The 69,695-nt window shown below is 33.3% G+C and overlaps 4 protein-coding genes and 1 pseudogene across 4 annotated transcripts; 3 read left to right on the forward strand and 2 right to left on the reverse strand.

Moving 5' to 3' along the window:
• Window positions 1-13,152: 13,152 nt before the first annotated feature.
• LOC107641311 (uncharacterized) lies at window positions 13,153-14,082 on the reverse strand. Its single transcript, XM_016344808.1, has one exon. It carries the CDS (start codon window positions 14,080-14,082, stop codon window positions 13,153-13,155), a length of 930 nt encoding a protein of 309 aa, XP_016200294.1.
• A 9,940-nt stretch (window positions 14,083-24,022) lies between these two features.
• LOC110262612 (uncharacterized) lies at window positions 24,023-28,160 on the forward strand (annotated as a pseudogene).
• A 2,363-nt stretch (window positions 28,161-30,523) lies between these two features.
• LOC107642143 (uncharacterized) lies at window positions 30,524-35,790 on the forward strand. Its single transcript, XM_016345450.3, has 2 exons — window positions 30,524-31,398; window positions 34,596-35,790. Exons 1-2 carry the CDS (start codon window positions 30,740-30,742, stop codon window positions 35,260-35,262), a joined length of 1,326 nt encoding a protein of 441 aa, XP_016200936.1. The 5' UTR covers window positions 30,524-30,739; the 3' UTR covers window positions 35,263-35,790.
• Window positions 35,791-47,188: 11,398 nt separating this feature from the next.
• On the forward strand, window positions 47,189-49,270 carry LOC107644452 (acid phosphatase 1). Its single transcript, XM_016348313.3, has 3 exons — window positions 47,189-47,839; window positions 48,396-48,605; window positions 48,836-49,270. The coding sequence occupies exons 1-3, from the start codon at window positions 47,439-47,441 to the stop codon at window positions 49,011-49,013; spliced, it is 789 nt and encodes a 262-aa protein (XP_016203799.1). The 5' UTR covers window positions 47,189-47,438; the 3' UTR covers window positions 49,014-49,270.
• Window positions 49,271-49,704: 434 nt separating this feature from the next.
• On the reverse strand, window positions 49,705-51,318 carry LOC107644453 (leucine-rich repeat extensin-like protein 2). The gene has a single exon (XM_016348314.3). It carries the CDS (start codon window positions 51,122-51,124, stop codon window positions 49,862-49,864), a length of 1,263 nt encoding a protein of 420 aa, XP_016203800.1. The 5' UTR covers window positions 51,125-51,318; the 3' UTR covers window positions 49,705-49,861.
• Window positions 51,319-69,695: the final 18,377 nt, after the last annotated feature.

Genomic DNA, 69,695 nt, shown 5'->3' on the forward strand with positions numbered 1-69,695 from the left:
AGTCGAATTGGACCAAGTCTTAAAATATCACGGAATCTATTTTGACCTGTCCTAAAAATAATATAAAATAAACTGGATTGATTTAATGTAAAATTAGTATGTACAAAATTATAAAATTTATATATTAAAATAATAAAATTTTAATTTTAAAAATTAAATTTAACAAATATGATCATAATTATAGTAAAATAAATTATTTTAAAATAAAAAGTAATACTATATAATATAAAAAATATTAATTAAAATATGAAATTATAATATAATATTATTAATTTTATTCTATATATATATATATTATAAAAAATTCAGATTAAATAATTCAAAGCACGACCTAAATAATCCAATTCAAAATAATATCGAATAAAAATAACAAATCCAAACCCAATAAAATAAACTTCGAATTCATGTCGAGGTCTTGAACACCTCTAGCACAAACTATATCCCAGCAATTACATGTAAATTAATTGACACCAAAATAAAGTAAACCCCATTCCCATTACAAAATCCAAGTAAGACAAACATCACAAAAACCTAAATTGATATCTATTTAAAAAGTCCTATTAAAAATGAGATTAAATTTAATGTACAATAACATAGTGACATATATATAGTGTCATTGCTTGACGGCACATGACACTGGGCATTGCCTATCTGATCTGGATTCAAGTATGGAGAGAGAGCAAACAGCCAAAAACCTTCCATTATTCATTCATTAAAGAAAAAATACCTAATGCATTATGGAAACCTTCTTTTTTAGATGCATGCATATTTCCTAGTTTCCATTATAGAATCTAGCTTATGGTCAAAGGGTATAAGCCTATAAGGACCATGCCTAGTACCTAGCTGGAAATATCTATATTACACTAAGAATTTTTGCGTGCGTCAGTTATTTGTTAGTTAATGTTATTACTAATATAAAGTTCAAAAAAACAAAAATAGAGTAATAAGATAAATAATTCTTTATAAGCTTTTTAATAGACTTATAGCTAGGTTTTAAGAGAAAAAAAATTTTTTGTCGAAGAATATTTACAATAAATTTATAAGTTCTTAAAAAATTTAAGTCTGAAAGAATTATAAGTTATAACATTAAATTTATAGACATCTAATAGAATGGAATAAAAGATTGACAGAAACTAAAGATGAAATATATTTCTTTATCTACTTAATAGTAATAATAATTAAATGGAGTCAATTTATTATCAATGGTAATAAGGTGGTCTTTGAGCATGGGAGGGGGGCCAGAAAAGTTTGGTATATATTGGTGCAAAACTACGACAAAATGGGGTTCGGTGAATTAGGCATATGATTATTGATTTATAAGCATGCATTAATTCTTGAGCTCAATCATGTGGATTGATACGAGATATATATAACGATGTGTTGTGTGCTTCATTCAACTTTCCATTCTTCATATATATATAAGGTGTATATAGTAAGTTGCAATTCACAAGCATGATTTACAAGCTAAGGTCAATTAAGTTATATTTGTGGATGGAAAGGATATAAAACTCATAAAAGGATAAAGTGTTTGTTTAAGTACTATTAAGTTTGATAGAAAAATAGATTTTTTTAACGTGTTTAATAAATTTTTAATAATAAAAATAAAAATACTAAAACATAAAAATTATCTTTTAAGAAGTTATAATTTATATATATATTTTTAAAATTTTTAAAAATATATTTTTTACATAATAAATAAATAAATAAATATTTTTATATTTTATTATACGTACTCAAACATAATTGATAAATAAAAAAAAATTATATAAAATATTTAAATATAAAATTATTTTTATTTTTTATAAGATTTTTTTTAAAAAATAACTCAAAAAAAAATTTTAGTAGCGTAACAAAGGCAACAAAAAATAATGCAATGAAAAATAATCAAGGAAAAAAATAAATTAAAAAAACAATAATAAATTAAATAAGAAACAAACAAGCTATGGGATGGCACACTAAAATGCTTGCTTCCCACGCTCCGATCATAGAAATGAAATATAGTGGATAGAGGTCCCCACTATTTTATGAAGAGATCTTTCTCAACATGCATTATCTCTTTTTCAATTCCTTCTTCTTATTTTTATTTATTTTTGCAATATATAGTTGGATAAAGTAAATAAGCATTTCAGTAGGGGAAACAATTGAGTAAGAATTTTATTACATCTTTTTCATCTGTAGAATGAAGATCCAACATTGGATTCATGGAAAATAATGGAGCACTTAGCTTCCACTTAACTATACTGCTCAAAATTACTAGGTCCAAAAAGTGCTAAAACTCACACCAAAGTAAGACCCCCGGGGGATATCCGGATATGGTTGTTTAGAGAAAATTTTAAATTTAAAGAATTTTGTCGTGAAAGTTTTACCATTAATAACAAAATAATGTGTTTCAATTTTCTTTTTTAGCTAAAACTTTAAAATTTTTAAAAATTTATCGACTCAAATGAAAAATTTAGGGTGCATTTAGTTTGCGTTTTCATTTTTTTTTTATTTTTAGTGTTTCTATTTTTTTTAGATTTTGTAAAGGAAAGGAGAAAAACAAAAAATAAGATTTTATTGTTTCACTCTTTCCTTTACAAAATTTAAAAAATAGAAAACACTGAAAATAAAAATACAAACTGTTTTGAGAGTTACCTGAAACGTTGATTTGGGTCCAAACATGAGGTTCAGGTTTCTATGTATGGCAGCATCAGACTTGTTATGCCGAGGTGCCGCTTGCCCGAGTTACTCGTGAGGAGGTAGGGGTGGTACTTGCAAGAGACTCCGATACTTAAGTTAGGAAGGGCTTTGAGTAGGTTTTTAGTAGATTAGAAAGTGAGTTATACCTGGGGGTGCCAATGTATTTATAGTAGAATTTGATGACTTCCTTGGTTGCGGTAGTTTCATCTTATCTTATCTTATATTTTGGGAGTTCATTAGAGTCTATCTTTTAGGTGGAGATAGGGATCTAGTCACTGCTTTCTAAAAGTAGGGACCTTGTCGCATTGGATAAGTGGAGCTGGGCTCCTTAGTTGATGTCCGACCTCTTCAAAGAAGTTGGGTAGGGGGTGAGAAACCACCTTCCAAGGTTGGTCCTTTTATTCTTATTGGACTTGGCCTTATATTTGGGTTAGGGTATGAACAGTGCCCCTGCTTGAGTCTCGATCTTTTTGTAAGGTTGAGCTCGAACATTTCGTGGCTTCTGTCTAGACATCGGGCACTCCTTGAGGTCGGGGTTTTGTTTATTAGTTTGAAAATTTGAACGTTGCCCCACTTTAGATGGGGGATGAATTGGCGCGACAATTTTCTTGATCTTCGTGTACGTTTTTAAAGAGAAGTTATTGAACTATTTATTCTTTGTTTCCTTATAAAAGCATCATGGATCTTTTCTTTCTTCTTTCTCCATTTCCGCGATTCTCTTCATTTTCCTTTCTTTGTGAAAAGAACTTATTTCTTTCTCTGTTTGTTTTCGTTTGCTCTAGTTTCCAATATTTCCTCTATCTTGGATTTTCTAGGGGCTTCTTCTTTGAAGAAGATCGTTCGCGTTGTTGTTGCTTGCCGTGCTCTCCTTTTTCGACTTTCACTCAGGTTGGTGTTTTAATGACTTTGTGTTTTTGCTTTATTTTTTGTCCTTTTGGGTGGTCAACATGAATGCTAGTAGTTGTTTCGTTGCCTGATTCTGTTTTTGATGACGATTCTTTGCATCTCTTGAAAAAGTTTCTTGCTTGACTTGCTGTTTCCTTGGAGATTTCATTTTTGCTTGATTACTGCTTTGTGAAAAGGTTCCTTTTACTTTGCTTTGCCTTTTTGTGAATTTGAGGGATTGTGGTTGGTTTGCTTAGGCTGTTTGCATCTGTGTGTTGCCCCTAAAGGTGTTGCTTGTGATGCGACAATGTTGCATGGGAGGGACACTTTTTGTTTGAAAATATTTTGAAAAGACTGTGTTTTGATTTTTTCTGGTTTTACCTGACATCTTTTGCCCCTGTCTGAGTTGTTATGGTGACGATATTTTTGTTGTTTGTATTTGTAGGTGTAGCTGTAGCTATATGTCTCGTCTTGTCTTAACGAAAATTTCCACTAAGGTCCCTCCGGGTCTTCATAATTAGGTAGATACCGTAGTCCTTTCTTGTGTGCCTATAGTGGATAGGGAATACTGTGACGAGTTCCGTAGGTTCCATAGGATTTGTGTGAATAGAGAGGATGAGAGGAATTATGAGCTAGTTGTTCCCAATCCTAAGGAGAGAGTTTGTTTTCCTCCTTTGGACAACTCGGAGCGTCCTTTCTTCTATGCTTATGATGGTTTTTTCACTAAGTTGGGTATTGCTCTCCCTATTACCGATTTTGAGATGGAGATCCTTTGGTCTTGTAACGTAGCTCCTTCTCAGCTTCACCAGAATTCTTGGGCGTTTTTGAGAATTTTCCAGCTACTTTGTCAGGAGTTAGACGTCCGACCTTCTGTCGGCCTTTTCCTTTATCTGTTTGTCTTGACAAAACCTGGGGCGCAAAAGGGGAAGGCGTCTTGGATCTCTTTCCGTGTTGTTCAGGGTAAAACAGTTTTTTCTATTTTTGACGAGTCATTTCATGATTTTAAAAATCATTTCTTCAAAGTTCGGGCAGTGGAGGGTGTCCGGCCTTTCTTCCTTGATGAGAGTGATGAGCTTTCCTTTCCTCTTTTTTGGCAAGAGAACGTTGTAGTAACAAAGTATACCCTAGATAGTTTAGATGAGATCGAACGGGCCTTTGTCGGTGTGTTGGAAGAGTGCTGGGGTCGAGCTCCTCACTTGGATACGAAGAGATTCTTAGGGGATCCCAGTCTTCTCCGGTCCGAGTTAGGTAGTTCTCCAACCTCTAGCTTTTCTCATTATCTTGGTGCTATATTTTTGTGATTATGACAATTTTGTGTCTTCGAGCTCTTTTTCAGAAATGGAATCAAAATCTTCTTCGATGAGATTCCTATGAAACACGAAGAAGTCGGTTGCTGCTCGTAATCTCCAGATCCAAGAAGCCATAAACTCTTCTTCCTGACCTTCGCCAAAGAAGCCGAGTTCCGGTCCGGCCGCTCAGTGAAAGATCATTCCTACTCCCTCTGTCCGCTTAGTCTCTCCCGAACCACCGTTAGTGAGTTCGGGGGCCCCGTCATCCCCATCTCTTTCCGAGCCATCCCCCAAGAGGCAGAAGACTACTAGGGAGTTAGGTATTAATGACAAGGATTTCGACGGCTTTGCTTAGAGCGAGAAGCATATCCTGCCTAATAGTCATATATCAATCGATGACGTGTCCATTCTAAACCATCTGCAGGACATGACTCGCAACTGCATTCGGATGGCTGGGGTGAACACTGCCTTGGCTAAGGAGCTGAAGAAAGCTCCTATTCGTGCCTCTCAGGCATTCTTGAACTCTGCTCGAGCTAATGTAGAGAGGTTGAGTGGTTTGATGGCAAAGATGGAGGAGAAAAATGCTAAGTTGGAGTCGGAATTGGAGAAAGCCCGTGCTCGAGCACTTAAAGCTGAGGCGGCTCACTACTGGCGGAGGAGATGAAGAAAAGGGCCAAGGGAGTTATTCTCGGACTTATGGGGAGTTGATCAATATGCGGGAGGATCTGAAAACCGTCCGGGAAGACTTTGCCGAGCTTCAGAGACATGTGGTCGGGGGTATGAATGAGATGTATGAGAACCTAAAGGCCCAAGTTCGGGTTCTGGCCCCCAACCTGGATCTTTACTTGTTCAGTACTGATAATATTGTTGTTGACGGGAAGATTGTCCCTGCCCCGGATGATGAGGAGGAGGAGCCCGTGTCCGACCCTAAGGCCGGTTAGACTCCTTCCATTTCCGAGGTTCGTGTTGGGAACCTTGTGACCCTAAGGCAGCCCGAGGTCGTCAATGTGGAGGCTTCTCCTTCATCTCCTGAGGTCATCGAGGCTGTTCCAGTCACTGTTCTTCCCCGATCTTCCCTTGTCAAGGATGTTGTGACAGGGGAGAACCTCAACTCCCTTTGATTTTCCTTCAGTTTGTCTTTTTGAGATGGCCCGACTTGTGGGTCTTTGACACTTTAATTTTGTAATAGTTGGTATTCGCTTTGAACTCTTTATTATCGATTATCTTTTGCAACTTTTATAATAGTGCTTGATTCAAACCCTTTTGCTTTTTGAGATGAAGCTAGGTTTTTCGTGGTCGTTGAATTTCCTTTCGTAGGTCTGACCTCGAGTAGTTGGCCTTTAGTAAGTTACTTTTACTGCTTGTTTTTAGTCCGATCTCATTGAGATCGTTTTATACGAGCTGTTTATGTAACTTCTTACATTAATTTTGACCTCGTCGCTTTATCTTGCTGACTCTTTTTAAGTCGGACAATGATTTTTGCGATTTGTCAAGCTTAAATTAATGTGTCTTCAGACAGGAAACTTTTTTAAAGGAGTAGAGATGGAGAAAATGAGATAGGTCATTTATTAGAAAGAATAGAACTTTTTACAGAATCTTGGGTGCTTGGGCACCCCTAGCCCTTGTGCTGGTGCCTCATTAAAAACCCTAAAATTGGGAAAAAAGAGTACACCTCCGCACAAGGTTTGCTTTCTAATTATAGTACCTTCGTAGGTTACACGCGTGCCAAGACCTCGGGAGCTCCCGCCATTGGAGGTCGGACACTTTGTAGTAACCTTTGCCTTGGACACCTGTTATCTTATAAGGTCCTTTCCAATTAGCGGATAACTTTCCTTCTCCTGAATTTTGCACCCTGATGTCGTTCCAGATCAGGATGAGGTCGTTGGTGCTGAAGTTCCTTTTGACCACCTTTTGGTTGTATCTTAGAGCCATCCTTTGCTTTAGAGCTTCCTCCCTAATCCGAGCTCTTTCTCGGACTTTTGGGAGGAGGTCGAGCTCTTCTTTTTGTGCCTGGGTGTTAGCTCTTTTATTGTAGAATACTACCTTAGGTGATTCTTTGGTAACTTCTATTGGAATCATGGCCTCCATTTCGTAAGCAAGTCAGAAGGGTGATTCCCCTGTCGTGGAGTGTGGGATAGTCCGATATGCTTACAAAACTTGAGGGAGTTTGTCAGCTCAGGCCCCCTTTGCGTCTTGTAGTTGGCGCTTCAACCCGACCAGTATAACTTTATTGGCTGCTTCAGCCTGTCCATTGGCCTGGGGGTGTTCTACTCAAGTGAACTGGTGTTTGATTTTTAAGTCGGCCACCAACTTTCAGAAGGTGGAGTCAGTGAATTGGGTACTGTTGTCTGTGGTAATGGAGTAGGGGACTCCGAACCTTGTGACAATATTCTTGTATAGGAATTTTTGACTTCTTTGGGTAGTGATAGTTGCTAAGCGCTCTGCCTCGATCCACTTAGTGAAGTAGTCAATCCCTACTATGAGGTATTTGACTTGTCCTGGAGCTTGTGGCAATTGCCCGAGTAGATCGAGGCCCCATTTTGCGAACGGTCATGGTGAGGTCACACTGATTAGCTATTCGGGCCGAGCGACGTGAAAGTTGGCGTGTTTCTGACATGGTGGGCACCTTTTGACGAACTCAGGTGCTTTCCTTTGTATGGTCGGCCAAAAGAAACCAGCTCGGATCACCTTCTTAGCTAGTGGCCGAGCTCCCAAGTGGTTGCCGCAGATGCCTCCTCCAAGACTTCCTTTGTATTATAAGTTAGTACACACTTCAAGACGGTTATTGAGATTCCTCTTTTGTATAAAACATTGTGGACTAGCGTGTAATTTTGTGAACATGCAAGTATTTACTATCATATAACTATAAGCATTAAAGAGATATATCCAAACAAACCAAACAAAATGCAAACAAGAACAAAATTTTGCAAAAATTAAGGAAAAAAGAACAAAAAGAGTATTGCAAAGTGACTAAGAAAAGAAATTTTTCCCCCCTTGAAGTTAGCAATCCCCCCCCCCACACTTAAATAATACACGGTCCTCCGTGCATGCACATGATCCGGGGGTGAAGGACTGTGAGGCTCCACCTTCAGCTGGTGGGCTCCGGGGGCTCCGGGTTGCTATATAAAGAAATAAACAATAATTGAGGAGAAGTAAGTTGTGTGTGGTGTTATGAAAGGCAATGTGTGTATTCTAAATGCGCACGGTTTAGAACACACACATTGGTGGGGTAAAAATAGAAACCTCATAATCAAAAGAAATAGCACAGTCCTCAATTAAGTAGCCTAGGTTGCAAGGAAACTTAAGGCACAAGCAACCCTAGGTAACTACAAAAGTGAATTGAGTATAAAATATATTGGATAGTGAGATTGTGCAGGTGAAAGCGCAAGGTGAAAAAAAATGGCACAATCAACAATAACCAATTTCATGATGCAAAGAGACTACTTATGCATCCTTAGGACTAATGAAATAATTACATATATAAGGTGCTTGTTACAAAAAGTGGCAAGTCTTGATAAAAATCAAGTCAAGTCGACTAAAAAAAATGCAAAGCATTAACAAGGAACAAATACCTTGTTATGTGATTATATTCACTTAAAAATCATGATGAATGAGTAGTTCAACTTAATTTCACTAAAGTAAAAGTGCAAAATTCAAGATGCCAAACAAGGATAAAGTCTAATGCATATGGTAGCTACAACATACGAATCAAATTCACAATTTTTCTAGGCAATTAAACAAGGCTTCAATACTCAGTGCACATATTCATTAACAATTAAACCAAAATTCAAGCAAGAAGCAACCCAATCAACATCAATCAAACACTTGCAATTTATTCAATTAACAAATAACTAAACAAAACTAATATAATTATGAAAATAAAAAAGAGATACAATGGAAACTAAGTAAAACAAGTAGAAAAATAAGGTAAAAGCAAGAGAAGAGAAGGGTGGAGGGGAAAAGAAGAGAAGAAGTAGAGAGAAGAGAAGAAAAGAAGGAAAGTGGTGAGAAAACAGGGGTGTGCGTACGCACAAGTACGTGTGTGTATGCACACTAGGCGAAAAATGGGGTTCTGCGCGCACACAGCAGGGTGCGGGCGCTGCGAGCAGAAGGGACATAAGGGTCTGTGCGCATGCACAGAGGTGTGTGTGGACGCACAGAAGGGAAAAGAGGGGGGTGTTCCCACGCACAAGGGGTGCGTGTGCTGCGAGCAGAGGGGTTGCTGAGGGTTGTGCGTGCGCTCAATGCTGTGCGCACGCACAGGTAAGGTTTTTTTTTTTAAAAGGATCATGTGTGTGCGCGCACACAGGTCCATGCGTGTGCAAAGAAGCTAGAAGGGGCAGGGGTTCATGCGCACAAGTTGTGCCAATGCTCCCAACAGAAGGGATGCAAATTGGCATGCGGACGCACAAACCTGTGCGCTGGCACAAAGGGTGCGAAAGAGGGAATACGTGCGCACGCACAGGTACGTGCGCACGCACAGGTGGCAGAAAACAGAGGAATGCGCGCGCACAAGGCATGCTGGCGCTGCAAACAGAGGGCATAAAGGCTTGTGTGCGTACGCACAGTTGGGTGGGTGCGTACGCACAGAAGGTGAATTTTCGTTGTTGTGTGCGTGCGCACAAGGGCGTGCGCACGCACATGCCCTGTTTTTCCCAAAATTTTTCTTCAAAATCTAAGGTACCAAGCCTTAGCCCAATCAAAACATGCAAGAACCCATAATTCATGATCCAAACCAAAATTAACCTATCTAAACTCAAAATTAAACTAATTCTAAGCTAACTTAAACAAGCAAGCATGCAATTAAGCCAAAATATATACAAAATTAAAAGAGAAGAGTTAGAATAATGTTACCAAGCACTTTTATTTAATGTCTTTAAGTTAGACAATTAGGAGAGCCCTTGCTATGGTGGCTTGTGCTTGACTTTCCCACCAAATGCTTGAATCTCCAATGTCCTCCGGGATCCCAATTCTAACCATCAACAAAAACAAAAGAGCACCAAAGAGCAAGCTATTTACATATTAACATATTTACAATAGCCAACAACAACACCATTGCAACTCCCCGGCAACGGCGCCAAATTTGATATAGAGAATTATTTCCGGTTTAGAATCAATCAAAACAAGAATCAATTCGTTGGTAGCATAGTCCAAACCAACAATGAATTCTCATAATCAAATATTAAATCCAATACAAAATAACCGAGAGTATTTAACTCTCGGGTCGTCTTCCCTAGGAGTTGCAATTAAGTGCTAAGATTATTGGCTATGGGAGGAAATGGGGTTGGATGATTGCAAGAGAGCAAGTAATGTAAATGGAAAGAAAGTAAATGATCATGTAAGGAATTAAAGGAAAGCAAGTAAAGGCAATAAAAATGGAAATGGAATGCTAAAAAGGACTCTTAGCAAGAAGTGGGTAATTAAGGATTCCTATCCTAGTTATGGACCATAAACATGGCAATTATGTGGAATTAATCCCAATTAGTCAATCCTACTAGAGAATTAGTCAAAAGGGCATAATTGATTCCAATCCCTAAGTCCTAAGTCAACACTAGTGGGTCAGTTAGAGTCGAGGGAAACCAAACCAATTAATAATTCTCACACAATGCGGAATGGACATCCACAACTCAATTCCACCTCCCAACACCCAATTTCTCAACCAAGAGTGTGAAACTAAGCATGCAAGAAATTAAACATTAAAGCAAATAAAAGTCAAAGCAATAAAAGTCAAAGTAATTAAATACAAAGAAAGAAAACTTAAAATGCAAGAAACCTCTTGGCAAGTAATTGAGAGCTAGGGTTACCTATCCTAATCATTGACCACAAACGTATGATGATTATGAAGAGTTAATCCTACTTAGTCAACCTTACATCGAAGATAAGTCAAATAGGCATAGTTGATTTCAATCCCTAAGTCCTATGTCAACACTAAGGGGTCACATAGAGTCAAAGGAGACCAAATCAACTAACTACTCTAATATATCAAACAAGAATGGACATCAATGACTCAAGGATCACCAAAGTCACCAATTTCAAGCCAAGAGTGAGGAAAAACTATGTAAAAACTAAGCCAAGCATTTTATCAAACACTTGGTGTGCATGAAAATAAAATAATATTAAAATGCATTAAAATAAATTCTAAAGCTACCACAGCAAGAGAATAGCAATAACAACCAAAGAAAGCAATAAATGAATATAAAACATAAATTGCATTAATTGAAATTAAAATTAACAAAGAGTGTTCATAACATAAAAATGACAAAATAAAAGAAATATAAGAGAAATGAAGAAGATAAAGACAAGAAGGCATGAAAACATAAATGAAACTACACTAAAACAAGAATTAAAGACTAAAATTAAAGGAAATTAAACTAACCTAACCTAATTCTAGAGAGAGGGGGAGCTTCTCTCTCTAGAAAATAAGAGAAAATCATGTAAAAACTAACCCTAATTGTCCCCCCCCCCCCCCCCTTTTCACATGGAGTGAGGTCTTGTTTAATATAGGAAGAATCAGCTTCAGAAAGTCCAAAAACTAGGCTCTGGAGGCCCAGAAATTGCCCTCAGCGATTTCCATTAAGTGAGTCACGTGCTGGGACATGTGCGTACGCACAGGTGTGTGCGTACACACACATGCTGATTTTCTTCTTGTGCGTACGCACAGGTAGTTGTGCGCACGTACGTACACTCCAATATATGCTTCTCCTTTGTTTTCTTCATGCTTTCTCCCTTTGTACATGCTTCCTTCCACTTTTGCCTTGCCAAACTTGCCTTTAGGACCTAAAATTACTCAACAAACATGTCATGGCATCGAATGGCATAAAAGTGGGATAAAAGTGATCAAAATAAGCATAAAATAGCATGTTTTCACATTTAGACTCAATTAAGGGAGAGAACACAAAAGCATGCTATTTGGATGAATAAATGCGGGTTTATATGATGAAATCCATTCAAATCAACCCAAAATATACCGAAAAATATGGACTCATCACGGACGCTACGGCCCGACTTTCCACTACTAGATTGGGAACGAGCTCTTCTCCTTTTATAGGTCGGGTGAGTATAGGTGGCTGACCTAGGAAGTCTTTGAAATCTTTGAAGGCTTGTTCGCATTCTGGGGTCCACTCGAATTGTTTGCCCTTCTTTAGGATAGAGTAGAGGGAGTGTGATTTCAGGGCTGATCCCGCTAGGAACCTGGATAGGGCTGCTAATCTCCCATTTAGTTGTTGGACCTCTTTGACGCAGGTCAGACTCTTCATATTGAGAATTGCTTGCTACTTGTCCGGATTTGCTTATATGCTCCTTTGGGTGAGCATGAAGCCTAAGAACTTTCTGACTTCTACCGCAAAGGTGCATTTTGAAGGGTTCAACCTCATTCCATGTTTGCTTATGGTGGCGAATACCTCAGAGAGGTCGGACAACAGTGTTGTGCTCTCCTTGGTTTTGACGAGCATGTCATCTACATACACTTCTATGAGTTTTCCTATGTGGGAGGAAAATAGTTTGTTCATCAGTCGCTGGTATGTAGCCCCTACGTTTTTCAATCCAAAGCGCATTACTATGTAGCAATAGTTTACCTTCAGAGTAATACACGAGGTCTTTTCTTGGTCTGGTTTGCACATAGGGATTTGATTGTATCCCGAGTACGCGTCCATGAAGGACAGATATCGGTAGCCCGAGGCTAAGTCGACCAGAGCATCAATGTTGGGAAGAGGGTAAGGATCTTTAGGACAGGCTTTGTCAAGGTCGGTGTAGTCAACGCACATCCTCTATTTTCCATTTTGTTTTTTCACCAAAACGACGTTAGCTAGCCATAGTGGGTACTTTACTTCTCTTATGAATCCTGCCTGTAGTAGGGCCTATACTTGCTCTTCTAAGGCCTATGTCCTTTTGGGCCCGAGCTTCCGACGCTTTTGCTAAACAGGTCGGGAGCCTGGGTATACTGCCAGTCTGTGGAACATCAGGTCGGGGTCTATGCCTGGCATGTCCGAGGCCTTCCACGCAAAGTTATTTCTTGAAGTCTCCTTTCAGATTAGCCCCTATGTTGGTGGTCTTATCCGGGTGGTCTCCGATCTTTATTTCTTCCGTCTTGCCTCTGGGTTGGGGGTGTAGCTATTCCCGAGTTTGGATTCCTCCCAACTTAATTGTATTGACCTCCTTGCCTCTCAAACTCCCTTTTAGGTTGAGGCTTTCGTTATAGCATTTTCGTGCTAGCCTCGATCTAGTCTCCTTTAATGGTGGCAATCCCTTCTGTTGTGGGGAACTTCATACAGATGTGAGGCATTGAGACAACAGCCGCAAGTTAGTTCAGAGCGGTCCGACCTATCAAAGGGTTGTACACCAAGTTAACATCAACAATGATGTAATCTATGCTTAGTGTCTTTGATCTTGTACACTTTCCAAATGTGGTGTATAGGGAGATGTACCCGAGGGGCTGGATTGGTGTGTCCCCTAACCCGAACAGGCTGTTCGGGTAGGCCTTTAGATCCCTTTCTTCCAGCCCAAGCTTATCGAAAGTGGATTTGAATAAGATATCCGCCGAGCTACCCTGATCGTTCAGGATTCTGTGGAGGTTGGCATTTGCTAAAATTATCGTTATTACCACCGGGTCGTCGTGTCCTGGTGTTATCCCTTCGTCGTCCTCTTTAGTAAATGAGATGGTTGGCAAATCGGGAAGTTTAATGCTTTTCCCAACTTGATATACCTCCTTGAGGTGCCTTTTCCGGGATGATTTTGATATTCCTCCTCCAGCAAACCCCCCATTGATCATGTGTACATGTCGCTCTGGGGTCTGAGGTGGACGCTCTTGTTGTTCTTCCCCTTCGTCCCTTCTTCTTTTCTTTGGATCATCCGATCTGCTGGCTAGGTATCTATCTAGCCGGCCTTCTCTTACCAGCCTTTCTATGACATTTTTTAAGTAATAGAACTTATTGGTGGAATGTCCGTAGAGCTTGTGGTATTCGCAGTACTCTATCCGACATCCTCCCTTTTGTGTTTGATCGGATGTGGGGGGAGGGGAGAGCTTCTCCGTGTGGCATACCTCTTGATACACATCTACTAGTGAGACTCTAAGGGGAGTGTAATTGTGGTATTTCCAGGGCTTCTCTGTGCTCTGTTCTTCTTTCCTTTTAGGTTCCTTATCTTTCTCGCCGGCTTGGTAGGGCAGGTTTGGCCGAGCCAGAGGTTCCCTAAGTCGAGAGTTCTCCTCCATGTTGATGTACTTTTCTACCATTTCCTGAATTTTATTTAGAGAGCTCGGATGTTGTTTGGAAATTGACTAGGAGAATGGGCCTTCTTTGAGACCATTGACTAATACCATGATCAAGCTTCAGTGGGTAGGCTCAGGATTTCCAGGCATGCCCTATTGAACCTTTCTATGTAATCGCAGAGAGTTTTTTCGACCTCTTGTTTGACCCCTAGCAAGCTCGGTGCGTGTTTTAGTTTATCCTTCTGAATGGAGAACCTAGTCAAGAACTTTCGGGATAGGTCGTCGAAGCTAATTACTGATCTGGGAGGTAAGGTGTCGAACCACTTCATGGCTGCCTTAGTCAGGGTGGTCGGGAATGCTTTACAACGGGTAGCGTCTGAGGTACTTGCTAGGTACATTATGCTCTTGAAGTTGCTGAGATGGTGCCTGGGATCAGTCGTCCCGTCATAGAGGTCCATGTCAAGGGTTTTAAAGTTCCTCGGGACTTTGGTCCGCATGATCTCTTCAGAGAATGGGTCATCTTCCCCCAAGGGGCTGTTTTCCCAATTTGTCCGGGTAGTTCGGCTTCAAAGATCTGTTTCTAATTTTAGGGGCTTTTCCTCTAGCTCCCTCCGTCATCTTACTTCTCTCTGTAGTTCTCGTTCGGCCTCCGTTGTCTTTTCGCGTGGTATTTAAGTTTCTCTAGTCGATCTCGCTGACCTCAGACGAGGCCTAGTATTTTGGCTGCTTGTGGGGGTTCTTCTTCTTCGGAGTGACGAACTTTTGATCGTACCCGCCTTGGTCGAGGATTAGCCGTTAGTCCTTCTCCCCGTGGTTGAGGTAGTGGTGGTGGTGGCAGTATAATGGTGTTGCCCTTAGGTTGAGCCTCTCCTTCAGATTCAGAGGCCGTATGGCCATCTTCACGCTGGTTGCTCGTCATCGTTATGGGACAAATTCCAGGTTCCCAGCAACGGTATCAATGTTCCGAGAGTTACCTGAAACTTTGATTTGGGCCCGAACGTGAGGTTCAGGTCCCTATGTATGGCAGCGTCCGACTTGTTATGCCGAGGTGCCGCCTGCCCGAGTTCCTCATGAGGAGGTAAGGGGTGATACTTACAAGAGACTCCGATACTTAAGTTAGCAAGGGCTTTGAGCAGGTTTTTAGTAGATTAGAACGTGAGTTATACTTGGGGTGCCAGTGTATTTATAGTAGAGTTTGAGGACTTTCTTTGTTGCGGTAGTTCCATCTTATCTTATCTTATATCTTGGGAGTTCGTTGGAGTCTATCTTTTAGGTGGAGATAGGGATCTAGTCACTACTTTCTAGAAGTAGTGACCTTGTCGCGTTGGATAAGTGGAGCTGGACTCCTTAGTTGATGTTTGACCTCTTCAAAGAGGTCGAGTATTGGGTGAGAGACCACCTTCCAAGGTTGGTCCTTTATCCTTATTATGCTTGGCCTTATGTTTGGGATAGAATATGAACACAAACTAAATGCACCCTTAATTCCTCGATAAAAAAAAAATTCAATTTTCTTATTTCTCTATCTCGTTTTCAAATATATTTATATGCATTTATTAACACTTAAAACTAATATGTAGTAAAACCAACTACATATTTTATGAATAAAAAATATGTGAACACTAAAATTCAATTATTAAATCAATTATCATATATTTTTATATAAATTTATGTATTATTTAATATATTTTTTATGTATATTTTATACATATAATTAATTTAGTAACTTATTTTTTATATACATGTAATATAATTATTTATGAAGGAAGATAATCTAACTATCTGTTCGAGACATACATATCATTTTGAAAATACAACTAATTTGATTATCTTAACCAAACAAAAAAATAAAAATTAAAGAAAATTTAAATACAATATTTAAATCCCCTTTCAAGTTAAAATACACTAAAATTTAAAAATAATTCATCCAAACAACATATCTAAAATTTTAATATACATTTTATATTTTACTATATATTTAATATAAATGACTGATTGTGTAGCTGTTGATTTTTTATATAAGAGTAAAGTATCGATTTTGTTCCAACGTTTGGGGTAAATCCTAAAATTGTCCCTAACGTTTCAATCGTTCTATTTAAGTTCCTAACGTTTCAAAATTGACTCAATGTTGTCCTGTCGTTAGGGATCCATTAACAAAATTGACGGCGGAATAAAATTGAGACGATTTTGAAACGTTAGGGATATAAATAGGACAACAACGTTGGAAATAAAAACGATACATAGAAATAAATTTTAGTTTTATCCTTCAATAATATCAATTTTTTACTGTGCATGGTATTCAATTATTTTTTAATCACATCTAAATAAATTACACTTAATCACATTACTTTCATTCTAAATAAATTTATTTTTTTATAATTTTACACTTACAGTTATAAATTAATATAAAAATATAAAAAAATTTATTTAGAATGAAAGTAGTGTGATTAAGTATAATTTAGTTAGATGTGATTAAAAATAATTGAATATTATATACAGTAAAAAATTAATATTATTATAGGATAAAATTAAAATTTATTCCTATGTATCATTTTTGTCCCCAATGTTTTCGTTCTGTTTAAGTTCCTAAAGTTTCAAAAGCGTCTCAATTTTGTCCCGCCGTCAATTTTATTAACGGATTCCTAACGGCAGGACAACATTGAACCAATTTTAAAACGTTAGCGACTTAAATAGGATGATTGAAATATTAGGAACAACTTTAAAACTTACCCCAAACATTAGGACAAAAACGATACTTTACTCTTTATATAAAAGTTAAATAGTTGTTAATCTAATACGAGTAAATGTAAAGCATGGTGTATGTGCCACAACTACTCTATATTACTATGGTTTCTTCTACTATTTTAATAAAAGCAAGTCTCAACAGTATATAACATTCTTTTTCTTCTCTTTTATCTATTTTTTTTTTATCTATTTTGTACATTATTATTAGTATGTGAATTCTACTATTAGCAATAAAATTAATTTAGTTTAAGAAACTGTGATTATCTACACACGAATTTTGTTTTTTTTTATCTTTTAATCAATATGCTATTTTTAAGACAAGACAAGACAATACATTATTAAAAATACTTTTTGCTTTTTTCCTAAATTAAACTATTTCCTCCCAAATAAAAGTTGAATTCGATTCCACATTTAGTTAAACCGCAATTGACACAATTTTAAAATTCCGTTGTCTTTTTGTAGCAGGTTTAGGTTGAAAAAAAAAAACTTTGTCTTTAGTGAACAAATCTGTCAAATGGCACATGGAGCTATATTTTAATTTTTAGGTATAAATTAATTAAAATATTTAAGTAAGAATTATATTCAGGTCCTCATCAAATATTCCTATCTGTTTTTTTTTTTTTTTTTTCTCTTATTCTAGACAGACATAAAATAAAATGAGATCTCATCAACGCCGCAACCATGATATGGTTTTCCATTCCTTAAGATCAAGCTGGATTTATTAGATAACTAACTTCCAAATTGGAGGGTCATACAAGTTTATACTATAGGAATTAAATTATAAATTCACAAAGAAAAAAAATGAAATGAAATCAAGAAGATAGATACAGAAGAATTAATTCATCATGAACTCTGCATGTGAACATTGAGACTTGAGAGAACTTTGGGTTAGTGCCATATATTTTAAAAAAAAAAATTATAGTTTATACTTTATACTCATTTTATTAATTCATTTTTCCATCGTTGATATGAATATAGCCATATATAATATAGGCTCATATAATATGAATTTTATATTCTTATATTTTATCTAATAATAGAAAAGAATAAATTGGTACCTTCAAATAATCCAACAAGGTAAGAATGTCCATTAAAAGTGAAAAAGAAAATATTGAAACGATATATTAAAAGAATTACAAGAATAATGACTTTTTCTAAGAATTTAGTTATCATGTTAAGATTGCTGCTAATAAAAATTTTTAAATTTTTATTTTAATAAATACATAACAAATACATTAAAAATTTATTTTTGCATCTTTTTTTATAATTAATAATTTTAACTTGTAATTTTAATATACATGTCAACTTTTTTTTAAATTTGTAGAAAAAAAAATTGCAATAAAAAAGTTGACACCACAAAATGCAAATTGAACTGAGCATGATTAACAATCAACAACTCATGCCTTTACCAAACATTACAACATCAAGAGCAACAATAACAACAAAATAAATTAACAACCAAACGAATAAATAATAAAAACTCACGTAAAATTATTTTTACGTGAAATTAATATTAAAAAATTATTAAATAATTTAATAAATTTAATTAAATTATTATTTAATAATTTTTAATTATTAATTTCATAAAAAAATTATATATGAATTTTTATTTAATTAAATAATAAAAAGAAGAAAAACGAAAAGCCGCGTCAAGTAGTAGCAGACTAGCGGCGTCGCAGTCAAGACTCAAGAGTCAACTCAAGTATATTATAGCAAAATAATTTCTGAATCAAATAAATAAAAGATGGTTTTTTTTAAGATTAATTTTATTTGAAATAGAAATAGTAGTTTTTTTTTTTTAAGTTAAGAGTGAAACTCAAAATTAAAATTTTTAGATAAAAAAAAAGACTAAGTCATTTAAAATAGAAATAGTAGTTTACTAGTTTATTTAAAAAAAAAAAAACTATATTAATATGATGATTCTTTAATCATAAAACTTTGAAACTATTATTTCATTTATCTTAACCTAAAAATGCTTAAAAGTTAAAAACTTTAAAAGTAGTTTACCTATCTAATTCAAGCTCGTCCTTCTATTCCTTTGGAAACGTGATGACAGCCTAATCCAGCTGTTGAGGACCCCCAACCCTTTTGTGGGACCCATATCTCCCTTATCCTATATAGAGAAATAGATTTTCTCTATTTTTTTAATGCTTGAGAGAATAAAGTGTGATCTCTCACATTTAATTTTATAAGTGGAACCAAAATTTAATAAAAAAAAAAAATAATAAAAAATGAGATTTTATACTGAAGACTATCCAATTTTTTTTCTACTAAAAAAAATCTACTCCCTCCTATATAGTTCTCACTCTCTTTTAAATAAATAAATAAATGCAGTTAGATATCTTGAGATAACATGATTAACTCCAATCAAGATGTCATAACTCATAACCTATGTTATTAATTTAGTAAATTATTTTTCCTACCTTCTATTCATAGAAACTTAATTGAATAAATTAGCTTATGCCATTTACTCGCTTGTATTATTGAAAAATATTTTATTCTTCTAATAAATTTTTTAAAATGTTATTTTTGGTGCTAAATAGAACATTCATCATATACAAAAAAAGAAAAGAAAAAGTCAGCATTCATCAAAGTAATTTAAAAGCTAACTAGAATATCTTTCATGTTAGTTTAAGTTTGATTTCATTTTAAAATTTATTAGATTTTATATTATACATAGTGATTTAAAACTAAAAATAAGATTTATCATTTTAATATTTAGTCTCAAATTAATTAAAATTTTACATTATTTTTAATTATTTTATCAAGATAATTATACAAACGATAAAATTTTAATTTTTTATCAAGATGACATTATCTTTTTAATATAAAATTATTTTCATTTTATCTATCAATTTAAATATAAATTATCATTTTAAATTAATTCACTTTTAAAAATATAAAAAAATAATACTCTAAAATATTTATTTAAGTTTCTAAAATAAAACACTTTAGTCTTTTAAATGAATTAATATTTAATTTGATCTTTAAATTTATACGTGACTCTTAATTTAATTCTTAAAATTTTAATTATCTCTATTTAATTCTTAAATTTTATAAACGTCACATTAATTATTTGGACAATTTCTGATACACAAATACTTTTAGAGTCCTGACATAGATAGTCAAATACCATACTAAAACTTATAAAATATATCATTTTGCAGTGACACAGTCACATAGTGAGAAAGGGGAATAATGACCTCCTAATTTTAATTTTTTACATATAAATTATATGTAAATTTCAGTTTAGCCTTTTTTAAAATTTTATTTTAGTTTTATTTTATTGTATAAATATTTTTTGTCTCCCTCTAATATTTTATCTAACTTCACCCCTGTCGTTTTGGTTAATATTGACCTCAAATTGTCCAAAATTGATGCCGGATTACTTGTTTTGGGAAGAAAATTTTTAATAAACACAGTTTATGATGTTTTTTCAGCTTTTAGAATACCAAAATAAAAATGACGACGTTTTATAAAGTCTAACGTGGTATCCGGCTATCCACGTTAGCTAGGTAGCGTTTGTTTTTGGGGGGCAGGACACGGAGACATGGACAACACTTGTTTAAAAAGTGTTTGGAAGCAGAGACATGGACAGTGTACATATTGTCCGAGACAGTTTTTTATACTTTTGTGTCCACTCTTTCACGAAGGACAATAATGGACACAGGATTTGGAAGAGTGGACACAGACAATTTTATAAATTTTGTTTTCTTTTTTTTTTCGCTATTACCCCTTCTTATTTTTCCTATTGCGTTGTTCAGAGATACTTTTTTCTTCCTGTTCTTTCTCTATCTCTTTCTTTTCCAGGTACTCTCTCCTTTCTGTAGAATTTTTTATTGGGGGTAGATAATTCTTTTCTTTTTATCGTTTTACTTCAATACCATTTTAACCTTATATTATATTATTTGATTTGTAATAAAAATAATTAATCTTAAAACTTTTGAAAGATAAATATTAGCAAAAGTAAAATTGATCTTTTAAAATGCTAAAAAATAATTTATAAATTGTAATTGATTTTATATAATTTAAAGAAAAATCAGTTTTTTATAAAGAAAAATCAATTTTTATATAAAAAAATAGTTTTTTTTTTAAATAAAAATAGATTTTTATATGCAAAAAACTAATTGTTTTTTCATGTAAAAATTAATTTTTTTTAAATTAATTTTTTATTTAAAATTAATTTGGTTTATTAACTTAAACAAAATTTTTTATTAATCAAACTCAAATTTATTTTTTTTGTTAATCTTAACCATATGTATTCCTACATATTAATAATAAATTTTAAAATAAAATAATTATATTTATTAATTTTTATTTTAATATAAATACTAATATATTTTTTTATTAAAATTTTTTGCCTCTTCAAATATTTTTTTCAAGTTTCGTCTGTACTCCTATGTACTCTTATTTTTTATTAAATTAATTTGTATTGATGTAGAAAATTTAGAATCATAGGGCCATTTTAGTCATTTCATATAATATTTTAGTCTTGTCCATGTGTATCCAAACATAATACTAGACATTACATTAGTGTCTTGTCCATCGTATCCAAACACAATACACAAAAGATAATTTTTAGTGTCTCTGTCCTATTGTCTCCGTTTCAGTGTCATGTTCTGTCCTGTCTCTAAAAACAAACACAACCTTAATGTTTGTGTGTCGAAAATTATTCGAGTGACTAACATGAGTCACATTCGCAAAGTCAGAGACTAAATAGAGGCAATTAAAATTTTAGAGACTAAATTAAGGCTCGCGTACAAGTTCAGGAACTAAATTGAATATTATCTCTTTTTATATTTTAAAATATATAGAACAATCCCTAATATTTAGGTTTGTTAGACAATATAATTCCTTTCCATTAGTCACTAAAAACGATTACTGATATAAAATATTAATTCACACACATAACTGTTAAATATTCACATAGTCAATCTTCAGAGTGAAGTACACAACAGTTCTCAGAAAATTTTAAAATTCTCAATACGATTTCTAAAAAATTTTTTAAATTTTTAAAATAATAGTCCATTAGAATATTTTTAATATTTTATAAAATAAACTTTAAAAATATTTCTAAGTTAAAAAATTTATTTTTTTGGGCACAATTACTAATTTTAGTAGCACAAACAATTTCAAATAAAAGTTTATTTTTACAACATTACAACTAGTAAATTCTCAGAATTTTTTAAGAAACATAAAAAAAAACACTTGAATTTGCCAAGATTTTTTTTTCAAATATTATAAAGTATTAGGAGTTTCATATTATTGAAATTTTGTAAATGATCCACATTGACCTTGTAATTGATCAAAACTTACAAATTTAAATTTCGAAATAACTTAATTTGCATTAGACGCAAGTTAATTCTAAAATAATGCCTTCATAAGTATTTATACAAATATTTCTAATTGTTTATATAAAATTTTTTATGTTAAATGGGAGTTCTCTCATTTCTTCAAAGAATATTATCTAATTTATTTTTTTTTCATTATTAAAGAATGATCATAGAATATGATATCTACAAATTAAATTAAAATTTTGTACTATCAAAAATAAATATGAGTTCATTTATTTTAAATTATTTAATTTTTTTAAAAATAATGTCTTTTCAAAATAATTTATAATTTATTTTAAAATATATAAAAAGATTTTGTATATATAAATAATTGATTTTGACTAAATGGAACAAAAATTTTAGAATTAAAATTTATTAATTTAAAAATAATTATATATAAATAATTAGAAGGAACTGTTTTAAAGACAGTTTTAGATTTTTTTAACATTTCAAAGACGGTTATATACTTTATTATAGAGATTGATTTGTTCATCTCACATACATAAATACTTTATGATTACGTGTCAATTAATATTTTATGTCAGCATCACTACTAGTGACTAATAGAAAAAAAAATCGTATTATGTAATAAAAATAAATGTTGAAAATTATTTTGTATATTTTAAATTCTAGAGGATTAAAGTGTTTCATTTTAAAAATTTTATGGACTAATTCGAATAATTACTCTTATTACTTTTATAAATAATTAATTCTACATTATTAAAAAATTATTTTACTTAACAAATTAATATCAGTTTTTCGTCCTATATATAAATTTTTTTCTTTTAGTTTTAATCCAGTAAAATTTATAAGATTTCTATTTTGGTCTATGTCGTTCAATTGCTCTGTTCAATGCTAAAAGTGATTTTTTTTTTTTTTAAATAGTATGATAAGAATAAGATGTGTCAACATTTAACTTATTGTATCAATACTTAATGGAACAAATTAACGGAGCTAACTAGTGTTAAATAGTAAATACTAAAGTTAAGACACTTAAATGTTATTGGACTAAAGTAAAAATATATAGAGGAAAAAAAAGACTATTTTATGAAATCCAAAAAATGGTTTAAATCATTAATATAATATTAATTTTGTCAAGACATATCCCTAAGTAATGGACGAGAGAATAATTATTCAAATGTAATTTTATAAATTATTTTTTCTATTTTCATAAATTCAACCATTTTAATTATACTTTTAATTTCAAATAAATATTTAACAGGGAACAATTAGATAGAGTGTTACGTATAAATTAAAGGGAAAAAGACAAATAGGTCCCTGACTTTTTAAGTTTTTGACAAATTCATCCCTGACAAAATTTAAATACAAAAAAGTCCCTGACTTTAACAAACGGAGGACAGTTTAGTCCTTCCGTCTATTTCCCTCTCACACATCAAACGGAACAGGCTGACGTGGCTATAACGGTGTCCAGGTGTCCGTTACGGTGCCACGCTGGAAGGAAAAAAAGATCGAAGGACAAATAGGTCCTTACTGATCAAAACGACGTCGTTTTGATAAGGTAATCAATTCTTAATAAAAACCCTTTGCCAACACAGAAATTACCATATACTGCCCTAACCCCTTCATCAAGCCAGAGCTTCCTTCCCTGTGGCTCGAAACTGAAGTGTCATCGAAGAAGGTGGAGTAGGAGAGACTTAGTTCGTATGCTGAAGAAGTTCAATCATCAATCAAGGTAAGCAAGTCCACAACGTTCATGATGGCATTCGCGTTAGAGTTCCATTTAGTGTATGGTGTGATGCATGTAAATGCATTCTGCTATGGTTGCTTTCTGTTTTAATCTATTTGAAAAATGTTATTTTGTCTTCATTTGAAAGATTCTGAGGGTTCTATGCATTGTGGGTTGATTTTTTTTTGTTTGAAAATTACAGATGACTGATAGATATGTAATTCCTGTTTTTCACCATGGAAGAAAGTTTGTGAGGAATGGTGATGGGAGACTTGTTTATGTGAATGAAAAAGTAGAAAAATTTCCAGAGATGGACATAGATTTTATAAACTTTGGTGATTTGGTGAAGTTGTATGAGGGTTTAGGGTATCCTGGCTACAAGGCAATATACTGATTTGATAGTACAGCCAGTAATATAGAATCTGGGTTTCATCGTTTAACAGGGGATAATGGGATTCGTGAATTGTGTGACAATTTGATTAAGAATGAAGAAAAAGATGAGTTTCATGTTTACTTTGATCATGTTGTCAATGAACCTGAGTATGTAGAAGAAGCAGGAGGCGGGAATGCAGGAACTGGAAATGTTGAGTCTATAGAACTAGATGACATCTGTGATAATCTGATGACATCCTCCTCTGATGACGGCTACGAGAGTACGGAGGATGAACCTTACAAACCTCCACCTCCGGGGTATAATGATGATAGTGATGATGAGAATAGCAGTGGAGAAGAGAAACGTACCAACAAAAAGAGAAGTATGACTTACAAGGGAAAAAAAGTGGCTGTACCAAAGAGGAAAATGAAAGAGAAGAAGAAGAAGGATCCACTAAAGAGGCAGGATGCACCAAGGAAGAATAGATCAAATATTGGTGGAGAACTTCCCAATGTACAACCAGGTGTTGGACCCAGTGTAGACCAACGAGCTGGGCCTTCGTTGAAAACTGGTGGGCCTAGTAGTGGGCCTAGTAATGGGTCTGACCAACACTCAAGCTGCACTGATTCAGAGTATGATTATGAATACCATTCAGAGGATTTGCATACCCCTGTTTTCTCTGATGAAGAAGCTGAGAAGCAACACTGGCCCGAGTTCAATGATGAGTATGGATTTGGAGAAGGCCACTTTGAAGTAGGCACCAAGTTTGCAACTCTTGATGATTTTAAAGAAGTGGTGAAGGACTTGTTCATATCTGAGGGTAGGCAGCTTCAGTGGATTAAAAATGATAAAGAAAGGGTTCGGGTGGGCTGCAAAGGAGAAGAATGTCCATGGGTTGTACATGTATCCTACAATAATTCTCTTAGGTGCTTCCAGGTTAAAACTTTTAAATCTGAGCATACATGTGCAAGGGACATGGGGAGTAATGCTGCTGACCAACACTGGCTGAGCAACAAAATTGAAAAAAGGCTAGCTATCCATCTTCAGATGACTAGGAAGGAGGCTAGTGATTTTCTGAAAGATGAGTTTGGGATACACCCTAATGATAAGATGGTTTACAGGGCACTAAAGGAGGCAAGAGACAGAATTGTCGGAAGCGAGAGTGAGCAATATGGAAAGCTGAGGGATTATCTATTCGAACTCTTACGCAGCAACCCTGGATCTACTGCACTCTTAGAAGTGATTCCAATTCCACAATCCCCACCAGTGTTTGATAAGATATATATATGCCTGGATGCATGCAAAAAAGGCTTCAAGAGTGGCTGTAGACCTTTAATATATTTGGATGGATGCTTTCTCAAGGGGTACTTTGGTGGACAGTTACTTTCAGCGATTGCCCAAGATGCCAATAATCATTTCTATACCATTGCTTATGCTGTTGTCGGATCAGAAACAAAGGAGTCATGGAAATGGTTTTTAACTCTCTTACAAGAAGATCTTGGGAATGCAAGTGTGCATGGATGGAACTTTATGTCGGATCAACAAAAAGTTAGTAATATATTTGTTTATCCTTATGTTCTGAAATCTAGTTCATTATGCTTATATTATGAGGCTTTTGGTTTATAAAATTATGCAGAAATTAAGTGTTGTTCTGTTTCTAACTTTTTTTTACTAAATTGCAATCTCTAAGTTTTATCACATTAGTTAGCATTAGTTAGCATTAGTCAACATTAGTTAGCATTAGTTAACATTAGCCAAGGTTAGTTAGCGTTAGCATTAGTCAACATTAGTTAGCATTAGTTAGCATTAGTTAACATTAGCCAAGGTTAGTTAGCGTTAGCATTAGTCAATATTAGTTAGCATTAGTTAACATTAGCCAAGGTTAGTTAGCATTAGTCAACATTACTTGGCATTTGTTTATTAACATTACTTTATTTATGCATTTGATTTAATTTTTCAAAAATTTATAAACTTGAGTTATTGAGACTTACACCAGATATTTAGCTACAACTAATTAAAGTGTTGGTGCTGATCTTTAATTTGGATTGTGGAGCTCTCTTCATATGACAGTGTCATGTTCGTTCTATGAAATAAGCCTTTGGATGAATGTTTATTATATTAGACCTGTACCTATGTGAATTGCCTTTGCTAATGTGTTAGATGGTGTTTTAATCAATGAACAAGCTTTTACTCTCATTAGCCAAGGCAGGGGCTGCTGCATTAATTTTTCACTTGCTGATATACCCTTGTACACTATTGTTGAAGTTCCTGTATTTTACTCTTCAACATTCTGTGAACTACATCACACTTTTTAATGCTTTTTTGTTTATTTTGAGATGATATTCTGCTACTTTCAGGGTCTTCTTGAAGCAATGAAAGAGGTGATGCCCGAAGCACCACATCGTAATTGTGTGATGCATATGTGGAAAAACTTCATCAACCGATTTAAGGATCTGCAAGTCAGAGATGTGGTTTGGGAGTGTGCAAGTTGTTCAACCCCTCCTGAGTTTGTAGAGACTATGGAAAAGCTTAAGAAGATTAATGAAGAGGCGTGGGAGTATCTTACAAGATTTGATCCTCGGGTGTGGGTGAAGGCTTACCTTAACCATGGCCCCAAGGTTGATTCTTTGACAAATAATATGTGTGAATCCTGGAATGCCAAAATAGGAAAGTACAGAGTGAAGCCCATTCTTACAATGTGTGAAGAGTTGCGCTGTTATGTCATGCGGAGAATGACGAAGCATATCACTCTACTATCAAATTATCCTGGAAAGCTTGCTCCCGTACAGCAAAAAAGACTTGGCCGATTGATTAAGCCCAGCAACAGATGGAATGCAGTATGGACAGGTGACAACGAGAGGAAGCGGTTTGAAGTGAGTCGCAAAGCATCAAAAGTTGATGTTGATTTGATGAAGCATACTTGTTCATGCAACATGTGGCAACTAACAGGTTGACTTACTTACTCTTTGATTGAAAACTTGTTTTGCTAAGTAATGTATTCTAGATTGCTTATGTGATTTTGGAATTATAGGAATGCCTTGTGTTCATGCGATTGCTGCTATTAGGAAGAAGCATGATAAGCCAGAAGAGTATGTGCACAAATGGCTTTGCATGGAGTCCATCTATCTGACTTATGCACACTCAATCCAACCAGTTCCCAGTGAAGAATATTGGCATAGAACAGGTTATATCAAGCCAACTCCTCCACCTATCAAGAGGCCCATTGGTAGGCCAAAGGTGCATAAAAGAAAGAAGGATCCAGTAGAGGATTTGATCCAAGGGGACAAGGTAAGAAAAACATTTCGCATAACATGTAGCAAGTGCGGCGAGAAGGGTCACAACTACAAGACATGCAAGGGAGCACCATCTAATCCTAACTGGAAGCCTAAAACCAGGAAACCAAAGCACCAGAACTCAAGTAGTCAGGCACTAGTGGAACTTCCATTATCCCAATCTGCTCCAGAGCCTGAGGTAACAAAGCACGTGAGGATTTAGTTGTCCTCGTTATGAATGATAAAGGATTTATGTGTCTTCATTATAAATGTTAAAGGATTTATGTGTCTTCATTATAAATGTTAAAGGATTTATGTGTCTTCATTATAAATGTTAAAGGATTTATGTGTCTTCATTATAAATGTTGTAGGCTGGCCAGAATACACAACAGGCAGCTCCAGCTGAACAAGCACAGGACACTTCTTCACATGCAGCACCATTCAACCAAGCACCAATCAAGACAACAAAACATACTCATTTCAAAAAACCAGCTAAATTTAGGCCAAAGCAACCAATCAAAAGGCCACCTGCACCAACTACAACTCAGACTCAAGTTGCTCCACAAATTTCAACAAGTGTGACAACAACATCTAGTGGAGGAGTATCAAAGGAGACACTGGCAGCAACAACTTCTGCCACAACAGGACTATTCAAGTTTATACCAAATCCAGGCTTCAAGAACCAAACAAAGTGACGTGCTTGTTCCAGACTTATTTTGGAAACAAAAAATTAGTTTTTCGCTGCAATAGTTGGTTGTAATACATATTGGCAAACTTTATTTTAGCCAATTTAGTTGCTTATGAATTTGTATTTTGGAATCTGCGGGCTGATATACTTGCTACAGTTACTTATCCTAGATGTTATTATGTTGTGGTATGACAATATTCCTATAATATGGTTTAGGTTGAATGAATGAATTATTATTGATTGAATGAATTATATATGGCTTCTTTCTGATTTAGGTTCATCTCTTAAAAGTAAACATGTATGTTACACACATTCTATATCTATTTCAAGCCAACAAGATATAGATAATTAAAATCTTCTTTCTTTCATTTATATTAGCTAAAATAGTTAACAGATATAATTCATTACAATCCACATTTTTTTCATATTTTTCATACCCTAAATAAACAAAGACCAACAACTACAACAATCAAGTTTAGAACTATGACCCAGAAGTTACTGCTTTTCTTGTTCTCTAGGTAATTTATCCTTTGCTCTAGATCAGCCATTCTGTTCTCCAATTCAGACTTCCCAAAATGTTCTTCAACATTTAAGCTCTGATTGTCACCCAATTCTTTTGTTGGCTCCATGCACCCAATTCTTCCAACATGGTCATCAACCCACACAAAGAATTTACAATATGGTTGTTTCACCTAAATCAATTCAGATAGTATGAAAATATGTTGGTAAAAAAAAAACTCTCCACTTCATCCGTATACACGAAAAATTGTGAGCTTACCTTGAAGAATGGGCATCCGAAGAATAGTCTGTTTGGGTTGGCATTTGTCTTCGACATGTAAAATATCGCATACATCCCGCAGAAGCATTTTGGAGCGATGCAATCTTTCTCATCCCCAGCTTGAACTGAACATGGATCTGCATTTATAGAAGAGCCTTCCTGTCGTCTGCTAACACCTCCGCGTTGTCTCTTGATTGATGAGCTTCCATCACTGGCCATCAATTTAAGCAACACCACCATGAACAAATCTGAACAGGTGCTGCGTATGTTACTTCAGAAAACCCAGTTTAAATCTCATTAGGGTTACCTTATCAAAACGACGTCGTTTTGATCAGTAAGGACCTATTTGTCCTTCGATCTTTTTTTCCTTCCAGCGTGGCACCGTAACGGACACCTGGACACCGTTATAGCCACGTCAGCCTGTTCCGTTTGATGTGTGAGAGGGAAATAGACGGAAGGACTAAATTGTCCTCCGTTTGTTAAAGTCAGGGACTTTTTTGTATTTAAATTTTGTCAGGGATGAATTTGTCAAAAACTTAAAAAGTCAGGGACCTATTTGTCTTTTTCCCTAAATTAAAAGGGCCATTGGCCAGAGGACCAAGACCTATCTAAAACTTTAAATTCTGAATGCAATGTTGAACGGGCAATCCACCCTACAAGTTTTGACCATCTTTAATTTCTTCCCCACTAAGGTGGAAGGAAGTTCGAATGCATTATTCTAGAAAATTACAAAAAAAAATAAAATAAAATTAAACAACAATTAAATTTGCACGTAAATAATATTGTAATTTATATATTTATAAATAGTCATCACTTTAAATAATAATAATAATAATAATATTAATAATAATAATAATAATAATTGTTTTTATTATTATTATTATTATTATTATTATTATTATTATTATTATTATTATTACAAGAAAACCTCACAGGTGAAATAAAAGGTTGATTATATTATGATCCATCATTTTATATGCCATGCATAACGATTCTTTTTATAATATAATATATATATACCAAATATATAGGGTAACATATATAGTAAGTAATTTCACTGAACATATTGCATATATATGTTCTAAATAGGTTATCTTATATCAGATATGCCCCTTAAAAGTGATTCCATTTTCAACACATAAATTCATATTAATCTCGCTAATTAATTGGTCTTAGATATAATATATGAGTAATATCTACGTATATAAATAATTTTCAACTGAGTATTCAAATTAAAATACATGTTTTCCTTAGCTTATGCCCTTATTTATTTATTTTCTTTCTTTTTTTTTTCTCCTTTTGCATTTTGGTATAATTTTCTTTAAATATTCTATATTTCTATATTATTTTAACAGAATTTATATATTATTATTAGTTTTGTACATTTTTTATATATATTATTTTGTACCAATAAATTAAAAAACTGAAAAAGGTGAAAAATCAAAATAAGAATAGAAAAGTGATACACACTTAAAATTTACCACCAAACGTTATTAATTACTTATAATAAAAAATAAAAATATATAAGTAAAAAGTAGATACATATATAAATAAGAAATATCTTTAAATATAAGAATGTTGTTGGTAGAAGTATGATAAGAAGTATGGATAAAGAGTGAAAGTAGAAGAAATGAATGCCTGAAAATTTTCATGTGGACAACAGAAATGTATGATATATATTAAAGAGTGGGATGACATGCAAACTCTGAAATCAAAACAAAACAAAACAAAACCTCCCCCAAACAGAACTCTTCCACACTTTCACTCTAATTAAAAGCAATTCAGTTAGTTATATTCTGGTATTCCAAATGGATCCGTGTCCGTACGTGAGACTCACCGTGGACTCTCTCGCACTCAAGCTTCCCTCCTTCACCAGACGCTCGCCGCTTTCCGGTGGCGTTCACCCTTCAACCACGCCATGCTTCTGCAAGATCCGCATCAACAACTTCCCTTCACACACCGCCCTCCTCCCTCTCCTCACCTCCGACGACTCCTCTCTTTCCAACTCCTCCGCCGCCTTCCACCTCGACTCCGCCGCCATCCGCCGATTCTCCGCCAAGCCTCTCACCCTCCGCCTCTCCGTCTACGCCGGCAGCATCGCCGCCACCTCCTGCTGCGGCTTCTCTGCCGGCGCCAGGCTCCTCGGCCGCCTCCGCATCACCGTCCCGCTCTCTTCGCCGTCGCGCTCCGCCACTTACCACAGCGGGTGGTTGAGCCTCGGAAAGAAGAATAAGAAGAGAAAGAAGGAGAAGAAAGAGAGTAGTAGTGAAGGAGGTGAAGCGGGTTTGGAGGAGGAATGCTCGCCTCGGGTTCACATGGTGGTTCGCTCCGAACCGGATCCACGCTTCGTTTTTCAGTTCGGTGGCGAACCGGAGTGCAGCCCGGTGGTTTTCTTGGTTCAAGAGAATAACATCAGGCAGCCAGTGTTCAGCTGCAAGTTCAGCGCGGATCGCAACTCCAGAACTCGGTGAGTCAACTCACTTCAACTCGCTCAGTTCTTTCTATACTTCTTTTTTATTTTATTTTTTGGTTACGTGAATTGTACAGTGCATGTTAGTTCATTAATCACTACTACAAGTCTACAACTGTATAAAAAGTGAGTCCATGAACCACCTGAATTACCATATTTCTTAACAGTTCAATTAAACTTTTTTTTTTCTTTTTTTTCTAAGGGAACCTTAAAGTTTTCCTAAAATGGTTTTTTTTTTCTAAAATTGTTTTAAGATTTTTTGGGTTACTTTTTACGGAAAAAAGTATTTACTAGCAACTGAAAAGAAAAAGGAAGAAGAAAAATCATGTCTTTACTTTTTATTCAATGTAGGTGAAAAATAAAAAAATTGCTTTCACCATAGTAAAGTGTTATTTTATTTCTTCATAAATAAATGTAAAAGATGATGTATTAAATTGAGAAAACAAATGTTATTATCAATCTTCTTTTGGTATTTATTTTCAAATTTCTGTTTGATTATGATAATAAATCAACAGTAAGACGGAAGATGATATGATCTCTTTCAAACATTGAATTGCTTTTTTTTTTTAAATAAAATAAAATAAAATTGTAATGACCATTTAATGAGCTGTGTTTTTGCGGAAAATTAGCTTTTTAATTATTTTATTCTTTTAATTTAGCCATCAAAAGATGGATTCTAATACAGATTAAGATCATCTCCAATAGGGAACTCATCTCAGTCCCTATTTATGGCCCACTTGTCATAAAAAGTAACTCTACATAAGCTTTTGCGTTATAAACGGTAAATAGGAACTTAAAGCATATCTCTTCTCTATTATGAGGAACTAACTTTAGTCCCTGTTGTGGTCCCACTTAATTAATTAATTAAAATACTTAAAATTAATGTAATTGATTTTTTAATAATATTATTTAAATTTATAAATTTAAAAATAATTTACTATTAAAATATATTAATATTAAATAAATTCATATATAATAATAATACATAATATATAATTCGGGATTACACTAATTTATAGTTTTGTGTTTACAATTGCTAATTTTAATAATATCGTTAGCATTTTAAATTTTAAAAATAAAAATAACTAACTCAACTAAGAATTATTTTGTAAGGTGTAAAAATTAAATTTATTTTTTAATGTAAGTAAATTTAATTAATTATAATTTAATATAATAATATAAATAATATTCGATATTAATTATGATATAAATAATTAATATAAATTATTAATTAAATAAAAATATAATTATTTAATATAATTATTACTAATTTAATTATTATTTTATTATTTAATATAATTATTTAATTATTTCAGATTTTATATTATTATTTTTTAAAAATAACTTGCCAAATGACAAGTTATTATTGGTTAACTTGAGTCCCTATTTAGAGGGACTCCCTCACCTTGAGACCCGTGCGAAAACTCATTCATTCTCTCCTCCAATGGTTAGAATTCCTATGTGTCAGAAAAAAGTAAAAGAGGAACTCACGATTGTAGGTGCTCTAAGAGAATGATCCTGGTCAAACTTCGAGTTACTATGTTATCTTTAAAATTCTAATAAAGTTGTTTAATATTCGTTGGTTTTTAGTTTATAAGTAAATAAGTAAACAAGAATTCAACGTTGAAAAGACATTTGAAGCACTGAAATTAATAAAATTATTCTAGTAAAATAGAACGAGTATTATAGTGCCAATCAATTTGTTTTTACTTTCTATTAATATATACAGTATAGAACTATAGATTAATTCCATTTATTTTATATATAATAATCAGGATATAAGAGTCAAACAAGCTTGAATTTCATACAACAGTAGTTATCATAATAAACTGAAAAATTTTAAAATAAATATGTAAAAACTAAAAAGTAAGTCAACCAAATATAATAATTTGTCTATACAAAAGAGCCAACAAAAATGATTAGTGTGCTATTAAGGTTTTGCTAACTTTACAAGCAAGAGTGCAGGACTAATGGGTACGAATAGTTAGGTTCATTAATTATAGCTATGAGAACATTAAAGTTATGATTAAGATTTAAGATGAGGTTTAATATTTGATTAGGCATGTGGGCTGGCTTGTCAGTGTCTCTCAGAGCTGGTACCTAACAAATTCATCATTCACATGCCTACTAACTTAACTTGGGGCCTCACTCACCACCTTATCCAGCTCAATTTCATTTTCATTTCCATTATGTTTCTGTCTCTAATTTTGCTTAGTTGTTTGTTATTATAACATATCCTTTTTGTACTTGTTTTTCATTTTGGTGAAAAAACATGATATACACCTTCTGCAATTTGTTCCTTTCTCTTTTTTATGGTGAAAGAAACCTTGAAAATTAAAAATTGGAAAGTGGTACCACCAATCTTTCATTTTCATACTGTCTATGTCTATGGGCTGGCAATTTTATATTCCAACTCTGGAAAACCCCTGATACACACACTCTCTCTTTCAATTAATTTGTCTTTTGCCATATTATTAATCACAAATAATAACACTCTCTCTTATCTGAAATAAGGATTGTTCAATTATAATAATGCAGATGTATTAAAGAAATAATCAAAATCATATTTATTATACTTTGAACCATGCTTAATCAACCTTCTGGTTGAAATAAGTTATCTCATGATCTTTCATTAAATAGCAGCATTGAATTCATATATACTCAGGGTTGGTCAAACAGACAAGCTGAGATTTTCCAAACTGTTTTAGATAACTGCACTGGATTCCCTACCATGTGCTAGTATCTGGTGGGGGCGCACTCTCAATATCTCATAGGACTATAATTTTATTCTCCTAGCACGTTTGACATTTTCGTTATAATGTTTTGTTATTACTCCTTACATTATTTGATTTAGTTAACTAACATATGAATATGATTATTTAGTATAAGCTTCTTGCCAACAAGGGTAGTGATATTGAAAAATCTAAGAACCAATAATTCTTAATTTATATTGAATAATATTTTTAGTCAACAATCCAAAATTTTTAGTTTAGCCATCGAGTATCATTTTCTTAAGGTGGAAATTCAGGTGCAGTCGACTTCACGTGAAGTTAATACCTGAAAGTCGTTAGATAATTTCACTTCAATAGACCTCACATGAGTTTTCACTTTTTTTTTAAATAACATTTTTAAATATTACTAGTTAGTTATTAATCAAAATAATAAATTATGCTGATGCTTTAGCATAATTTCAGGTCAACTCCCTCAGATTTCACGAAGCAGCGAAGCAGATGGGAGAGAACCTTCTCAAGTGTGAGGGAGCGGCAAGGGAGGGAGAGAAAGGGTTGGATGATAATGATCCACGACCTCTCCGGCTCTCCGGTGGCGGCGGCCTCCATGATCACCCCATTCGTCCCATCCCCCGGTTCGGATAGAGTGTCGAGATCAAACCCAGGTGCATGGCTCATTCTCCGCCCCAGCCATAACGGGGCGACCCCAATAAGCAGCTGGAAGCCATGGGGCCGCCTCGAGGCGTGGCGAGAACGAGGCCCTGTAGACGGCTTAGGCTACAAATTCGAGCTGGTGACAGAAAGCAACGGGATCCCCATTGCTGAGTCTACAATGAGCACAAAAAAAGGAGGCGAATTTTGCATTGACTATAGAGTGATGAAGGATAACGGGGTGTTGTATGTTCCACATTATGGAAAAGGGTTTGTGATGGGGTCAAGTGTGGAAGGTGAAGGTAAAGTTAGCAAGCCCGTTGTGCAAATTGGTGCACAGCACGTGACTTGCATGGCTGATGCCGCTTTGTTCATTGCACTCTCTGCTGCCATTGATCTTAGCATGGATGCATGCAAGCTCTTCTCACATAAACTCAGGAAGGAGCTTTGTCATGAACAACATAATCTCTCCCTCTCATAGCTTCATCAACCATTATACTACATTATCGTTTCTTCTATGCAATTTTCATCTCATAATTACATATGTTTCTTATACATATATATGCTGCAGTGATAGCCATTTTGTTCCTACTTGCTATTATTCATATTAAAAAAAAAATTAGACACGGCCTTTTTTTTCTGTTAACATTCAGCTAACTTTGTTTTTGTTTCTTTTGCTAAAAGAATTTTAAATCTTTTGTTAGCTGTTTGTTGATTGAACAAAAAAGGTTAATGTTCTAATTTCAAGTATTTATAGTGGAGAACTTTGGTTTGAGCAGTTAAATACAAAAAATATTATGTATGTGTATATTAAAAACTTATTATATATATATTTTGTGAGTTAGTTTTAAGGGTTGGGTCTTTTTTCTAGCTATTTCACTTTTCTCTCTGATCCAGATATAGATTAGAGAGTGTAATTTTAACAGTATTCTTTTTAACTTTGCTTCGATTGTGTAAATTTGAACGGAGGATATGATCTATATGGGAAGCGCACAAGCAAATTAATGTCTATTTTATGTATATTTATTTTACGAATTCTATATAACTAAAGAAAAAAGTTTGGTAACCAAAATTTTTCAACCCTAATCAGCCAAAACTTTTCATATTTTACTTCATTTATATCACTTAATAACATTTTTATTTTTTACTTCACTCTCTTATCATTATACTTATCACCGTTCATTCTACTTTGCTAATTAATGATATTAATTAGAAAATTATATCCCTTTTTATTAGGCACTATTGTAATCAATACTTAATATTCTTTTTTATAATTTGATTTTTATATATAAAAATACAATAAAAATTAATAATAATTATATTTAAGAACGGTAATTATAATATTAATTATATTAAATAATTGCAATTAATTCTTTGTTGGTTATGATATTTATCATCAATTATTTAAACTATATTTTATTATGTAGTTCAAATTATTTTACATATATACTAATAAATTATTATTCAAAATATTTTAATATTTTATTTTTGAAGACATTATACATTTAAATCAACGTATAATTTTTTAAATCACCGTCTTTGATAATTTAAAAATTTATTTCATGTTTTTCAAAGTGAAAATGATTTATTTTAATTCACATATATTTCTAAATTTTACTATAATTAGATTTGAAAAAAAATGTCAAATACCTAAATTAATTTATTCAATTAACAAATTTATTCATAACATCCACAAGTTCATACACATAACATCCATAATTAAGTAAGATACACATAACATCCAAAATTTTATATTAATAACATCCATAATTTCATACTCATAACATTCATAATTTCATACATATAATATTTATAATTAACAAATTTTTACAATTAATATTACCAAATTTTAAACTATATGTCTTGTTATATATTTCAAATTATCTTACATGTACACCAAAGGGTCATAATTTTAATATTTTTTATTTCCTATTCATATGTATACTTATTTATTGATTTTAATACGACGAGTTAATAATTATTTTTTAAATTTTATTTTTTAATTTTAATTTTTTTTATTTTATAATACCCTATATGTAAAATATGAATTGTATACCAGAAATTGTTAAATTCTCTAATTTAATATCCATATTTTTATACGTATAATATTTATAATTATATATATATATATATATAATATCCATAATCAATAAATTGGTGCTAATTTATTATTATTTATTATTTTATTTTGCAGGTCATGAACCAACAATTTTAGATATTTTTAATTTTCAATAAATAAAAATTGATCAAATTTAAAATATTTTATTTTTTATAAAATGTGTTGAGGTGATTTGAGTTTTTTTTTTAATTAAAAATATAAGAATTTGAAATTTTTATATGGAAGAAAAAAATTATACAATTATAATTACATATAATAATAATGAAAGAGAAATTTTCACAATCTGATTCACATTAAATTTGGAATTAACTTTTAGTATAATTAAATAAGGAAATATAATTAATAATAAAAAGAAATTAATTGCATCAATTAAATTAGGAGAGTGATTCACACTCTCTTATAAACGTTAATACTATTAGTCATATACCTTTATTTATTATCTATAATATTTTGGTTACGTAGCATTGTCCATAACTAAATCATTTGATAATTAAATTGGTTTAATAGTGTAAACATGGATAGTAAAATATTTTAGTTGAAGAGAAAAAAAAGAGTAAAAACATAAAAGCAAAATAAAATTAGTTAGACTTAATTACAAAAATAACTTGTTCATTTAATATTTTTTTTATCTTATTAATCTCTGCATATATATTATACTGTATTTTTTTGTTCTGAAAACGTTGAATACTTATCATTAGCCAATGATATTTGTATTCGTTTCAATTTTAATACTATATTATTCTTCTTCTTTCTCGTGATAATAACGACATCTTTTATTCATTTTAGGGTTATTGTTAATACTTTGATATTTCTGAAAATAATTTGTATCTAAATATTTCGAATTGTAATACAATTTAAAAATAAAGAGTCTCCCCCCCCCCTTTTTTTTTATCATAATTGATTTGAGTACATAAACTTTTAACTATCGAAAAGGTAAACTAATTTGATATACTTATTAGAAATTGAATTAGTTTCATAAAACTATCCAACGACTCATTGTAATTTTGAGCTAACTCAAAGTATTAAATTAGTTTATATTTTTTTTTATTATAAATATATACATTCAAATCTTTCATAATTAGGAATTACTCAAAAATAAAATTTACACAAAAAGTCATCTATTAATTCCACAAAAAACTATGGGTCGTTTTGATAGGAAAGTCTAAAATGTTTCTTTTACCAAAGTCAATAATATAAATTTACTTGTCTACCAACCTTAAGTTTTTGGATGAATATGCTTAATTACGGACATCTTAACTTATTACATGCTCCACCCAGCTAACATAGTAATAATGGAACAGATAAATAAATAGTGTACATTATTTCAAAATAAGGAACTTGAATAGAGGTCAATGAACTATAATTTAAATGGGGAGAATGCTACGGTGAGGAACATTACTTTTTTTTACACATGAGAAATTTTGTTGGCTTCATTGTTAAACTGCCATGTGTTCAACTGAAGAGACAGTTCTTACAGGCCTTAATGCAGAAATTATGAGACTTTCAATATGTGTCAGTAATTTAAAAGTGTATTAAAGTATGTAATTAATGTCTAATGCTTGAGTTATTATTTAAAAATTGTGGGCTTATTTCTGGACATTAGATTAGGGTTTGATTTTGGATTAAGTTATGTTTTGTGTATTATTTATCTTAGTTTACTTCTCAAAAGATATTTAGTGGAGTTGATCATTTGACAATAACGACAAAATTAAATTTATACATAATAAACATATTTATATATAATTTGAAAATTTTATAGAAGATTAATTTCTTCTCATTAAATATATATTTTAAAAATTTTTTCAGTTTAAATTTATAATCTTTAATAAAAAAATCTAAATATTTAATAATTTAACTAATTTTATATTGATTATTTGTTTTTGCTTACATTATTAACACTCACTATTATTATTATTATATGTCATTTTAATATATAAAGTTTATCCTTTTTTTTTTGAAATACAATAGATGACAATAAATATATTAAAATTTGTTAGTAAAAAAATTTTTTTTTCATCAACTGTGTATTTATTGTGGTGAACACACTAAGTATTATCAATAATAAAATATTTTAACCTTTTTTATACCAAATTTATCTTTAATATCAGATCAAATTTTAACTCTTGAAAAAAAATTCTTTAGACCTTAGATCATTTTACATTGAATATAATCACATTCAATATTAAATAGTGTATTGAGTTAATAGACCAATACAAAATTACTTACTTTAATATTCAAAATAAAAAACAAACAAAAATTGCAAATCATTTAGATAAAAGACAAAAAAAAGTGAGTGTCTGTAAAAAGCAAATTATCAAATATTATCTCAAATAAACGGATTAATTAATAAGACTTTATGTTTGTCAGTTTGTGCCTAATTGAGTTATAAAAAAAGTGCAATTAATTATTCCTACAAAAGCCAAAGTCCAAACATAAACATAAGCCAATTAAAGTCACCAAAAAAAAAAACATAAGCCAATTAAAAAAAAATAGCCCACAACTTAAATAATAATTCAAAGTATTAGAGAGTTAAAAAAAGTTTAATTATATTTTTTAATTAACTGCAATTTACTGATACCGCATTAAATGCTTTGTAGATTTTACATTGTGGTATGTAAAAGATTAAAAGTTGCTCTTTCAGTTGAACATATGGCACTTTGATAAAAAATGTTAACTAAATTTCTCATGTATAGAAAAAAATAATGTTTCTCATCGTAGTATTTCTTTTTAAATGGTATAATCTTTCTATACTCATACTTATTTAAGAAGTCGCGAGTTTGAATCTTATTTTTGATTTAAAAAAAAATATGAATAGAGTAATGGTATCTTCTTTTTTGTTGAAGTTGGGCCGGAGAAAACTGAAATAGGTGAAAGTGGACCTGGGCCAAAGCAAAGAGTAGAAGCTGGCCCAAAGAGATTGAGGGCGACGACCCCAATTTAGATGCAGGACTAAGTAATAGATATTGCAACAGCCAATAACAAAAGCAGACGAAGAAAAAAAGATATGAGATTTGGTAAATAAGTAATATAATTGAGAACAATTCTATTAAGGAAAAGTGGAACAGAAAACGATAAATTCAAAAATCTTTTTGATAAAATAATTGATTGAATTGGAATTGGAATTAATGGTTTGAGAAAAAATAAGAAGCTTAAAAAAAGATATAATTGTTGTGATATGAATGTCTATTTAATAATAATTTTTTTTATAATATAGGTGGTTTAATTTTTTAATATTGAGAGACTTAAGTTATTAAAAGACACCCACAACATTACATAAAATACTATTCTATTTATATGTATGCTCATCAATATATAAAGAGTGAATATATATAAACCATCTCAATATTGAGATAATAATATTAGTGAATATTAATATAAAATTTTTTATTTATATTTTTATTTTATTTATATTTTTATTTATTTATTTTACAACATATTATCAGTATGAGATTTTGATCAAAATTTAGAAAGACTCAGTTAATAATTTTTCATTACGTTAAAATTCTCTCGTCTTGAATTTAATGCTGTTAATGTATTTAGAAATAATTACTTATCATGTATATTAGATGTTAAAATTCATCTTGATTTAATGAATTTTGGAGATATTATTAAAGTTGGCAATAAAGCATCCTAAAAGGATAAAGTCAAAACCATGATCTTCTTTTGTCGGCATCTTGACGAAGGATTGAAAAATGAATATCTCACACTAAAAGATTCTCCAGATTTGTGAAAGAATCTTGAAAAAAGGTATAATCATCAAAAGACAGTGATATTTTCTCAAGTCCGATATGAGTGAACACACTTGCGTTTACAGAATTTTAAATTCATAAATGAATACAATTCAGCAATGTTCCACATTACCTCATGAATGAAATTATGTGGAAAAAAGATAACTGATAACGACATGTTAGAAAAAACTTTCTCGACCTTCTATGCCTCGAATGTGCTCTTGTAACAGTTGTATCGAGAAAAAGAATTTAAAAAATATTCTGAACCCATTTCTTACCTTCTTGTTGTTGAACAAAATAACGAATTGCTTTTAAAAAATTATGAATCACGTCTAGCTAGCGCCGCCCCATTTCTTTAAGCAAATGTGGCAAATTATAACCCTAGAAAAGGTGAATGACAAGGCTCTAGTTACAAGAAAATTATGAAAAAAAGAAAAATTATTTTCACAAGACATTATCTCACCAGAAGTGGGATAAACAAAGAAATAATAGACAAAATAAATCAACAGAAGATAAATATTTTTGTTGTAGTGGAAAAGGTCATTGGTCACATACCTGTTGTACCCCAAAGCACTTAGTTGATCTTTATGGAGCATCCTTGAAAAAGGATGACAAGAAAAATGAGATAAATTTTATTTCAAAACATACTGTTGAAAATTACACCACTCATTATAAAGTATCTAATTTTTTTGAGGATCTTGAAATAAATATTAGCCATTTAATCAATGATGACAAGTTTAATATATGAGTTCTTTATATATTAATGTTAATAAATAATGTAAGAAAATTTTTATTAAATTTTATCTCATATGCATTTTGAATTTTAAGTATGATGTATATAAATAATATTTAATAAAATATTATTGTGTTTAATAAAATATTATTGTTTATGTTTAAAAATTTTAAAATCACTAAATGTGTCCAGTTCTAAAATAATAATAATAATAATAATAATAATAATAATAAAATTTTTAGTGTGTAATACTATTTTTATATACAGTGTTACTTAAACAAATAGTTCCAATATGAAATACAATTTTATTGTGCATGTACCTTTACTTATTTTATATTATGATCTTATTATTATTTGTCTTTGAAGAAAATGACAGAAATATATAATGAAGATAGTTACCTTGCGGATAGTGTAAGTTCGCATACTATTCTCAAAAAGTAATATATATTTTACTCATTTTGTACTAAAAGAAGAATGTGTTAATAGAATTATTGGCTTAGGCAATATGATAGAAGACTCCAAAAGAGCTATAGTTTTGTTTTCCAGAAGAATAGAATTTATAATAAATAATACATTATTGCCTACTAAGTCTCTAAGAAACTTATTGAGTTTTAAAGATACTTGCCGAAATGGATATCATATTGAAATAATAAATGAGAAAAATCATTAGTACTTATATATCACAACTCATGATTCAAATAAAAAAATTATATTAGAAAAGTTACTCTCATTTTTATCTGAGTTATATTATACTAAAATCAGTGCAATTAAATCACATGTAATTGTAAACCAGAAGTTTACCAACATAAATGAATTCATAATTTAGAATGATCGACTGGGGCATCCGGGAACAACCATGATGCGAAAAATTATTGAAAACTCCCATTAGACATTTACTAAAGAATCAGAGAAAGTTAATTGTAAGGTCATCACCAGTAAAAATTATATTTGAGTCCCCTGAATTTATAGAAAAAATTCAAAGAGATATATGTGGATCAATTTATCCAACATGTGGATCCTTTAGATACTTTATGATTCTAATAGACGCATTCTTGAGATAGTCACATGTGTGCTTATTGTCTTTTTGCAACCTAAAGTAGGAGTGCACAGACCCAGACCGGCTCGAAGGCTCGGCCCGGTCCCGAACACTTTAAGGACTAATTTGGTGTGATTTCATCGGGTTTAGGGTCGGGTACGGGTCTCAAAAATAGACCCTGTCATTATTTCGGGTCGGGTCCGGGCCATAGCTCGGGTCACCCGAAGTCGGCCCGATGACCCGGTCATCATACACAATTAATATTTTGTGTTATTAGTGATGGATCATGACTATTCTTATGTGGAATTTAAGTATTGTAAACCTTAATATTTTGTGTTATTAGTCATTATAAGACTATAAATTAATGTTTTATGTTTAGAATGCATAAGACTTTAGACTAATACATAAGATTATGTTATTTGTATTGATTTAAATATTTGGTATTATTAGACAATATTAGTATTGATTGTGGTTATGTTTTAGTATTGATTGTGGTTATGCTTTAATTTTGAAGAAGGGTTGGTTCTTGTTATATTTTTCTAAGTGAATTTTACCATGTTAACTAATGGTTGGAGTCTTGAAAATTTGGATATTTTTACATGCTATCTTACAAGAAGGTATCAACGTAATGTAATGTTAACGGCCCGGTTTTCACCCGGTATAATTGTGGCCCGAAAGTGTATTGGTTTCATCGGGTTTAGGACCGGGTTCGGGTCTAATAAATAGATCCGGTGTATATTTCGGGCTGGGTCTGGGTCACATCAAACCCAACTTCACCGGGCCCATGTGCACCCCTAACCTAAAGTTTGCGAGATTACTTGCTCAAATTATTTAATTGAAAGCACATTTTTCAAAAAACCATTCAACGCAATTCGCCTTGATAATGTCAGTGAATTCGCTTCCTAAGCCTTTGATACTTATTGTATGGCTAACGGAATACGTGTTGAACATCCAACAGCTCATGTTCATACACAAAATGGATTAGTATAATTACTTATTAAACGCCTCCAATTAATTGCTAGACGACTAGACCCTTACTTATGAGAACAAATCTCTTTATTTTTGTTTGGGGCATACGATCGATTTTACATGTCACAACATTTATTCGTTTGAGACCAACAAGTTACCATCAATTCTCTCCTTTACGATTAACTTTTTTCCAGTAGTTAAATGTTTTCAATTTGAGAATATTTGGGTGTGCGATATATGTTTTAATTACCTCACCTTCATGCACTAAAATCGGACTCCAAAGAAAATTGAAAATTTATGTGGGATATAATTATCCTTCTATAGAGAAGTATCTTGAGATACAAACAGGAGATGCGTTTAAATCACGATTTGCTGATTATCATTTTGATGAATCAATGTTTCTAACATTAGAGGGAGAGAATAAGCCACTAGAGAAAGAACTTAATTGGAATGCATCATCGTTAATGCATCTAGACCCACGATCAAGACAATGTGAACTAGAAATTCAAAAGAATATACATTTAAAAAAAAATAGCAAATGAATTGCCTGATACATTTTTTATACAAAGAGGATAACTAAATCTTACATACCAGTTGAAAATGTTCTAATTCGAATTGATGTTCCAATTGGACAAATGGCTAATGAAACAAGTACATGCCAGAAGCGTGGTAAACCAATTGGTTCCAAAAATAAAAATTCTCGAAAAAAAAGAGAGGCATTTCATATTACTAAGACAATTCGTACTCCTGTTGAAAAGGATAAAGACATAAAAATTAAAAGACACAGTAAGTATCCAAAATTCTGATATAGTTTTGACATTAGAATGCGTTCAGGTACTTGAAAATTCTGAAAATGATAAGATCTCAATAAATTATATCTTTATAGGAGAAAAATAGAACCGAAATAAAATAATTGTCAATAAAATATTTGTATATAATATGCATTACACATCATGCATGAAAGTAAGGGTCTTGAACCAAGAGCAGTCGAAGCATGTCGACAAAGGAATGATTTGCCAAAATGGGAAGAATGAAGGTCAGACTCACTTGTAAAACGTGAAGTTTTTGGACCTGTAGTCCGTACATCAGAAGATGTAAAACCTATTGGATACATATGGATATTTGTGAGAAAATGAAATGAGAAAAATGAAGTCGTACGCTACAAATCTCAACTTGTAGCACAAATTTTTTCACAACGGCCCGGTATAGATTATGAAGAAACATATTTCCCTGTAGTAGATGTAATAACATTGCATTATTTGATCAGTTTATCCGCATACCGTAAACAACATATGCATCAAATAGATGTGGTGACAACTTATTTACACGGATCATTAGATCGTGATATCTATATGAAAATTTCTAAAGGACTAAAGATATCTAAATCATCCAATAAATATTCGTAGAAGTTATACTCAGTCAAATTGTAAAGATCTTTATCTAGACGAATGTGGTATAATCGTCTTATTGAGTATTTGACTAAAAAGGGATTCAGAAATGATGATATTTGCTCGTATATTTTCATGAAGAAATATGCATTTGAATTTATTATAATTGTTATGTACGTTAATGATTTAAATATTATTGGAACCTCGGAAGATATTTCAATAATTATAAAAGCTCTAAAAGAAGAGTTTAAGATAAAAGATCTCGAAAATATTGAATTTTGTCTCGGTCTGCAGATCGAGTATACAAATAATGAGATCTTTATTCATCAAACAACATGCATAGAAAATATCTTAAAGAGATTTTATATGGATAAGTCACATTCATTAAGTACTCCAATAATCGTAAGGTTGGAAAATGATCAATTTTGTCATAAAAAAAAATATCTTTGGTCCTGAAGTATCATATCTCAGTGCCATTAGAGCACTAATATATTCTGCTAATAATATACGACCTAACATATCATTTGCTGTAAATTTACTAACAATGTATGGTTCCTCTCAAATATAAGACATTGGAATGAAATTAAACAAAATTTTTTTATATCTTCATGGAACAGTTGATATGGGACTGTTTTATCCATATGAATTCAAGTCACAATTAATCGGCTATGCAAATGCAGGGTACTTGTCTGATCCACATAAATTAAGGAAGATCTCAAACAGTATACCTATTCACACATGGTAATACAGCTATATCATGGAGGTTCACGAAATATACGATAGCAGCGACATCTTCTAATCATGCTGAAATACTAGCAATACATAAAACAAGTCGCGAGTGTTTTTGACTCAGGAGTTTAATCCAATATATTCTGTCATTACGTGGACTGACTGATCATCAAATAGTTCCAACTATTCTATTTAAAGATAATACAGCATGCATTGTTCAACTTAAATGTGGATACATCAAAGGTGATAGAACAAAATATATTTTTTCTAAATTATTCTTCATTCATGACCTTCAAAATCAAGGAACAATTGATGTCCAATAGATCAGCTCAAGCAATAATTTAACAGATTTATTTATAAAGTCACTTCCAAAGTTCTTCTTTGAGAGATTGGTACATCAAATTAAGATGCGCCGATTTCAAGATATTAAATAATGTCAATAAGAGAGAGGGAGACTGTATTCTTTTTTCTTTGGTCAAATTTTTATTGGATTTTTCTTGACAAGATTTTTAACGAGACAGTCTTACCACAAAGAATATTGTACTATTTTTTTTCACTAAAATTTTTTATTCCATTGAATTTTTCTTTAATAAGATTTTAATGAAATATAACCATAAATAAAAATCTAAGGAGGAGTGTTGTGATATGGATGTCCATTTAATAATAACTTATTTCACAATATGAACGACGGAATTTTTCAATGTTGAGAGGCTTAAGTTATTAAGAGAAATTAAATTTAATGAGGTTTAAAAAAGATGACCTTTGTAAGTGTATAAAATCGGTAGCGTAATTTTAGAAAAAAACATACACAATATTACATAAATTACTACTCTATCTATATGTACATGTACGCTTATCAACATATAAAGAGTGAATATATATATAGTTATATTGAAATAATAATATTAATAAATATTAATATTAAAATTATTTATTTATATTTTTTATTATTTTATATTTATTTTTTTATTTATTTATTTTACAACAATAATAACTCAATAACAAAACATTAATATATGAGAATTTACGGTTTTCAAAACATATGAAAAAATTAGAGGCATTTATCTGATCCATTTAAGCATGACATAAGATTTTGGAGATATTGGATAATAATGATGACTAATTAAATGTTGTTATGAGTAAAACATGAGATAGAGGAAGAATATTCTTGTGGGATTATTTGTTTCAAAACATTGAATACTTGTGATTAGTCGTGTGATATTTGTATTCATTTCATTAAAGTATTAAATTGTATTTTTTAGTATTTGTTTGGGCGCTGTTAAATTGATAAAAAAAAATTAATTAAAAAATATTTTTTTTATTTTTTAGTGTATAATAAATTTTTAATAATAAAAATAAAAATATTAAAAAAATTATTTTTTTTAAAAAATTATAATTTATAATTTTTTTAAAAGATAATTTAAAAAAATATATATATTTTATATAATAAATAAAAAAATATTTTTATTTTATTTTATTCAAATATTATTAATAAATAAACAAATTTTTTTACATACAATATCTAAACATAAAATTATTTTTTTTTATAAATTTTTTTAAAAAATATTAAAAAAATATTTATTAAAAAGAACGTCCAAACAAGTCTTTATACAATTTTAAGGTTATTGTTAATAATTTGGTTAACATATCTTAATATAATTTGAGTCTAAAACATTTCAATTATGAATAAATCTAAAAAATAACAGATACTCAAAAAGTTATCTATAAATTGCAGAAAAAGCTATCGTCGTTTTTGATAACGAAGTCTAAAACGGCACGTCGTTGTAAGAAGAAGAGTAATTCTCAGCCATTCGTCGTTTTTCTTAAAACTTTTCTAACCAGTGAGATGCTTTTCTTTTCTTTTACGATCTGAGAAAACCGATTCTTTTATATTTTTTCTTTTTCTTTTTAAAAGGTCGCCGGAAAATCGTTCTTTCAAGGATCGATTTCCGGCGATGGCTTCGGGTGCATCATTCTTCTTCCCTCTCCTTCTGCTCCTCTCAGCGATCTCTGGCATCTCTTCCGAAACCGCGATCCGTCTCCCGTCGGAGAATCTCGTCGCCGGAGGGAATCGGAAGGTCCGCGCCGACGATGGCGTATTCTGCGATAGCTGGAAACTCGCCGTGGAGACGAACAACGCCGGGAATTGGAAACAAATTCCGGCGAGGTGCGCGGCCTTCGTGCAGGCGTACATGACGGGGGGACAGTACTCGTCGGATTTGGAGGTGATCGGAAAACTGTCGTCGGAGTTTGCGAGGAGCGTGAAGCTGGTCGGAGATGATAGAGACGCGTGGGTGTTCGATATCGACGAAACTCTTCTATCGAACTTGCCGTATTACGAAGAGACCGGGTTCGGGTAAGTGGTTTTGCTTTCGAACTTTTTAGCCGTTGGATTGGTCAACTAGGTTAAGGTAATTGGTCAACGGTATTCGTATGAATAAATAGAAATACCTAGTAGTGAATTTGTTTCAATAATTAGTGAATTTATTTGATATTTTGGAAGAAATTTATGCAATGAATCACTCTCGTAAGTAAATTTGTTTCAAATTCAATTATTAGTTGACCAATGCTATACAATGTTTATATTGAATACAAAAGATTATTATTATAAAGAATGAATTAGGATGACTTATTTTTACTTATGTATGGATCAACAAACAGGCTATGGCCACATTAATAACAGAAATTCTGTGTATATGTGGTCATGTTGGTTAGTTTGTAGCAGAATGACATCATGAGAATTTTTATTGAAAAACACAGCAGAGAAGGGGCATCTTGACTGCACGAATCATAACTAGTTGACTGACTTTAGAGTTTACATATATGTATGGGGTTGTTGGTGTGAATTTCTATGGTTTAAGTACATAACAATGGGTTATGCTTATGGCTTGTTTTAAAACTTTGGATACCAGGACAGAGATCTTTAATGAGACATCCTTTGATGAATGGGTGAAATTGGCCAAGGCTCCAGCTTTGCTACCAAGTTTCAGTTTGCACAATGAGCTTCAGGAGTTGGGATTCAAAATAATTCTCTTAACTGGGAGAAGTGAGCAGCAGAGGAGTGCCACTGAGGCAAACCTTCTATTTGCAGGGTACAGAAACTGGGAGAGGCTTATCTTAAGGTACATAAAGCAAAATAATTGTTTCTTACTGTTTATTGGTAATCTTCTTAGGATAGAAATATAAAGACATTGAAAGACACAGTCCTGTTTGAAGAAAGAGAGATACAAAATCAGACGAGATGCCTCTCTATCTCATGTCTTTGTATTTTCTTTCCTACACTTACCCCTTAGTAAGGATACACATTTTGTTGTTCTGTTGAACTTAGCTTGAAATTCCTTGTATGAAACAGAGGCCCTTCTGACCAAGGTAAAACAGCTGCTCAGTACAAGTCTGAGAAGAGATCAGAATTGGTGGAAGAAGGCTACAGGATCCATGGCAACTCTGGTGATCAGTGGAGTGATTTATGGGGTTTTGCTGTGGCATCACGCTCTTTTAAACTCCCAAACCCAATGTATTATATTGCTTAACAGAGAAATGGTATCCCCAACTTGTATTCTCTTCTCATGATTGCTTGTTGTGTATTATGAACATGAATGTCTCTCCATTGTTTTCATGGCCGAAGCTATGAGTGGACCATACATTCATAAGGGCTGGTTTGGGAACAATTCTCCTAACTGACGAAGATTCATTGGAGACCAGACAATTGTAAATGAGATTCTGATTGATGTTAGTTTCTTATGTACTACATTGTTAGAGATAAAAGTTGTTTCACTGGATTTCATTATTTTCACCCAGTATAACATAGAATAGCTTAAACTATTGGTTATTTTCAATTAGTTACACTTGTTTTGATTAGTATGCATGGCCTTCTCTGCATTTCTCAGCCAATTCATATGGTAGAGCTGGCACTCTAGGGTGTAGAGACTTGCTACTTTTGGCACCCTTTTGAATTTTGATTGTGGTTTTGTAATCTAGATGCTAGAGCATTATATTGTTGCGAAATTTCACTATTCAGAAGTAACCTAATAGGGGCCTTGTGGAATGCTGGGAATGAAGTTTCAAGGCATAATTTAAGAAACCCGTGATAAACTAGTGCGCATAAAGTATCCAAATCAAGCATGTCACGTGAAACATAAATTGTCTGGCTTGTATATACCATCAGGCATCAGGTGTTGTCTTTCTATAATAATCATGAAACATATTAGAAGTCTCGGAAGTCAGCAAGTATTTTTTTGATAATAATATTAAACATGTATGCTGAATGAATCTATGAAGAATTAAATTAGCAGGTGTGTAAATTGAGATTGGTAACACTAATTAGTGGAGAAGCCATGACCAACCTGTAACTAATAAAGTATACTGTAATAATTACTATTCAAGGAGATGATGAAGTAGAATTAGTGTGCTTAGAAGCACTTACAGCCAGAGAACCGCAAACAAGAGGCTTTGGTGTTGGAATTCTGAGACAACTTAGACTACCACCTGGGATCACAGAACACTCAGGTTGAGGTCTCTGCATGTCCCTTCCAGGAATGCAGTTAAGTGAGACATCAAAACCCACATTCCTGAAGAAAAGCCTTGAACATTGTTGGCTGAACCCAGAAAAGAAATTGTAAGCAACAGTCAAATTTGCAAGGCTCCTCAGAGAGCATATTACATCTGATAACTCCCCAGAAAGCTTGTTATGTGCCAAGTTAAGGACTTGAATGTCTTGCAGACAAGACAATGTGTCTGGCACATGACCCATGAGAGTATTGTAGCTAACATCCAGAACTTGAATCTCAGTGAATAGCCCCACTCCTTCAGGGATGCAACCAGTTAACTGGTTATTCAGGAACAGAATCTCCTTCAATTTAGAACCCATGAATCCAAAACTTGCTGGGATGTTCCCACTCAACTTGTTGTTGGCTAAATTTATCACTGATGCAGGGGAATTTCCAAGATTCTGAGGGATTTCACCTTCAAATTGATTGTTGTTGAGAAACAGTGCATCAAGATTCTTGTAGAAGAGTTCTTGAGGGATTGTCCCGGAGAAGTAGTTGAACCTGAGGTCCAAGTAGATGAGGCTTGGCATGTACAAAGTAGCAGAAGGGAAAGAACCTGAGAATTGGTTGTTGCTGAGGTCAAATTCTTCAAGAGTGTCGAGGTCTCTGAATTCATCAGGAACAGTACCAGTGAACCTGTTACTGTTAAGGTGGAAAAGGGACATGTCAGTGAGTAAAGATAGCTCTTTGACAAGGGTTCCTTGGAGATTTGCATGGTTGAGATCTATGCCTGCAACTACAGGGAATGCTGATGCAGATGCACCCATTTCATCTTCAGTAAAATCACAAAAAACCCCTTTGTAAGAACACACATTTGGACCAACCCATGTTCCTAGAATTTTCTTTGGGTCATCAGTGATTGCAGATTTCCATGCCTGTAGCGCTGTGTAAGCTCCATCCAGCTTTGATTCTGAAGAAGATCCAGAGGGTTGTGGGTTGTTAACCCCTCCCCCAACCCAAACCACTCCTCCTCCACCACCATTGCCAACACCAACACCAACACCTACACCACCAACAACACCAAATTCAGCTACTATTGTGTTTGAATGAAGGGTGAGGATCATAAGAAAAGCAAGTCTCCAGGTATTGTCCATGTTTAGCTGAAGATACCAAGATGCTTATTTGATTGTATGCTTGTAATGTTGTCCAAATAAGGTTGCTTGCAGCATTGAATGCAGAGAGAGAGAGTTTGTGTGAGAGTGTGGTGTAAGTGTAAGTGTGTAACTTGGTCTGCTTATTTGTCTTGAATGTGTCCCATTCTATTCTATTCAGCAAGATTTCTTTTTTGGTTTATGTAAATTGTAATGAGCTTGAGCTATACCTTGGTACAACTTTTTTCTGTAAAAGATGTTGACTTGTCTTGGATGAAAAATTTTCTGTGTCAGAACATAACGGTGGCGGTGAGTGAGATTAGAAGGGTGAGGTGAACTAAACAGCAAACACCACTGCTTTTTGTGTTCTTTGAGGTGGTGTTTGTTGTTATAATGGGAGGCTGAAGATAATCAATAATAATAATAATAATAATAGATACTTTAGATAGATGCAGCGTTATATATATGTGTATATATTAAATGCATTTGGTAGTTATGTTTTAAATAATGGATAAATAATGGTGAAGGTTGCATATTAAAATGTTAAATGGAATTGACAAAAATGATGGGTAATGGTTGATGTGAACGTACGCCTCCATTATTGCAGCATAGGCCACATGTTATCTAATAACGCATGCTATTAAGAAATAAGATTCTCAATTTTCAAAACACAGTTAATTTGCAACAATGTCAATGGGCAATTGCCACAAGAATGAAGTCAGATAATATAAAATATATGCACAAAAGAGAGTTTTTTTTTTGTTAATGCGGGACGAAAGGCCCAAACAAACAACAAGGTCTTGATCTTTTTGGGTCTGAAAATCCCAATTACATCACTGAATAAAAGGTGACTCATTATTTCAGGAGATTCATTCCAGTATTGTATTTCTTAGTTCTTACTCGTGGTCTGCCTTATCCATCCAATCAGCACAAGTATTTGCTTCACCGTGGGTATGAGTGAGGTCTTAGAGTCTGTTTAGAAAGTAGGAGGTTACTTTTTTTTTTTGAATTATAAAAAGTTATAGAATACGTGTTTGGTATCATTTGAAAAAAAAGTTTTAATTTTTTAAAAAGTTAATTCATAATTTTTAAAAAAGTAAAAATATATGATTTTTTTTTCAATAAATCATTTTATCACTTTTATAAAAAATATTTTTTGTTTCTTCTGGAAATACTAGTCTTCCATTTAAGGGTGTCAAAATTTTTCGAAGTGCGGAGATCTCTGTGGGGACTGCCCTGAATGGAGATCCGAAGGCAGAGAATTTTTTCTGTAGAGATGGGGATGGAGACTAAAATCCTCCCGAGATAGGCACGAGGACTCGAGCGAGAATCCCCGTCCCGTCTCCGATAATTCCCCAAATTCTTAAGTTTATTTAAATACCTTGAATTTATTTTTAATATAGGGACTTTTTAGTAATTTCACCTATGAAAATCCTAACCCTACCTTATTGAATGTCTTCCATTCTCTTCTACTACTCCACTTAGCACCGTTTCGAAGCCCTAACTCTCCAGAAAAGTTCAAAACTCCCAATCCCCATAATTGTATCCACAGTCACAGCCATAGCAGCATACCCCCTCGCCAGTCGCTACCGGCCACTCTTCCTGCTCAGTGCTTACCCCCTTATGCACTATAATTTGTTATGTTATATTTCTTGACTTATAATCTTGGATAAGATATGTTTGTAATAATGTTTTGTAGTTTTTTTTTTAATTTTTCACTATAATTTTCATATAAATGTTCAACATAGGGAGATGGGGAATGGGGCCCCGCGAAAAACACGGAGAACGCGGGAAATGGGGATGGGGACAATTATCCCCCCATGGCGAGGATCGGGGCGGGGATGGGATCGATTCTGGGGGCGGGGACGGGGAGCAAGGAGGTATCCCCTGCCCCGTCCTGCCCCATTGACATTCCTATCTTCCACCATCATTTTCAAAAGTCTTTTGAACAACCTTGGCATAATCCTAAATAATTATGAGCTATTTGGGGTCTCATGAAAGATTGTTGGAATACCTTCTTATTTCTTCAACTCCACATCTTCCAACATGCTACTACAAAGATGTTGCACCACCTGGTTTGCGATGCATTTTTCCAATTCGATCCCAAGTATTTGGAGATCCAATCCTTCAAAAGAACGAAGAAGAAATTCTGGAGTTTTCTTTGCTCTACTAATTTTCAACAAATTTGCGCTGCCCTGGAGCAGTCCCTTAAGACATGAATGGTGCTTTCTATCTCAGTTTTGCAGTGGTGACATAACGGCGATGCACCATACCATCTCTGTCTCATAGAGTTTGTTTTCAGTCTATCATGCGCAGCTTGTAGATGAGATTTTTCATTCTCTGTGGTTCTCTCCAACCCCAAATTCTTTTCCAAAGCTCCTCTACATTGTCTATTGCTTGAGCTATGGCTTGATATGCTGATTTAACCGTGAAGATACCATCATGAGTATGTTTTCAAGCTAGGTTATCTGGAGGATCCAATTCCTTAGGAGCTGGGTTAGCCCGCAGCCAAAGTAAACATTCATCTGGGAGTAGCATTTGCAGATCATCCCATTTTTAATTGCTATCCGCTGTTACATACTTCTTGACTTCCACCGTTGCATTTGGTAGGATATAATCTCTGAGGCAAGATTTCCATATTCAGCCAATTGTCCACCCAAAACTTGGTATCATCTTCATTTCCAACCCTGTGAATTACTCCTTCTTCTATGATTGGACAGCAACTGTGCAAAGCTTTCCACAAATCTAAACCACTGCGTTTTACTTGGAGGAGAGTGTTTTTCACCTCAACATGGTACTTGCTCCACAACACCCTTGTCCATATAGTTGGTTAGGTTTCATTACCATCTCCCAACAAATTTTAGTCAGGAAAGTAGTATTCATATGCTCAAGCCTCTTGAACCCCAACCCACCTTCATATTTGTGTTTGCACAATATGTCCCACTTTATCATGTGGACTTTTCTATTGTCTTCATTCGATTCCCATACAAAGCTTCTCTGAGTCTTCTCAATATTGGTACAAATAGTTTTAGGAACTCTTCCATGTTGCATTGCAATGTTGGCTACTGGGCCAATTGCTGTTTGCGCAAGAACTACCCTACTTACCATAGACAAGATCTTTTGTTTCCACCCCTTCAACTTTGACTTGACCTTCTCAAGAATGTGTCCATATCTTCTTTTCATACCCCGCCCCTCAATAATGTGTGCTCATAGATACCTCCCAACTTCCTTTGTTTCATTGAACCCCAATGTTTGAATGATCATTCTACGAGTCTCATTTCCAACCTTCTTGAAAAAATACACTTGGGTTTTCTGAGAATTCACAATTGGCCCCGACGCAGCACAGAATTTATCTAAGCAATTTTTAATAGCATTCATTTGTCCTTGTGAAGCTTCTGCAAATAATATCAAATCGTCGACGGACAGGAGGTGGGATATAGTGGGTTCATTTCTACCAACAGTGATTGGTTTTCACGTATCATTGTTAATCATGTCCTCTCTTATATGAGATAACCGATCAAGATAGATGACGAATATATATATGGAGACATTGGGCCATGTTGTCGAATGCTACAGGACGGTTGAAATTTCTTGGTAGGCTCTCCGTTCCATAGGATTTGAAAGTCAGGTGTCCTTATACAACACATAATAATATAAGGTATTGAGAAATCATAAAGGCATTGCTTGATGAATTTCCAACTTAGGTGGTCATATGCCTTCTTGAGATTGATTTTTATTGCCATGTGCCCCTTCTTGGCAGCAGATTTTCTCATGGTATGGATGAGCTCCTTGGCAATAATTATATTGTCCTGTATCCTTCTTCCAGGTACAAAGCTGGATTGGGCAAGGGAGATTCTGTCGCTTAGTATCCTTTTGATTCTGTTAGCGATGATCTTTGTTACAGTTTTATACGAAACATTACACAAAGATATCGGTCTAAAGTGATTAATAAACTCCGGGTGTTCATTTTTTGAAATAAGGGTTAGGAAAGTGTTGTTAACTTCTCTAGTAATACCTAGGCTGCTCCAGCATTTCAAGACAAATTCCTTTAAGCTTTCCCCTACCACTTGCCAATTTTGCTTATAGAATCCCGCTTGAAGTCCATCCTCGCCAGGTGGTTTGAGGGAGCCCATTGTGTTGATGGCCTGAATAACTTTCTTTGGTATGACGGGGCTTTTCAAACTCTCTTGTTCACCACTCACTAGAGCAGGGTAGAAGCTCTTTATATTAAGCACACAAATTCTATTTAGATCAGACTCTTGGAACAAATTGTTATAATAGTCGCAAGCAAGGGTCCTTAAGGCTTCATTGTCTTCAATCCATTTTCCGTTCGTCCCCTTCAATTTCATGATCTTATTCCTCCTTCTCCTAATTATTGCCTTGGTATGGTAATATCTCATATTTCGATCTCCATCCACCATCCAATTTTCTCTATAGACTTTTGAATCCAAAAGGTTTGCTCCCTATCCAACACCTCTTCTAATTCTTGGTTGAGCTCTTCTTCTAAATTTTCCAAAAACACATTGTAACCATACCTCAGTGAGTTCTGCACACCCTTCAGCCTGTTCAAAATGACCTTTTTTTTAATAAGTGACCAAAAGTATCCTGATTCCATTTTTTTCTCCGCAAAAGTGGAAGTAGCAATAGGAAGTGACATGTTTTTGGGCCAGGCCTCAGTTATAAAGGATTTGAAATCATGATGTTGCATCCACATGAACTCAAATCTAAAGGGTTTAGTTTTGGGTAAATAATGCTTACCTTCGCATCTTATAAGAATAGGATGGTGGTTAGATCAGACTCTTGGAAAAGTTTCTACCATCACTTCGTGAAATGCCAACCTCCATTTTTTGTTGTGTAAACTCCGGATAATTAGTAAATAATTGACCCATAAATTAATTATTATTTAAAAAATTAAAAAATTAAATTTTATAGCTTAATGGAGTAGAAATAATTAAAATATGAATTTTGACACTAATTTTAAAGATTTTGGCCCAAAGTTGGGCCAACAATTAAATCGGATGAACCGGGCCCAGGTGGGCCTAAGCCCACCTACACAACCCATATATATAAGCTTGCTTTAGCCACCCCCCCAAACACAATGAAACACGCTGAACTTGGGAGAAAGGGGAGAAAATATGAACCCTAACTCCACTCAATCTTCTATCCTCCATATCTTTCAATCTGGAGCTCCGATTGACAAGCCGTAAGTGGTAATGCGTTTGTCTCAAAATTCTCTACAAAACCCAACCAACAATTTGGTAAGAAAATTCTGATTTCATGCCCAGTTATCCCCTTTTCAGTTTTGTGATTTGAGATTTGGTATTGAGAGATTTTGTGATTTTGATGGTTTAGGGGTACTCTACCAGTAGATAATTATTGGATTTTGTCTAATTAATCCGCGGGTAAGATAATGAAATTCTAAACCCTTGTGATTATTCAATTATATGAACCCTAGTTATTAATTTAGTAAATTTCATGAAAATACATTGAATTGTGTTGAATTTAGTGTTGAATTGGCAAATTGGAGCTTGATGGATTTGGAGTCTTGGAAGCTTGACGTTTGGTGTTTCGAGCTTAGGGAGGAATCAACCAAAGTATGGTTTTTGTTTCTTGTAGTTAATATATAATATTGCGTGAAAACTTAGGCTAGTTATCTGTAAGATAGATTGAACGGTATGAGTTGATTGAGTAATGTGGTTAGTAAATGAGTATTTGTATATGTATGTATGACATTGGTGGTAGTATTGTGAATTTGAGTTGTTGATATTTAATGTTGATGTTAGATTTGGTTGTGAGTGGTTTTTGTTTTGTATGGGTTACATGTGTGTATATATGTGATATATGATGAGGCTGATGATGTATTGGTGGGATTTATGTTAGAAGGGAATGTGTTGAAATTGATATGTGATGAATATGATGAGGATTTGAGGGTTATGAAGTGATGATAATTGTTGATGTTCGTGAGGATTGGGGATACTTATGAATGTGTAATGTGAATTGATTTGAGAAATTGGGTGTAGAATGATTGAGGAAAGATGGAGAGGTAATTGGTAGTGATTTATATTTGGAATTGAAGTAAGTTGGATCGAGGATTTTGGAAAACTAGTGTTTAGAAACTTTTGGTAAAAGATTGATTTTTTACTAACTTCGGTGGGTCGTAACTCAGCTTCCAGATTCCCGATTTTTGCAAAATTTATTTTGAATTAAAATTGAGTCCGTGAAGTTTATTCCGTTCAAAGAACGGATGAAAAATCATTTAAAACGAAAAAGTTATGCGCGATTGAAGTTTGGTACAAATATTTGGTTTTTTGCAAACTTAGTAACTTTTCAGGAAAAAGAGGTGGTCGCGTACGAAAACGTGCACGCGACGCGGGATTTGGGCTCTGCCTAGGCGTTCCACGTACGCACACTTGCAAATTTGGACGCTCGCGTACGCGAGCAGTATACGCGACATGAGAATCCCCATTGTTTTGAAATCTCGCGTATGCTGACATAGTCTCGCGTATGCGGAACCTCTGTTTTATCCAAATGTGATATTTTTGAATGTTTAACCAAACCTCTAGCTTTTCAAACCTCTTTTATACTTGTTTAAGGTCCGTTAGTGAGTCTTTAAGCCTTAGAACGGGGATGAGTTTGTTAAATAAGTTGAGGAGATACTTGGGAGGATTTTGCGAAGTGTTATCTGAATTAATGAGGCATTGGTAATATTGAATAAGAAGTAAATAATGAAGATAATGATAATAGTAATGAAATTTGGTTGAGTTTAGAGGTGTTTGATGATGAGGTTGGCTATGAGAAAGAAGAATAAGGAGAGTTGAGTTAATTATGAACTTTGAATAAAATAAAATGAGATTGATTGAGATATATGAGACCGGGTAAGATGCAGTGGTGTTGTCAACTTGCTCTAGGTAAGAAATAAAGAAGAAGAATGGTTGAAAGTGATTATGAAGACAATGATTATAAATGTGAAGTGTGAATGTATGTTCTGTTTTATTTTGTTGCATCATTTTCTCTCTTGTAAAGTGTGTCGGACACTATATCCCATGAGTGTGACGGACACTATATCCCAAGAGCATGGCCGGCGCTATATCCCAAGAGTGTGAGAATAATTTATCCCAGGAAATGTGATGGGCACTATATCCCATGAATGTAGCGGGCACTATATCCCAAGAGTGTGACGGACATTATATCCCAAGAGTGTGGAGGCATGTCAGAAAGACAATATCCGGATTAGCTACCTGGTGTGTCGGGTTCTGACAAAGTAACCGACACGTGAGCTCACAGCCAGTAGGACAGGCATACATAATATGCATTTGTATGTTTTGCTTGAGTGTGCATTGTTTTGGTTTGCTTAACTTCTTTACCTCTGCTTATCTGCTACTTGTTCTACTTGCTGTAACTGCTATCTATATCTGTGTTTTCCTTGTATGTTTTGTTTGTCTTTGCAATTGAGAGGTTCCTCATTTGGCGGAGGTGTAATGAGGGTAGTTCCACTGGTGTTTTGGAGGGTTGGAAGAAGCAAAAGTGAAGTGTTGAGTTAGGATTAGATTCAAAACTTGAGAACCTTAGACATTTACCAAATTTCTGGTTTAGTTATTCGTTTAAGTTTAAATCTGAGTGTCAGAGTTCTAGGATTGCCTCTGACTTTTTCGAGATGTTTTATATTAACTATGACGACACCTTTACCATACTGAGAACCTCCAGTTCTCATTCTATACATATATTGTTGTTTTCAGATGCAAGACGCGAAGCACCACACTGAGCATTCTGGAGACTCTTGGAAGCGAAGAACTATCTTGGGACTCGGTGTTTGTATTTTTGTTTATATTTATGTATGTAATAGATTCTCCACCTTGTATTTTGTATTTTGTCCCTCCTAGAGATTGACTTGGAGAAATAGGGATTATGTTTATCTTTTAGTTTATTTTGTATTATCTTCAACTATATGGACATGGATGGCTTGGTTGTGTCTACTAATCTCCTTGACCTATATATTCAGTTTATTCCATATTAATCAAATATCGCTTAAAAATTCATTAGCATCTACAATGAGATAGTGGTTGAACCCTGCCTTCTTAATGGAGTCCTCTGCCACCCTGCCTGCACATCTTGTTTCTTGAATAGCAATCAAGTCTGATTTGTATTGAAGGAAAGATTGCTTTAAAGCTCTTGTAAATTTTGGGCTAGTTGCCCTTCTAGAATTTGAAGAAAAAATTAATCATCACACTTGATTAAAAAAATAAGCCCATAGGCTACAAATCTCAAATTAAAAAGCCACAAGACAAGGAGGCCCATTTAGGCCAGCTCCATATCACCCCCTGTCGGGGCTTTTTTCTTCCTCCATTCCATGACCGCTTGAGTCTCTTCTGCCATAATATCATCCAATTTCATCATAGAAAAAGTGGGCTTGGTTAGGTCAGGTGGTTTTGGGTCCATATTTTTCTCTAAGAGTGTTTCCATTACCATGGTGTATTCAGTTGAAGTATCCATATAATTTGGGTTAGGGTGTTATGGGCTGGGTATTGTCTCAACGATGCTTATGTGGATGGATTCAGGTGGGTTGTCGATTGGGCTAGCCAAAGGGACCACTATTTGGGCTTGATAGCTGTGTGATTTTCTTTTAGGTGTAGATGTTAGGGTTTCACTAGGTAGGTTTGCATGATTGGGCTCAGGTTATGGTGTCTTAGATAGGGACTTAGCTCTTCTCATTTGGCTTCCCATTAAGTATTCCTTGGGAGAATCTCCTACTGACGTTGTTTTCGAGGATGATAGCTGTGTATAGTTTTGTTGATTATCCATCATTTCGTTCCCCAAATCATCTTTCTCCAGTACCTCATACCTTGTCCTTCCTTCCACTATCTCCCTTTTGTCATGTTCCTCTTTCTGCTTGCGCCCATTCTTTGCATTGCTTTCCTCTTTGTTGGTTACCATTTTTTTGTCCTTTTTGGTTTTTGGACAAACATCCAAGCACTAAAATTGGAGTTTTTTGTAATTACACCATTGCCCTTGTCGATTCTATATCCCTTTCCTGCTCCATTGGTTTCATGGTGATCTGCTGTCCTTGGCGGGTTCACCGTGGTGGTACCACCTCCTTTTTCCATCTCTCCATTTGCTTTCTCATTAGTTATTGCTTTGTTGGAGCACTCATCATTTATGTGGCCAAATCTTCCGCAAGTGAAGCACACCATGTGCAACCCTTCATATTTTATATAGTAGCTTCTGCCATTCACCAGGTACTTTGCTTCCAGAGGTTTGCTGAGATCTAACTCAACGCAGAGTCTTGCAAACTTGTCTCTTGACTGGTTTTCTGTATTCATGTTCACCTTGAGGGTTTTACCTATTTGGTCGCCAACCGTCCCCAGAAAATGCTTGTCATAGTATTCAATTGGAAGATTGGGCAAACGTAACTATTGATGCGTGAGCATCTTTCCTATCTTTTCTTAGTGAATTTGCATTCAAATTATTGAGTTTAATCAAGAATTAATTATCTTTTATCCACTATGGATGCTACTTTGAGTCGTGTGTAATTCTGTTTATTTTAGGTGGCATTCGGATGGATTTGACTTAGTTTCTGCATGATCCTTTGTTATTTCAATTCTTAAGTTCTATTTTGATTTTCTATTTTAATTCTGTTATTTGCCTTTAGTTCTAAAAAATGTCTCATGTATTGCTCACTGAGCTTGAATTCAAAAGAAAAAAAAAAGAAAAAAGATGTATTGCATGAGAAATAGAGTTATATCAAAGAGCAGTCTTATTCACCTAATGTGGTGGTATTCTTTGTGATTCTAAATACATGACACGAACTATGCATATTTGAATTTGAATCAAATAATGTTGATGTATAAAGAACAGGAATTTAGAGAACTATTATGAATTCTCTGAAGTAAACAAACGCTTAATTCTTGAAGCAAAAGAAATATAAAAGTAAGGTCCAAGGCTCTAAGCATCAATGACTAGGGAGGTCAGACATGATTAAAAGCTCAAAGAGTTGTTTCCCTAGTCATATGCTTGTGGTGTAAATGTGTCAAGTAATCATTGAGACAGAGCACTAAGAGTCGAGATCAAATGCATTTAACAGAGTATGCCAAAGGTTTTAAGCACCACTGTCTGGGAGTAACTGAAAGAAAAATCAGAACTTAAAGAGAGTTCCCCAGTTAAGTGCTTGTGGTGTTTTTGTATCAAGTGAAGCTTGAGACAAAACATTTAAAGTCACGGCTAGGCTCAGGATGCAAAGCATAGAAGAAAAGAGAATTAAAGAAAGTTTTCTGTGTTCAAGGATTAAACTGAAGTATAAAATATTAGAGAATTCATAATATTATCCGGATTCTAATTCCGAATGACAGTGACATTCCTCTTATTCAAAGGAGAGTGAGATGCCAAAATTGTTCCGGATTGCAGTGTATAAACCCCACTTTAAGAAGAGACGTGAGCTTAATTGAACTCTCACTCTCATACAAATTCACATCTTAAGCCTGTATCAGTTTTGGTTGCTTGAGGACAAGCAACGATTCAAGTTTTGTGTTGTGATGCGTGAGCATCTTTCCTATCTTTTCCTAGTGAATTTGCATTCAAATTGTTGAGTTTAATCAAGAATTAATTATCTTTTAGCCACTATACATACTACTTTGAGTCGTGTGCAATTATGTTTATTTCAGGTGGCATTCGGATGGATTTGATGGAGTTTTTGTAGAAAAAGAGAAGAAAGCGAATGATATTGTCAACCCTGACCTCCCTGCACTCTAACATGAATAACTTGAGTTACAGAGGTCCAATTGATATAATTCTAGTGGCGTTGGAAAGCTAACTTCCAGAGCTTTCCAATAAAGTATAATAGTCCATACTTCTTCTCCAGCAATTCGGCAAGAGTGGCGCCTAACTTGGGAGTCTCCAAGTTAGGCGCCAAGACAAACTTAATCCATCAAGTCAAGGCTGCATAGGTGGCGCCTAACTTGGGTTTTACCAAGTTAAGCACCAGGACAAAGGAAAAGCTTAAAAGGGACACTACCAAGGTGGCGCCCAACTTGAGGTTTCTCAAGTTAGGCGCCAAGTACAAAAAATGCATTCACTTGGATTCGGCCACCTCCAAGTTAGGCGCTAAGTCCTCCAAGTTAGGCGCTAGCTATAGGAATCAAAGTGGTCCCCATTCATCAATTGAAGATGCACGAAGATCATCATTTAATTTTGATTAAAATTTTATTTCATTTATAAATAGAAAAATATATTATTTAGTTTTAGAAAATATATTTTACATTAATTAGGATTAGATATAAAAGGGAAAAGAATCAATCCTTCGGACTCTTCTCTCTTCTCTTCTACCTCATTCCGCACTTTACAGTTTTACCGAATCCTTGTTTTCTCTCTGAACTATGAGCAACTAAACCTCCACTGTTAAGGTTAGGAGCTCTGTCTATTGTATGGATTGATACTATTATTTTTCTATTTTAATTCATGTATTGATTTCTATTTCAAGAATTATTTTCGTTCTTTATCTTATGAATATGGGTGGAACGGAAGTATGACCCTTGTTCTAATTGAATTCTTATGAAACTTGGAAAAGCTCTTTACTTGAACAACAGCTTGAAAATAATTTCTCCTAAATTTCTAATTATCTGGACTTAACGGGATACGTGACATATAATCCTCTTATATTTGGGTAATTAGGGTTTCTGTGACATATAAACTAGAATTGAACTTAACCATCTAATTGGAATCAAGTGACCAAGGAATTGGCAGTTGATGAAGGTTAGAGGAAACTAAAAAGGTCTAAGGAATTAGGGTTTAGTCATATATAGTATACCATGAATTGAATCTTGCATGATTAAAATAGTTAGTAAGAAAAGTCAATCCGGAAGATAGATATCTCTAAAACCTTAACTGTTTTCTCCCATATTATTCACACCAATTTACTGCTTGCTTTCTGATATTCTGAATTTACTGTTAATGCTTTTGAACTCTCAAAACACCATTTTCTGTTTGTCTGACTAAGCCAATCACTCAATAATTGTTGCTTAATTCATCAATTCTCGTGGGATCGACCCTCATTCACTTGAGGTACTACTTGGTACGACCCGGTGTATTTGTTGATTAATTTGTGGGTTATAAAATCCGCATCAACCATGCAGCCACTTTGTTAATACTAGTCTCAAATGGATTGAATTCTGGAGCCCACCTTCTAATGGTAAGGTAGTGATAAAATAAGAGCCAGGGATCTCCTTCTAGCACATGCCAGTAATCCTCATCATTAAATAATCTCACCACGTAGAAATTATTTCCTAGGTCAATAAGATCCATCCCTCCAGATTTTGCCCATATAGTGTCCAGCCGCCTCTTGAGAACCTCATAAGCTACTTTCCTGCCAAGAAGTTTTATAATCAAGGCATTCTTCCATGGCTTTTCAAGCCTCTTTCTCTCTGCCTTATTCATCTCTATACTGATGGTACCGTTATGGAGCTTCTTTACCGAGAAAGCTGGGTTTCCTCTTTCCTTTTTCTGTACTCTTTTGATAGCCTCTCTCTGAAACTTGCTCATGGTAAGCATGTCCCCTCTCTCTTCCTGGTCCTCTTCATCTGAGGAGTCTTTTGATTGGCTATCCTCAGTCTCCTCCGACTCTGAATAAGGATCATCACTACCATGCATGACCAAGTCTGCATATGTCCTTCTTTTGCCATTTGCTCCATAGAAAGAGGTTCTATCGCACATCCACTCTTCCTTCTTGACTACTCTGGACGTCTCCCCTTTAAACTCTCCCATGTCATTTCGTAGCTTTTTCTTGCTCCTATTCATTTGGTCTGCTTCTTCTATGATGGTGTTCGGTAACCGATTGCTCATCAGTTTTTCGTAAAATTGATGATGTCACGAATAATTTTTTTAATTTAGACTCTACACATACTTCTTCCCTAATTTCAAATTATCCTGTATTTACAAAAGAGAGTTAATAATTTGAAATATTCTGATCTCTAAGAAGCTAAAAAATTGTTTTGTGTTTTTTTTTGTCATTACTAAAATTGTATTTAAATAATGTGTTATTCATGGCTCTACCGAAAAAGATAATCATTCATTGACTATGTACACCAATCATTGGGCCAAGCCACCCTAACCCAATGATTCAAGCCCTATTTTTATCCTCGAGGCACAAATTTGTTTGTCACTTAGTCAATCTACTATTGGTAATTTGGTATTAAGTATTAACTATGGAATGCCAAAGAAAAAATAATAATAACTATGAAGCACCATACTTTGAGTCAATTCACCAAGGAAAAAATAAATAAGAGAATGAGAATGTGAAACAATAATTCAATATTGATTGATAGGCATAAACAAGAAATTATTCCAAATTGGTATGCATCTATTGGACAAAAAGCTTATGCAAAAGCTATATGTTATTTACTGCAAATAAATGACTATTATCATACATAAATGTTATATCTATATTTCTAGTCTCCATGGTGTATGGATACTCTTCACATTCTCTTCTACAGCAAAGAAACTAAGTTGCATGCTCTTTCTCCAATAAGAATATGGTTAGAACTTAGAAGAGATTAGGTGTAGTGTGGTCTCAGATAATTAATGCAACATGAGTTTGATTTAGGTCCCATATAATACATATAAATATAACATATTAGTAGGTTTGTCCATAAATGTGGGTCACGTATGTGCCTTGGCTTTTAATTCTCCGTCTATTATTGTTATTGTTCATACGGATCTTGGTATGCTGCATTTAATTACTACCGTCCCATTGTTTGCAAAATTAGGACTAGCAAAATAAATGGTGGTACAAGAGAATTAGAAAAATATATCGTTTCGTGATTATGATTTTCTGGGTTCCTAAGTTGAGGAAATTATAGGACTTAGGAAATAAGACTATATATTAAGACTTTTTGTATAATGGGCAACTACAAAAAGTTTCAATCATTGACAGAATTGAAAAGCTAACAATATTAAGATTAAAATAATAAAATATATTATGCGTGCAAAATGCGGGAGGATAAGATTTTTATTTTTTTTTCCTTTCATTTTTGTCTTTTGGGAGGATAAGATTGAAATCTATGTGATAGGAATCTTAGTTCTATAACTCAAATTTATAGCGAATATTGTTTGTGTGATGTTTTTATATTTCTGAAAATTTTATATTAAAAATTATTTTAATATACAAGTTTTAGCGTAATATAAAAAAATTATGTGAATCAGATAGTTTAGATAATTTAATAGAAAATATAGACATGGAGCTAGTGAAATACTTAATTTGATAACTAACTTTATTTTAGTTGAATCAACTCAATTATTTAATATTTTTTTAAAATTTATTTTAAATAAATAAATATAACATAATATTATTATCAATTTATGAAGTCAGTTCAATATATTTTAAGAAAAGCTTCTAATTAATACTAGTAAAAGAGCAGTTTTATCCAAAATTTAAATTAGGCCTGGATTATAGGGCATGCTATGTGTAGGAGCAGTTATTAGTTATTAACATAGAGCGTCAAAGTAGGGTGCAGAACGGTCGTCAAGAAAACAAGTGCGGAATTGACGAAAATCATTATATGAGTAACTGTCAGTTGATATTAGATTAGTTTATAAATAGAATTTTGGACAAACATTGTAATCAGTTCAGTTCTTCTTGAAAAATACTTGGAAACTCAAAAACACTCTCAGCCTCCCTAGCATCACAGAGTAAAACTGAAAATCTTAAATAATTTTTATGAAGTCTGAACTCAAACGTATACTTTATTTTCTATTTTTAATCAAAGCTCTTTATTTTTATTTGTTCGTCTTCATCTTTTTCTTCCATTCTCTTTTAATTTCTGCATTTTACTTTGCTTCCGGCACTTTGCATGTTTTCTTTTTATCTTTAATTTTACTTTCGAAACTATAATTGAGACCTTGAGACACCCACAAAAGGAGTCGTTTCCGCTCCTTGAATTAAGATCATGAAACAAAAAATCGAGTAAAACAAATTGGCACACCCAGTGGGACCTTGTCAATAGATTGTAGTTTGTCAAAAGAAAAATCAGGAGTTTTGAATTTGTATATGGTTACGTAGTAAAAAGATTGTGTTCCCAGAGACCAAGAAATCAGCGTCAGTTGACATGTTAAATACATCTGCAGCATCTTCTTCTACTTCCAGCGAAGAGACTAGAAGAAATGAGTCAGAAAATTCTCCCGTGATTTCGAACGCAGAGCCTACCTTGCTGTCGTGAGACATGATGGTGTTGGCCATGCCCATCCAGGGTTAAATACAACTCACATAAATACCGTGGGGTGGCCGTCTTATGGCTTGCCACTGGAGTATGTCCCCCATGGTGACACAAGGATTGCCTATGCCTTTCTACTCAACTTTTCAAAATCTTCTTTACCAGAGTCCATATGGCATGTCAAATGTACCTCTTTCTTGGGTGTCAGGTTCACATATGTCACAACAAAATTTTTCACATGTTATTAACACAGGAAATAACAACGCATCTAATTCTACTACACCTACTGTTATTAGAATAGAAAATTCCAAGTCTGTGTTTTCTGACATGTCAAGAGCAATGCCTGTTAATCAACCTAGTCAAACCATTGGATCTTTAGCAAATATTAGGCAACAGATGGATGAAAGTCCCCATGATCTAGTAAATATGTTAACTCATCAAATGGTGACTGTTTTGAGTCTTTTCTTAGAAAACACAAATATTAGAATTGAACAGTTAAATAGGAAAGTTAATAGAATTGCTACTGTGGTCAATTTAAAAGAAAATGACAACTATGATTTAGGATTCGATAATGTCAACCAAAATGATGGAACAATTCTTAATTATGATATTCATATGTTTAAACATTGTCAGAATGGTTATAATATGTTGGAAAGACTTAGACAAAACAATATCGGGGGGCAAGATGTCAATCAAGTGATTGAATAAATTGTAAAAAGATTGGGATTTAATGTTGGATTTGCAAATCAACCTCAGTTTATGTCTCATTTTCTTGAATTTATCCAACAAACTAAATTGCCTGAGGGATGGAAGTTTCCTAAGTCATTAACTACATTTTCTAGAAAAGATGAAGAATCGTCAGTAGAGCACATTACTCGTTATACTATCAAAATCAACGAAGTGGCATCAAATGAGTACTTAAAGATAAAATTCTTTCCCTCCTCATTGACAAGAAATGTCTTTATATGGTTTTCTAACCTAAAGCCAAATTCAATTCACTCTTGGATGCAATTAGAAAAAGATTTTCATAAACAGTTTTTTCGTGGTGAATTAAGAATTAGTTTAGGTGATTTATTCTCCATCAAATGCAATGTTGGAGAATCAATTGATAAGTATTTGGCTAGGTTAAAAAACATGAGAAATAGATGCTTTACTCCAGTTCCAAACTCTGAAATTGTCAAAATAGCTATAAATGTATTAGAATTTGGAATTAGGAAGAAGATTGTAAATCAACACTATCATGACATGACTCAACTTACTAAAATGTTAAACAAATTGAACAATTGAAAGCTGAGAAAGAAGAGAAGTATAAAGAGATGATAAAGAAAGATTGAATATTCATAAACATCTCATTAAGTAAGCCATATAGAGGATGATCGAAAAGAAATTTTTGAAGTACAAGATAAATGACTTTTCTGCAAATAAGGGGTAATTTTGATAAACAAAAAAATAAGACAAAAAAAATCTCATCTTCTTTGTTTTTTTATTGGTTTTCATTTTTTTTATTCTTATCTTTATTTTTTCTCTTTTCTCTTCTTTCTTTGTTTCTCTATATCTTTTCTCTTTTCTATTCATCCTAATCTTCTTTGCATTAATTTTCTCATTTTTCTTATCTTTTAAATTCCTATTTCTTTCTTATCTTTTGGTTCTAACTTTTATTTACCTTGTTATGGTTTAATTTTTTATTTTTTAAATACATCAAGTTTAAAATCTTAGACAAAAATAATCTCTCATTGATATATTCATATTTGGGTATGTAATTCATAAGTACAAAAGCCTAATTGACTTAGAATTTTTGTTAAATCTATTAGTGCTTAGAGTCAAAACTATTAGAATGTTAATGTGGAGATTTTATAGTATTAAAAATTTTATCAAATCTAATTGACAACTAGAGCTTAACATATAAAAGAGATGACTTCACGAAGTTAAGATTCTGTTACTTCTGAAGTTAGAAAAATTGTGTCAATTAGAACAATGAAATTGTATGTATCAAAAACTCTCAACTGAAATGTCAAAGGTTAAAACAAAGGTCAATTGACACACATTTAATACGCCAAAATTAGAATGGATATCATTTGATACACTTAAAAGCTTCGTACAAAAGAATAAACTCCATTGACAATTCAACTATAATGTAAAAGCTAGCTTTACAGTAGGCTTAGAAATTCTGTTAAGTCTAATATTAGTAGGCATTCAATTTGTCAAGTAGATGTGTCTAAAGTGTCAACTGACTCTCAGTGTCAAAGATAAGATAAATGTCAACAAACAAATAAGTTTTCTCACTTTTCAATCATTGCATATTTTCAAATGAGAAATCTTGGAGGCATCTTGTTAGACAAAAAATATTATTACTTACAAAAAAGAGTTATTTTAAGTAAATAAATATAATATAATATTATTATCAATTTATGAAATCAGTTTCAATATATTTTAAGAGAAGCTTCTAATTAACACTAGCAAAGAAGCAATTTTATGCAAAATTTAAATTAGGTCTGGATTATAGGGCATGCTATGTGCAGGAGCAGTTATCAACATAGAGCGTCAAAGTAGGGTGCAGAATGGTCGTCAAGAAAACAAATGCGGACGGTTATTCAAATTTGAAAACTGACCAAGATCATTATAGGAGTAACTGTCAGTTGACATTAGATTAGTTTATAAATAGAGTTTTGGGCAAACATTATAATAAGTTCAGTTCTTCTTGGAAAACACTTGAAAACTCAAAAACGCTCTCAGCCTCCCTAGCATCACAGAGTAAAACTGGAAATCTTAAGTAATTCCTCTAAAGTCTGAACTCAAATTTGTACTTTATTTTCTATTTTTAATCAAAATTATTTATTTTTATTTGTTTGTCTTCATCTTCTTCTTCCATTCTCTTTTGATTTCTGCATTTTACTTTACCTCCAGCACCTTGCATATTTTCTTTTTATCTTTAATTTTACTTTTGAAACTACAATTGAGACTTTGAGACACCCACAAAAAGAGTCGTTTTTTGCTCTTTGAATTAAGATCGTGAAACAAAAAATCGAGTAAAAGAAGTAGATAGACAAAAATATATATAAAAAATATAGAAAAGATAAAAGTATATCCTAAAAATTTAGAAAATAGTTTAATACGCTTCAAAAATTATTTTTATTGGACAAATTTTTTTTTGTTTATTATTTGAGTTTCATTAACATTAAAAAAAGTGTCTAGACAATAATTATGGCTAAATTTTTAAAGTGATCCTTCGTATTGGTCCTACACTAATTTTACTCATAACTTTTTAATTGTATCATTTTTATCCTTGAGATTGAATTCTGGACTCGATAAAAGCCCTCAAGTCCATTTCGGGCACAAATCAACAAATTGGAGTGCTGATGTGGCAAGTCACTGCCATACTA

The sequence above is a fragment of the Arachis ipaensis genome, chromosome B5 (genome assembly GCF_059453495.1).
Source record: "Arachis ipaensis isolate K30076 ecotype BB chromosome B5, ASM5945349v1, whole genome shotgun sequence".
NCBI classification, from domain to species: Eukaryota; Viridiplantae; Streptophyta; class Magnoliopsida; order Fabales; family Fabaceae; genus Arachis; species Arachis ipaensis.

Bases quoted from the DNA above. Each gene is read 5' to 3' on its own strand.
- LOC107641311 (XM_016344808.1), bottom strand. From the start codon at position 14,082: ATGGTAGAAAAGTACATCAACATGGAGGAGAACTCTCGACTTAGGGAA.
- LOC107642143 (XM_016345450.3), top strand. From the start codon at position 30,740: ATGGATCCGTGTCCGTACGTGAGACTCACCGTGGACTCTCTCGCACTC. The intron at 31,399-34,595 runs GTGAGTCAACTC...GCATAATTTCAG, and splicing joins GATCGCAACTCCAGAACTCG to GTCAACTCCCTCAGATTTCA.
- LOC107644452 (XM_016348313.3), top strand. From the start codon at position 47,439: ATGGCTTCGGGTGCATCATTCTTCTTCCCTCTCCTTCTGCTCCTCTCA. The intron at 47,840-48,395 runs GTAAGTGGTTTT...TTTGGATACCAG, and splicing joins TACGAAGAGACCGGGTTCGG to GACAGAGATCTTTAATGAGA. The intron at 48,606-48,835 runs GTACATAAAGCA...TGTATGAAACAG, and splicing joins TGGGAGAGGCTTATCTTAAG to AGGCCCTTCTGACCAAGGTA.
- LOC107644453 (XM_016348314.3), bottom strand. From the start codon at position 51,124: ATGGACAATACCTGGAGACTTGCTTTTCTTATGATCCTCACCCTTCAT.